Source organism: Coturnix japonica, chromosome 4 (genome assembly GCF_001577835.2).
Source record: "Coturnix japonica isolate 7356 chromosome 4, Coturnix japonica 2.1, whole genome shotgun sequence".
Taxonomy (NCBI): domain Eukaryota; kingdom Metazoa; phylum Chordata; class Aves; order Galliformes; family Phasianidae; genus Coturnix; species Coturnix japonica.
Window position 1 is genome coordinate 30,833,998 of NC_029519.1, and position 69,313 is coordinate 30,903,310.

Here is a 69,313-nt window from a genome sequence, read left to right on the forward strand (position 1 = left end):
ACTATGAATCCAGGCACAGTGCGGGCATGGAGTTTGCAGAACATGATCTAAGAAAAGCTTGTCAGAAATCATCAAGTCTTTTGTTGCAGAGTAAGTTGCTGTTCCATTCAACACTGGCATAAGCTACTTAGCCACACGTGACCACTAGCAATCAGCAGAGTAGTTATTTAAAGCATAAGGTCGAGGGAAGAAAATTCCTTGAACCTTAAAGAAAAAACTCTTAAACACTTCAAAAGACTGTTTCTCTTGATTACGTATCCTCCTTTGCCTTCAGAAACTTGTCTTTTCTGTCTCAGCTGATCAGAAACACACACATTTCTATAAGGACAAGTAAGCATCTCCCCATGCAACAACTCATTTCTTGATAAGTTGAATCAGACCAAACTGAATGTTTAGGTCAGGTAATATTACTGATTATATTCAACACAGTATTCTTGCTAGTCACACCAACTCTTCACTTCCATAACTATTTAAAGCCCCAAACACAAGCAACCCTGTAGAGTTTGGATAACTTTATCCCCTTTCACATAGTTGATCCTTTTTGGACTTTTTTTTTTTTTTTTTTTTTTTAAATGCATTTCTACTGAGCATCTGTCTAACAAGGAATAACAAAACAATGATAGAGAAACACTTTCCCTCAGACAGAGAGGGAACAAGAACGCCACCTGCTGGAAGCAGCATGAAGAAAGCTTGGAAACAGCTACATGTCTTCAGCCCCAGTTAACATTTAAGAATGCTGGGGGAAAAAAACCAACAAGTAGATACAATAACAGGTCAAAGTAATGGCCACAATACACATTTGAAGACTCAACTTGGCAACATTTAAGAGCTCAATCCTCATCAGGAGTTTAACAGTGGAGCAATGGACATAGTAAGGTTCTTCACCAGAAGTGGCCAGACACTACATGAGGCTCCTTAGGGCAGCAGTCACAGCACGACACTGCCAGAGTTCAAAGAGCACTTGAACAGCACTCTCTAAAATAGGGTTTAAATTTTAGGTGCTCTTGCGTAGAGCCAGGAGTTGGGCTCCATGATCCTTGTGAACTCCTTCCAATTCAGGATATTCTGTGATTCTACAATTAACTCTTTCCTGCATATTACAAACACTAATTGGATTCCCTGAGAGGCATAACCAGTTATGAAGGGATTAAATGTTATTAGAAAAATGTTGCACAATCACTCCTCTCACATAAGATACTCTGTTTTTTTGGGGGGAGGGAGGCGGGGGGAGGGGAAGATATCAAGTACTACAGTTTGTCACAAAGACCATCCTGCATTCAGAAGCAGGAGGTAGCTTCAGAGTGCCAAGTGAAACAGCAACTCTCTATACAGCACTCCAGTAACTATATATGTAGATTAATTGAAAACAAAGTTGGATACGACAAGCACCAGGAAGATGCAACCCCCACCAACCCAAAAGCAAATTCATCCCTGATGTTGCAGAGAATAGGACCTAGCTTCCTTCTCTTTGCAAGTTATACAGCAGCTTCTCACAAGGAAGTGCATTAGTTTCTCTGTGTGGGACTGAGTATAACGTACAGAAATACTGAACGTTCTGCAATTTCCACAGAGTACAAAACCCAGCATTGCGGATATAAGGTGTGCTGGCCTTTCAGCTGTAACTGGAAATTGGATGGTGATATCTCAGCACTTATAGTATAACATTTATTAGACTAAGAATTATCATCTGCAAAGAAAAAAACTACACACAAATCAGGGAGCTTTCAGCTACCAACAGAAGAAACCTCAGATGTCTTCAGTTTGGACAACAGGTTCCTGTTTCGGACAATTTCTTGTCACACAGAATTTTAAAAGTAAAAGTCAAAGATTTATTTTTTTTTTTTCTTTTCACAGAGTATTATTTGAATGACACCATTTACTTTCCAAGCTTGATCATCAGATGCACAAGGAAAGGTATCAGGTACTGACAGACTCTTGGACAGGTTTTTCTTCATCACCTTCTACAGTTTCTTCTTCTTTTTCTTCAGCTTTCTCTGCCTCAGGGAGAAGTCCATCAAGGTTCAATAGTAAGCCCTCACTGGTTGAAGATCTAATAACCAACTTCTTCACAAAGGGACCTAAGAAAACAAAGAATAACAGTTACTCCACCAATTTTCATGTCTCCATATTGATTTATCTCAGTACTAATCCAGATACCAGCAGGTCATTAATAACATCCTGGTTAACATTTACTTTTTCATTTTGATTCCACAGCTTCAACTAATAGATTAAAAGAATAGCTGCTTACCAGCACTTGATGGCTTGAACTTGCAAATATCCTCAATAATTGTTTTTACATTGGCAATTATCTGTTCAGTAGGCATATCCAGCTGAAAAATGAGAATGAAGAGTTAGCCGAAGCCTGTGTAGACATTTCTGAAGGTGCTGAGCATATATGAATTCTGTATTTGGATACTTTCTGTTTCCTCTGGGAACATCAAGCTATTTCTCTAGGATATCAAGCTATTGGAGTGGGTACAGAGGAGGGTCACAAAGATAATCAGAGGGCTGCAGCACCTCTCCTATGAAGAGAAGCAGAGAGAGCTGAGGCTCTTCAGCCTCAAGAAGGGAAGGCTCCAGGGTTACCTTATAATAGCCTTCCAGTATCTGAACGGGGCCTACAGGAAAGCTGGAGAGAGACAATTTTATAAGGGCATGAAGCAACAGGACAAGGGGAAATGGTTTTAATCTAGAAGAAGGTAGATTTAGACTAGATATTACGAAGATCTTTCCTGTGAGGGTGATGAGACACTGGAACAGTGAGGCTATGGATGCCCCCTTCCTGGGGAGCATTCAAGGCCAGGCCAGATGGGGCTGTGAGCAATCTGGTCTATGGGAGATGTCCCATAGACATAGTGGGGGAGGTTGGAACAAGATGATCTTTAAGGTCCCTTCCAACCCAAACAATTCTGGCCCTGTATTCAAAAGTTAGAAATACCATTAACAGACTTATCAAAAAGTCTCAGGTTTTTTTTTTTTGAGGTTGTACACTCTTCATTATTTTCCATCTTTCTACGCATGACATTCAAGAATTATATTCCCATTGCTCCATACACACGTAGCCTTAAAGATGCTTTAAAAAGAATGCACAGAAGTACTTTTTCAAAGAAGTAAGGAAATTAAGTACTTGAAGAAATAAGCATCAAGAAACAGCTGTCAAAATACAAAACAGATCAACTCCAAAAAAGCACAGGCACTTGAAATTGAAGGCATTAAGACACATAACTGAACAAAAGAAATCATTAAAAAAAAAATAAATAAAAATCAACAACACAAACATTTGGAGCTTTGATCCATTTTTACTTCCCCATTTCAACATAATACAACCTGAAGCATGTGCACTGAGCACAAAACATGGACCAGTTTGCATCTACCCTTCTTATACACCTCAATTTCCATGGCTTTTTTGATCTTCTACACAAAACCATGGACTGGTGGCTCCTTATTCTGCACAGTATCCTTAAGTAACAAACTACTTACACACTGCTTCAGGTACATAAGCAGTCCTCACTGGATTGATCATAAGTATTTGGGAGTGAACAAACACCATTGCCCAAAAAGTATTATTTCCTCAGATACTAAACACCTTAAACCACAACTTCTATTCATCTACTCTGGACTCTCTTTAACAATGAGAAATTCATGACAAACCCAAACCTCCGAAAGTCAAATCCAGGGCCACAGCTCCTGGAGAGCTGAATACACATTTCCCAGACTTAATGTCCTGGAAGCATAAGGTTCTGCATTGTCACATTTAGTCTGCCCTCTGGTTTCACCCATAGAATCCAGAAATCTCCACTTGTATGAAAGTCAACGTTTTGGGTTTTTTTTCCTAAAAATTTCAGGAAGTAATAGATATTGAAGCAAAAGAAAACAGCATTTTTCTTAAAGAATTAACTCCACTTCAGTGGACTGTACAGTATTCAGTGGGGTCCCATCTCTCTCTCCAACTCCTCCCAGTGGAGCATAAGCAGATTTCATTAACATCTCACTTATCCATAAATGCATTCATTACAATAGAAACACTGCTAAACTTCAGTAGTCTCCTCCCAGATTTGGTCCATTGATCTCTTTTTATGCACTTCTGGCAAACTTCTAATCCAAATGCCATCCCTCTGCTACACAGGCCAGCAGTCATTCATCTTTGTTATTGCTATGCTGATTGCAAAGCATGATGATACACCTGTCATAAATTAACTGATGTAGAAATTTGTTTGCTAATGGTGAGCATTTCATTTCACTGACAGACTGATAACAGTTTAAGGAATTAAAAATAAAGGAATACTTGGAACAATTTGAACAATTTAACAGTAACAACTAATTAGAAATTACACTTCATTTGAAGGTTTTAATAGTATTTGCTTCTAAATCTTGCACTGTGTTTATGTCTCAAGTCAGCCTTCACTTGTACAATTTGATAACTGTTAAGTAACTTACTCATCTGTTACCAAGTCTAGAAGAACTCAAAAGATAGAGAATTTTCAACTTTCTCTAAGCAATACTTTATAATTCATTCTAAGAACTTAAGACTACAGCACATTATGAGAGAAGGTGATTATCTCAAAACACAGATATGTTGGTTAACATCCTGTATTTCATACTGTAAGAAAATAGGGCAAAGCAAGTTACATTCCATCAGATAACATGACACATCCCAACAGCCCGTGTGCCATATTTTTCCTGAGATGCCAATGGCACCATAATGAAGATGTGTACTCCCCAAAGGGTTCTGAATATTTCAAAACCATCTCCACATCCACACAGTAAGTATCCCACAGCAACTCCCAATCTGTGCGTGGTCACTATGTTTCAGCACTTAAATATTTAGGTTAATTTTAGGCTTACCTAAACTGACAAAAGCACTCCAGATCTAAAGCTGTGCAAGCCACACAGCAGATTGATCCAGTGGGAACTGGTCAGTATCTTTAAGTCTTGAGTCACTCTGGCAAATAAGAAGGTCTATAAAAGGAACAACTATTAATCTAATTCTAGTGCATTTTGTATAAAACAATCACAAAGTAGCTTAGAAAACCGATAGTGTGTTCTACAACTGAAACATAAAACTGAAGTTCTTCCCAGCTCACTATTCCAAGTTTAGGACATCACTGTCTAGAGCAGCACTAGGCGCCGTATGGAGGGTCACAGAAGTTCACTCTTCTTTATTTTTAAGAAACATGCTCATTCAATAGGGTCTCTCACTACCCCCACTGGGGCTTCATGAACAGAGTTTTAAACATCACCTTTTCAGGGATCTTTGGAAGCACACAAGTGAACACACAGAAAAGCACTTGCCTATTTGCTGGCTACATCTGCAAGTGAAGAACTATAAGATGTCCTACTATTAAAACAATAAATTGAGCTGTTTTACTCAACTATGCTTAGGGAATTGTATCAGGAGATTGGTCATAGCAGAATCTCCGCTACTAACGTAACCAGTACGTGTTACATGTAACACACGCAGAGGAAATGGCAGCCATGTCAGGGCAGGAAAACCAGGGGAAGCCAGAGAGAGCCTTTTCTTCTCCACCCTCTGCACATCTACCAGGTGCTTTTAGCGCATACAACAGTAATCTCACATCACACTCAAGAAATTCAAAGGAGCTATAAAGCTTGAGCCTCCATCTCACCCTTACATTCTCTTCCTCCTGCTCTCAGTACAAAGATATATGCAGTAACACAATACTCCTAAAATACTGCAGTCCCAAGAGCCTTATACAGCAAGGCAGATCAGTCCACCCCCTGCTCCCAGAACCAATTATGCATTCCTGTGAGATGGCTAGAACATGCACTAGCACTGATCCACCAACACATTTTTCAGCCTCTTCCTTAACTTCCTCAGCCTCTTTCCCACCTCAAGTCAGTCATTAAGACTGAGGCTCCTACATTAAACACTGCATCAATCCAGAAATTATAGTTTCACACTTGCACTCAGAACTCAAGTTCCACTTAATAAAAAAAGACTTACAGGACAGTGCACTCATTAACAATTATCTGTTCCGAAACTGGCATTTTTATGGCTTTATCTCATGGCATTTAAGAGACCTGGGCTGGCCAGTAGTCATTCAATCAGAAAGTTGAATCAGTTCTCAAACCACCTAAACTGGGCTTTAACCTGCAGTGTCTGAGAGAAAATTAAAAGAAAACAACCACCCCCGAATCTCCTATTACAACCCTTCTAAGACAAACTAACACACAGACAGCAGCATCTCAAGTCTGCCTTCTTCACTTGCAAGAACCAGAATTCCAATTACCTATAATAAATAAAAACGTATTGCAGACAACTGCAAAACAAGAAATAAACTCACAGAGAGGCATGAGTTCATAGCTCTGTTTTCTGAGATCCCTTTGTCTCCCAGTGCTAATAAGAAACAAACAGTGATGGATTTTACCTTTTGGTTCCTATAAACTGTGAGACCTTTCAGGAACACAGTAAAGTGTCAAGTAATTAACAACAATACTGTGGCCGGCTTCCTGTAATAATACATGACCTCTGCATACCTCTGCACTCTTCAAGTAAAGCCACATTTTCTCCTATTTCAAGAGAAACACTTGACTTGGCTGAACTCCAGGAACTGGTCCTCAGAGGCTTCTATAGAAAAATGTTAATAAAACCTCTTTAGAACAGGTTTAGTGCTACTCCTAACAAATTTTGAGTTGGACCAGAGTAACAAAACAACTGCATTTCATATTTAGTAGTGTCGAATCTAAACTGAAAAGCACTGCCAAAAATGACTTTAAGCTGCTCTCTTCAGACAGCATGATTCTGAAGGGAATATCTTGAGCATTCTCATTTTGCCTCCTTTCTGCTTTAAGCTCCATGTCTCAAAAGAACATTTTACATTCTCAGTTTCACAATTCCACATCTACTAATTAAACATAACTACTGCCAACTCCCAGGCTTCTCAAAGGCATCTCAATTACTTACTACATAAGAAAGCACCATTAAGGCTGCTGACTTACGTGGGAGTGCAGCACAACTTCAAGCTATTGGCCGTAATTGAACTAACAGGCAACATAAGACAGCAGCACTAAAGGGAAAACATCTCTTTGAGAAATGCCAGCTTGGCAGAGTCCCAGAAACATCTACGCTACCACCTGGAAGACAGCAATACATCTTCACATCTCCATGTAATTCACAAATGATTATTTTCCTCGCTGGCAAGGTTTAAATTTAAAGAGCTCTAGATTTAGTGGTAAGCAGTCATGCATAACCACGCAAAGCTCCCACAGGCTCCCAGAGCCTTGCCTAGAGATTTCCTTCCAGCACTGCTGCACAAACAGCACAACTAGGTCAGGCGAAGGAGAGCAGCTACAGAGGGTGGAGACACTTTACGCAAGCCGTAGCCACAGACATCCTTTTGCATACAGCTCTCTGAACACGTCACATGTGCTGTGCTGGAGTCACCTCTGCCACGTAGCTGACAATACCTTGTCACAGCTGAACTGTGCACATGTAAATCCCCATCATATCGCTTCCAAACCAAGATTAAGAGCTCATTCACAAGGACCTGCTATTTACTAATTAAAAATTACAAAATAATTTTAAAAAAATGACATCTCAGGCTGCACTCAGAACATAAGGTACCTTGTAGCACCAGCATCTTATATCAGTAACACAACACAGTTTAAGTTTCAGAAACTCTAACCACAGCAGTAAGAAGCTATCTTAAGTAGAACCACCTGCAATTGCTTCAAATGCCATCGAGCCATCTGAATTCTTTGATCATTTTCATTCAAAACCTGTGTGTTTTTTTAACCCTTTATAAATAAATGAATAGAAAAATAAAAGAGCCTTAATTTGTAGGTATTTTAAAGGCTGATCAAGATGAGGACAATTAAAGGATTAAAGTTTAGTCCAAAGCAAAAGCAACATAAAATATGTTCAAAATGCTAGAAACCAAGACGTCTATGGATTCATTGCACTTCACACAGTCACTCAGACTTGCCTGCAGATAAAGATGCAGCCTGTCTGTATGAAAATGTAAGGCATTCTGTATTGTAGGAAAAACAACCTGAAAAATCTCAGTTTTGAGTACTGCATAAGAACAGGTCTTTTAAATTCACATGCACAACTCACAAGAGTTCTAGCCAAAATTAACAGGCTTGCTTATCTCTGCCACCACCAGACAAAACTGCAGAGATTACAAGTCTCATAAACTTCCTTCCCACAGCAATATCAGTTAATGGAAAGTTAAATATAGGCAGGATTACAAATAGACATAACAGAATGGAAGTAAAACAATTCAGAACAGAAAAAAGAACTCTTAAGGAAAAGAACTAAAAGCCAGTAAGAGAAGAAAAAATCCTTTTCTAAAACTCAAGTTTCTTACGTGGCAGTAGTTAAAGCGCAGATTAATGTTACGATATTTAAGGTGTGGTGCAATCACTTTGGTGTTTTTTCCTGCCCTGAACCAGGATCAAAGTTTTAAAAATTGAACTTGGTCTGAAAAATTCAACATGAAAACAGTCCTTAATGATTAGAGTCAAGCGAACACTTTTTGTTCTGCTTGTGCATATGCTACAGACTTCTTATAGCCCATAAATAATTAACTAACTAAAGCTTTGTTTTCTTCACATAAAGTTGTTGGGGTTGGGGAAGTATGCATTAAAAGCAGAAACACTACAGGGACTGCTAGGAATAGGGCACGTTTTGTATTTGAGTTGCATCTTATTTTGTTCATTACTACAATTCATTGCCAATAGAATGACAATCACAAATCCTATTCTCAGCATACATAACTCCTCAGCATTAGATACGTACCACACTCAGCCTAAGTGGAGCAATCTTCCATCACCACACTTTAGTGACATATAGTGCTCACATGAGCTGAAGACACCACACAAAAAAGACTGAAGTTTCACTTCATGGGTCAGTAGAAAAATACTGTAAAATCCTGGGAATGCACAGGACAAAAACTGTTTTCTTCCCTGTTTCACTACTAACTTCAGCTCTGCTCAGCAGAACACAATTAAAAACTCTCCATTACCACTTACTCTTGCTATCCTTGTCTTGATTAGACACTCATCTTGTACCATGTACTCAAGACCTTCTCTGAAGAACTGTAGCATTTTGGGAATATCATGGCCCACGGAATCTAATTTAAAAAAAGAAGACAATGACAACAAAACAAGGTTAACATTTACTAGGAGGGCAGAACACACCATTAGAAAAGGGAGAACTCGGTGTTTCACCTTAAGGCAATTAAGCACCAAACAAATATGCTGTTTCCAAGTTGTGTATTAAAATCTCCCTCCATATTCACACCTTCCTCGTTAATCAGCAGATCTTTACAGCTGGTATAGTAAAATAATTAAATATTTAACTAAGATCTCAGTTCAAATTAAAAAGAAACAAAACTCGTGAAGAGCGTGTATATGTGGTCTTTGTTACATAATGTAAGTGCTTTGGAAGACTGGAATCTACTGAGTTAAACTCAGAATGATCTCCAAGCATCTGCCTTGGAAGCAAACAGTGTACAACCATGTAACAGCAAGATTACACACTACCTGAAACACTCTGGCCCAGTGCAGCCATTGCACAAGGCAGCTGGTTTTGTTATCTCAGCTGCAGAAGCTTGTTTGAAAGACTTACAACATCACTCAATTGCTTCAACTGCAAGTATTATTTCTCCCACATGCCTTTGGATGGCTCCAAGATATATCGGCCAACAAGAACCCACAAACTAAGCAAGTTCATAATGAAATAATACAGCTTTCATTTTTCCCAGAAACATCTGGAATATTCTGTCGTATTTTGGACAGGTTAATACATTTGCTGCCAACTTTTAGGAGGCTATGAGCAGTGCCTGCAGCTTGTGAAAGCATTGTTAAGACAGCTGGGAGAAGGTAACTGAGAATTCGAGCCAAGATTTACTGCTTTAAGAAGCTGACACATCTATGTAAGAAACAGACCCCTAAAACACAGCTAAAATAAGTACGGGAGGTAAAAAATAGTTAGGGACTGACATTTGATGCTGTGAGAATCTGACCTGAATAGAAAGGTTATTGTGCAGAATAAAAAGGGAGTAGTGACATACAGATAAGCAAACAGGTTATACTAACAAAAAGCATGAAGAATATTGTTTGTGCTTCTTGACTAACAAAATAAGCAGTGATGAAAATGGGATCCAAACAGCTGTAAAACAACATAACTGCCTTAGTGAACACCCTTTTTCCAAGCTACTTCTAATTACTTAAGTTTGCTGCACAAAGTTCACAGTACTATCACAGCTGATCACATACAGAATGACACAACTAGATGACAAACGAACCTTGACTGTAATCCCAACATTTGTGTTGTAGGAGATAGGGGGAAAGGCACAGTACTAGCTTCCTAAAGCAACTCTCGTAAGACAAAGCAAGTGACTCGATCACACACAGCAAAACATTTAATGCAATTCTATGTCTTAAAAAAATCTTCAGAAATAAACAAAAAAAAAACACTTCAAGAGTTAAACCTTGTTCCAGTACTTAGATTTATAAAAAAAAAAGATTTGCTTCTTACTTCTTCTTGTGCTGGGGTATTTTCGTTTTAGCTTGCCCCTCAATGGTATCAGTTTAGGCGCTATTGCATGAACAGCTACATAGAAATCCATTTGAATTTCATCTTCCAAAATCTGCAATAAAACAAATTCAATTGTATCTAGGAATACAATGAATTACACAAGTACGCAAGTTTTACCTACCAACATGTCAGAACATACAAAGCAGTATTTCACTGTTCATACAGGCTGCTAACTTCAAGCCAAAGATTTTTGGACATGAAATTTCTTGTCCCTTCCCCATCAGTCACCAGGGAATTAAAGCACTTAATTTACTTGATTTAAAAAATTAAATAAATAAATACCCATTTGATTAATTCAACACCTCCCACAGCAGCAGCTCCATTCTCTCGAGCTATTTCAGCTTCTTGCTCATTCTGTTGCAAGAAAAAAATAAAAGTGAATTAACATCTGTACAACTGATTGCTCTGAATCAACAGCAATGGAATGTCTTAAAACTAATCACAGACCCAAAATATCCAACAATGGAGATTTAACACTGGAACAGTAACTCCAGTTTACTCCAGTTCCCTGTACAAAGCAACAGGCAAGTTTTCAGTCCTCTTCTGGTGAGGAATGAGAAAAAAAAGATATCATCCCATTTGGGAAAAGCACCGTCACAAGGACTTTCTCTCCTATCACCATCCTCTGAAAGTCACAGACAACCATCCACTAGATGGAGTCAACATTTAGTAAACACTACAAGAAAAGCATGGAGGATGCTACTTAAAACCACTATAAAATAAGGCTATTTGCTTCTGCTATTAACTTTTTGCTTCAAATAGCATTTAGAATATAATTTCATTTTTCTTCTGTGAGGTTTAGCTATTAATATACTCTGAAATATTGCATAGTTTTTGGCACAACCTTTTGGAAAAGATAAATATTCCTAACCAAAAGTCAGATCTCCCTCACAAAAAGGAGTTGACTAGCTCCACCTTTCTACATGAAAGTGGTGGTGTGCAACTGTCCTCCCTCCATCTTTTTCCATGTACACATTTAGAAGACATGAAGTTTCTTATCCTGATTGAATTTGATGTTAAGAGAGAAGGTTTCAAGACACTGCAACACTGAACGTGGCATACTTGTCAAGCCTCAGTTCTATAGGAGGATTCTCACCTTGCAGCTTACGTAGAAAATCTATCAAAAGTCAGTTCAAGGCACTTCTTTAGGATAGTCACATATTGATTATATGTAACTATTTTGTTAGAAAAATTAACAGGCAAAGGACAACAGCAAAGAGCCTACACTAGCCTCATTCAGATAAGACAATGGCTCTACACACCATGTCACATTAGTGAACTCTTACAGAAAATGAAGGGTTTGTGGGGAAGGTTGTTGTGTTATTCTCACTGGCTGCTTGCTTTGGGTTGTTGGTTTATTTTATTTATTTAGAGAAGTTGCTCCCTACCACTATCACACAATTCCATTCTGTTGCAGTATAAGCTATGGTGAATAATGAACACTTCTAGTTTGTACTGTCTACTAAGGCTTAAAACAGTAAGGTTGGAAATGACTGCTGCACCAAACTGTCCATCTGTATTACAGGATGGTCAAAGTCTTTAACTCCACAGAAGACTTCAATCATCCCTCTCCCTTGGTTACACCTGTGCAGATGTTTTCTCCTTGAGCACACTGCTAGAATAAACCACATATGTAAAGACAACATGACTAAGGAAAATCAAGATGCTTGTTAACATATTGAGACAACGTTGGAAATTGGCAGGCTTGTGAGTTCCATAAAGAACCTGAAGAGTCTCCTCAACACCAGGTACCATACATACAACACAACTAGTTCTGACACAAGAGCATGCTGGATTCATGACATATAAATAAGTAACTCAGGCTTACTGACCTCCGTAAAAACCAAGACCTTATTTGTTTCATCGGTAAAGCGGTACGGAAGAAGAACAATGCTTGAAAACTGATCCACTTTTTTCTATAAAGAGAAAAAGAAACATAGAAACAAATCATGACTGAAAAGCAAGTCATTAACTTTGCCCCGCACAAATGCAGCCACCTGATAAAAATGTGAGTACTCGCACTATACTTACATTTAGTAAGCAATCATAATAAAAACACACACAATGCATAGATTCTGACTACTTCCGTATGTCTGGTGTAGAATAGAACTGAAACTTCACTAACTTAAAATGTATTAATTACTCATGCTGCTGTTTGCTCAAGAGAAAGGAGCTGAGGTCACCGTTTCCCATGTGTGGGACTGCTACACACTCAGGTGGCATCAGTAAGGATCACTGAGATGCTGTAGTCTCAGCTAGTCAGAATTATTGCCTATTTAGCAGAAAATGCAAAATGATCACAAGAAATGCGTCCCTTGACAAGGCACAAGCATACCACACAGCTACTAAAAACAGCTACAAGAGGTCTGTATTGTTGCACTTACTTTGCTCTAAGAGGCCGCTGGAATACTAAAGAAGATATTTAGTTAGATACAGGAGGAAATAAACTTTAAAGAAACCAAAGTGCTTTTTAACTATGTAGTTAACATAGTGAGTCCTTCCATTCTGGATTCAAGTCCAGTCTGTCACAATTTGGGAGCTGGCGTCATCTATAGTCATGCAAAGTGAAACCATTTTCCAGTAATCACTGAGGATATCAGCAGCTCCACAAGAACATAACAGTGCTTGTGAATGAACTTCAAGGATTCCAAGGAAATAAACAATGAAATAAAGTTCTTTAAATAAATAAATTAAATAGATGCTTCCCTTTGGCATAGAAGCGCCCTCGCTCCAACAGTGCCCATAAAAATCTCATAAGCAAACATGCAATAACATACTTTCATGGAGCATGACAAAAACAGAATTTAAAACACAATGGAAAGCAGAGGTGGGAAGAAGCTGGACTGAGAATTCTCCCTATGCCAATCATTCCAGAACAAAACAAGCACCTAAGGTAATAATCTACACGGAAAGCTTAACTAAGTATAAAGCTTAGTTTGACCAGTTCTGTCTGAACCTGAATTTCAGTCACATAATAGCCCATCTTCATAATTCCTGAAGATGTTCATCTTCATCCCAAGTACTTAAACCATATTCAATAAACATACGTTAAAAGAATAAAGTCACCTGAAAACGCAAAGAGCATTCCAGCACTCAACCAGAGCATCTGCAAGAGGCAGATGAGAAGACCACTAGTAATATCTACTCTAAACACAGCCCTCCACATTATATGAAAAAATAAATAAGAATTTGTAGCCACTTCCCACTTACCTTCTTCGGTAGTTCCATATCTAGAGTCACATTAATATACACAAACTGTTTTGGGTAGGTGAAGTCCAATTCTCGGAATTTCTTTAACATACCCACAGCTTCTTCTACATTGTAGGATGGTCTCTCATAGTACCATGTCAAGTACACATCATCCACAGGCTTGCTCAGCAGCGGCCGCCTGCCACGTCCTTTTTTCTTCTGGAGTTCTTCCTGCTTGGCCTTCTGTGAACCTCTTTTTGCATTTCTGAGACGTGCAACACACAAAAAAACAAACAATAAAAACCCAACCATCATCAACCACAGAGTGTTATGTATTTTAAGAGAAAGGAAGTTGATAACGTTAAGTATCAGTTAACCAGCAAAGAGTTACAAAGGTAGGTTCTACGTGTAACAATCAGCATCCCTAAATTCACCCTAAATTTGCTTCCAGTGACCAAGCCAGAAAGCAAACTTCCAGTGAACAAACACAAGCCCCAGTCTTTATATAATCCTGCCTGATTTATCAGGCTCTGAAATCATTGAGAAAAACAATTCAGGCAGAGAAAAACACTATTTCTTTATATATATAAACAAGAATGTAAAGAGTGAGAAATAAGCTGCTCTTAAGAGCTCTCAGTGTATCGCATGCTCCACTGTGCTGTACATTGACCTCATTTTTTTCCCTTTCCCACTTAGACGGTAGTATCAGACTTGAAGAAACATCAGAACAAATAACGTCAGAATCTGAAGGACTAGAAGAGGAGAGGCTAAGACCTCTCGTTTTGCTCAGCCCAGCCAGGAGGAGGCCGATTGATGCCTCACGGCGGCCTCCAGCTCCACACAGGGAGCGGAGTGGCAGCGCTGTAGACCCCCAGCACACTCACTTGGCGGCCGCAGCGTAGAGGCGGGCAGGCGGCGCGGCGCTCAACGGGGGTGCTGCAGGATGCTGCTGGAGCCCGGGCAAGGCCCAGCGGCGGCACGGGGCCAGCACTGCGGGGAAAAGCACGCGAGACCTCAGACACGCGGCCGGCCCCGCCAGGACCCTCCCGCTTCCCTTCCCCACCGCTCCCGGCCCCGGTAAGCGGCGGCTGGGCGCCTTCACCTCGCCGCAATAACAAGCCCGCGGAAGCCGCCATCTTGCGCAGCCGCCGCGGTGCAACGCAAAAACCGTCCGCCGGGCGCTGCGCCCGCCGGGCTGACGGGCCCGGCCTTAAAGCCGCTGCACACCTGGGCTTTACATTGCCTCCTCCGTTCCTAAATACGGCAGGAGCCTCTTGGACTAGAATTGTTATGTTTAAATCCGAGTAGCTGATTTGAGGGACACAGGAAAAAACAACTTGCCTGGTGCTAGGAAAAAAAAAAAATCACCTCTTGAAACAGCAAGGAATGTAGACGTAACCAGTGTATTCTGCAGAGGAAGCAGGGCCTATGGCTGCAGTCTGCCACCCAAGTGCCTAGTGAAGCCCCAGGAGATGCTGGTCCTGCCAGCAGTGACCCTGGGCAGCCACTTGCAGAACCTGGTTTCTCAGTTACGCTCCCTTTGGAGAAGGGAGGGAAACAATACCTGGGGTGAGGGTGGCGAGGCCCTGGCCTGTAATGGGAGCCGGGAGATGTACAGAATGATTAACAGAGGCAACGGGAGAAGAGAAGGTACAGTCCCTTCAGTGAGCCATTGGGTGGGTATTTTTCAGGAGAGGAAATGACCAGACCAGCCAAAGGCGCAGCTGTCATAGAAGTCACAGTGCCCATGCCTTTCTGAGGCAGCACACGACTTTTCTCCTATAAAAACGCATCCCAGTAAAGTTATTCTTGAAGGTTTTTTTCTTGCTTTCTCTCTCCCTCTGCCCTCCTCTGTACATGTGTGCACCCGCTCACAACCACTCCTTTACACTGGACACAGCTGGCTGAACTGTGCTCTACCATGGAGGCTCCTTCTGTGCTCCTCATTCACATACGACTATTTTGGTCCCACAGGTGAACCCACAAAGACCTGCACTTTTCTCTGCCCTAGTTTTATTATCATAATTTATCTTCCCCCTTTAAAATCCACTCTCCATCTTTCCCTCATTCGACACCCACACATTTTCTTGTAGAACTTAGGCATGGTCCCCACAGGAAGGCCGCCTCCACCTCTGGTGTGCCCAGCTGGAGAACACTGTGCTCCAAAGCTGGCACACACACCATTTACCTGCTCTACCTGCCCTTTGACACGGCTCTGCAGACACAGACAGCGCGGTGCCCAAAGGGTTTGGCAGCAGGGGGACACCTCCTGTGGAGACAGAGGTGATGCCAGACGAGCCCTACGCCCCCAGAGGCTCAGGCTGAGCGCGGGGCCCCGTCACCCCGACACCTGAGTCACTTCCTCAGTCTGTCCGCGACTGCCAGAGGCCTTTCGCGGGGCGACCTGCTCCTCACGTACGCCCTGTCAGACGGCGCTCTCCGTAATTAACGACAATTACCCACGGAGGGCTGTTTTCCCTCCCTACGATCGGGTCCCCACTGGCGTCCCCAGGAGCAGCCGCCGCCCCGCAGGGCCCAACGGGGGCTCCCCGCCACCTCCTCGGGGTCCCGGCGCCTCCCCGGGGTCCCCGCGCCGCCCGCCCCGCTCCCGCCGCCTCCTCCTCCCGTCCCCACCTCCCGCTCCCCCGCCCTCCGCGCCGCCCGAGCCCCGGCCCGCTCCTCCCCGCCTCCGCAGCCGCCGCCGCCGCCGCCCCGTTCCCCGTCCCCGGCGGGCCGCCGCCCGCATGTCGTTGCTGCCCGCCGCCCCGCCGCCGCCGCCCCGCCGCCAGCCGCCGCCGCGCCGGATGCAGGTGAGCTCCGCGGCCCGCCGGGGCCTGGCGGGGAGCGGGACCGCCATGTCGCGGCCTGCGCCGCCCGCCGGCACCGGGGCCAGTGTCCGGCCGGGCGGCTGAGGGACGGCGGGCCCGCCCGGGAGAGGAGGGAGAGCGCTCGGAGGGAATGCGGGGCGGCGGGGGGACCGCGCGTTATCCCCGGTTCGGGGCCCGGGCGCGGCCGTGCGGGATACCCGGGCCCAACGCCGAGCCGGGCCGGGCGCTCACCTGGGCGCCGGGCGGCGGGGAGCGTTGCTTCCCTCCAGGGGGGTTCACTCGCCGCGGCCCCGCGCTCGGCTGCTGGCGGAGGCGAGGACGGGCACGAACGTCCGAGTTTGCACCGGCAATTCGGGGCTTGCTTCGGAAACTTCTCTGTGGAACATGGCGGAGCACGTCCCGCGGTGTGGCGGCCCCGCCGTGTTCTGTCTGATCGCCCAAAAACCTCGGCCACGTTCCGTCTGACCTCCCGGGACCTCGGGACGAGCAGCTTCGTCTGCCCGCTGCTGAAACTTGGAGACTGAGTGTCCACTTTTAGGAGCTGCAAGTTGTGTTGATTGGTCTCTGCTGGCACAGGAGGCCCGTGGCCACATGCGGTCTGTGGGGTGGGCAGTTTGCCCCCGCTGTGCCCAGCACAGCTCTGAGAGGCAGCTGCCCCCCACCCTGAGGCAGCATGGAGGGGAGCAGCTCGCCTTGAGTTGCTCCTGGCTTGTGTAGACATGGCCAATAATGAAAGTAATGATAACGCAGCTGTTTTTAGCATTTGCAGATGTTTTTACCCCTGTGCAAGTTTTTTAACAAAGAAATACAAAGCGTGTTGTGTCCAGTAAGAGTGTCGTCACTGTGACGAAAGCCCAGGAATTCCTAGAAGCAGCACCCATGTTTGGAGGGCTTTGGTAGGGCTGGAGTGTGGCCTTTGCAAACACAGCACCACTAATGTTTTCTCCCTGTATCTCTCCCAAAATGTGATGTGATGGTGAACCTTGTACTGAGAGTACTGTCCGTCCACACGGCAGCTCGCTGGGCATGGCCATGCACTGGCGGCACTCCAGACTGACAGAGGTAGCGTAGCCCCTTCTGTTCCCACTGTGCCCCGCTGCAGGCCGGTGTGTGCCTTATCAGAGCTCTCCAAACTGAGAGCTGTGGTACTGCAAATGCCTCAAGCTCTCTGCGTCCTGCCGAGGGTAATGGGATGTTGCTACTTGGTTGTGTCATTTTGCTCCAGAGTAAATGAGTGGCGTGTGCTGGTGATGTCATACTGCTCCATACCTTGCCATATCTGTGCATCACCGTATGTGTGGCCCACAGTACTGTGTTGATTCATCCGAACTGAACTTATGTTCCAATATCTACCCAGGTGTGAAATCTTTTTGCCTGCTGTCTTCAGAACTGGTTGTGGGTTGATGGAAGTCTCGTGACCGCCAGGTCATGCTTAGAGGTGGGAATTCTGCAGCGCTGTGCCGCTCGCTAAGCAAACCCCATTTGACACTATCAGTTATGTTCTTTTCTCACTATGAAAAGTGAGGAGTTGTAGCATGAAGAGTGCTGAAGTACAACAGAACAAACATTATTCAGTTTTGCCTTTTCTTCCTGCAAGGGCTGTGAATTTCACTGAAGTATAAAGTATGATGTAAGTGGATGATAGGTACTGCCACATCCTTGGGCTGCTGTTAGGTTTCCTTTCCCCTCAGAAACTGAGATGCTGATGTGCCTGTAACAAAGGAGTAGGAGGACTCGTTGTCAGACTGCTGGAAAAAGTTTGTTTGGCAGCACTATGAAAAACACCAAACTTTGCAGATTCATTTTGGTCCGCTGAGCTTCACACCAGGCCTATATGGCAAACTTCTGCTGGCACAGCTCTGTGTGCGAACGCTGTGGCGAGGTGTGACCCTTGAGTGACATAGCTGTGCCAGCAGAAGTCCCTGCTGTAGATGCAGTTATCTGCAGAAGTGCGTTTTTACTGATAGGGCTTGTTTTCGTTTTGAAGAGTGTTTTTCCCTGTAGCGGCGGTGGTGTGGTTGCCAGCAAAGCTCAGCACCTTGAGGGTGGGAGGACTTGGTGTGTCTGTCTCTGTGGGGACGCCACCAGCCTCTGCTCCTCTCCCTGCCCCGGGTATCAGGAGCTCGGGAACATCTGCAGTGGCCATTCTGTTGCTGAAGTAAGTGGTGTTATGACTGCTATTTGTTTATTTTTCCTTGCAAGGATCTTTGTAAAGCTTCGTTTCGGGCGATAAGCTGGTGTTGTTTTTTTTTTTTTTTATTGTTTGGATTCTGGCTGTTTTTCCTTACTGATCTTGCTTTTATAAAAAGCAGGGCAGGCTTTGCCCTGAGCTTGCCAAGCACAGCAATATTCAGCTCTCACACCAGTCCTACAGAAATCAGCCAGGACACGATCCCAACGCGTCTGTGGACTGTGGAGGTAAAATAAAAGGGAGCCATTGGAGAAGAGTTAATGAATTTGCACACCAGGGTGTGTCTTTACCTAATTTAAACCTGAAGGATTGCAAAGAACATCTTACATTGAGGTGGGTCTCTGCAGCTGCTGTCTTCCTTGTTCAGAGTCACTGTGCAAAATGGGGAGGTGCTTTTTCTTTTTTCTGAGAACATTTTACTTTCAGTGATAGTGTCGGTAACATGCACAGCTCTAGAGCAGATTTCCTGTAACAGCACAGAACTGGTGCTTAGATCAGCCTTGTGGAGACTTTTAGGTTGCTGAAGTTTAGAGGGCGGGGGATACATCCAAACAAATGGTTTGCTTTCTGGGAAGAGATCTGTGAGTCCAGAGTGCCCGTGAGGCACCGGGTGTCACCTGGTCTGCAGGGCTTCAAGAGCCAGCGTCAGGTTGGATGTGTTGTTAGAGAGCAGAACACAGCACTCGAGAGACCTTTAAAATAAGTTAAATACCTTTGGTGCGTACCTTCTGCATCTAATTCAGGAGGATTTGCAGTGGATTTGCTACTTAAAGCATTAAATACTAAGCCTTTGCTAATATTTTTTTAAATTGAGTGCTTCTTTTGACAGTGGCATGTAACAAAGCTTGTGTACTTGTTACCTCCTTCCTTCAGTCTTACAGACTATTTCTTCTGCCTTAAGATTTGTTAGAGCTGTGGAAACATCGATGGCTCTTGAAGGTGTGGCCACTCTCATCTGCATTGGTCTGCGTCCCACCTGTGACACAGGCCAGGGGAGCGAGCTGCCCTCCCCAAACACATTTACCTTGTCAGGTCTTCCGTCATTCCAGCCACTTGCATAGAAATTGCGAGTAAGCCCAAGAGCTGTGCGTTCTCCCCCGTTTATCAGGTTGTAAATTAACTTGGGTGTCAAAATGTGCAGGCTATTTTGAGAGGCAGCTGCCCCAGCCGAGCTGACTGCACCATGTTGGTGCCAGAAGGGGAAGTCCTGCTTTGCTCCCAGCCCTGACACGTGTCAGACCCTGTGCTGAACCAGTTTCACTGGCTCACCTGGCGGCAAACAGATAAACAGCACGGGATGCAAATGCTGCCGGGTGCTGTTAGATCATCACAAGGTACTGTGTAACTTCAGCTATTGGGCAGGCCTTTGGCTCTCATGATTCATCTGTGCAGCTTCTGCATCTCATCTGTACTAATAAAAGCAGAGAGTATTTTAGGGTGTTTCTGTATCTGATGACAGCATTTCTGCGCCTTAAAAGACTCATACATCTCAAGTGCATGTCAGTAAACTTCATGCGTGTACCTCCCACCTCCCCTGAAAACAAACACACAGCTCAGATGGGACAGATCCAACTCTCGAGTATCCTGCAGGAGGTGGCAGAAAGGCTTTGTATGCAGGGCTGGGTTTCACTGGGTCTATCTGTGCCTCTTTCAGGAGTCCCTTGGAGCAGACCTTGAGATGCAGAGGTGGCTGTAGGCCTGTAGCAGAACACACAGCCTGGTTTTGTTAGAACCTTAGCAAACTCACAGAAGTGCAGTGTGATGGCACTGTACTGGATGTGACTTGGTTCCTGTTATTTTGGGAGATAACTTACCTTCCAGGTCAGCACTGAGAACAACAACAGAAAACCACCTGAGGTTATTCTTAAGGAAAAAAACAAATGCAGTGGAGGAAAACCTCATCTGAGAAGCTGCTCTGGAATCCTGTTCAGCAGAACTTTTTCAGCCACTTGCACACTTCCAGCAGAGGATCAACAAGTGATTCAATGATGTGCAGACACTACTAGGAAGCTTTCCCTCCAGCTTTCAGAAGACAGTCATTTAAAATATGATTAAAGCTAGGCAGAAATGCCTTGTATGATGTTCTCCAAGAAACAATTTTCTAACACCTTCCCTTAATAGGTATAATTAGCATAGGTAGAAATTCCACAAGATTAAGAAAAAGCAGCTACAAACAATTTTAGATACCACTTGTGCAGTCAGCGAACACAGATTTTGAAGTTAAACAAGATCAGCACCCAAGGCTGAGCAGCAGAACCCCATTTAGCCATTGCATGCCATGCAAACAACTAATTTAACCAAAGCTTATAACCCTCATGTGTGCACAGGGAGCAGATAAGGTTGTGTGTTCTCCCTTACTTTGGCATTCCCTGAGGTAAATCATTAATGGCATTGTATGATTGCATGGCATTGTGGCTGTTTATGCTTAGTGTTTAGCTGAAGGGGTTTATTGTCGTTCTGCAAGGGAGCTTTATGTGTAATATTTTCTTTGGGGAAGGTATATAAAATGAGCTTAAAAAGGCTGTAGGACTCTCTTAGCAGATTTCCTGGAAAATGAGGTCTGTGGTGCAGTTGTGTGTTTTAAATAAATTTAATGCTGTGTGTACAATGTCTGCAGGCAGATTTCACAGATTTACAGCACTGCAGCACAACGGTGTTGACAAAGGTGTTCAGACAGCCATAGGCAAGGAGGGGACTGAAATACTTTTTCCTTCTTTTTGTCAAAGTAAACACACTGGGGAGCATGAAATGCTGCCACTTGGAGCACAGTGCTGCTGAGTCTGGCTGGAGGAGGGAGGAAGAGGAGGGCTTTTTGCTGGTTACTTCACTGCTGAAAGCTGGATGAGGCTGTCTTACGACACTTGGTAAAAAGTGGCAGCGTAAAAAATAGCTTGAGCTCAAAACAGTAGCAGGCTGGCTTCAATTCAGGTGGGTCCATGGGAACGCTCATACAGCTTTACTTTTGCCATCGAATTATCTGTCTTGCCTACAGCCATCAGCAGTGCTTGCTCTGGAGGGAATAGTTGCTTGAGGCAGCGAGACTGATGTGGGAATAAAGATGCCAACCCCATAGAGGGAGCAAGCTCTTTCTGAATCCATGCAGTGATGGCACTTGAGCTGGAATTGCAGTCTTATGGTCTTCTTTTTTGACCCATTTGCAGCTTAGGAGTTAGACTGTTTTCAGACCCAAACCATCCAATCCCTCAGTTATCTCTGCTGATGAACAGGGAGACTGAGGTGAAGCTGGGTTGGTCATTACCCTGTGTGAAGAGTAGAGAAAAGCCCATGTGCCCACAGGTAGGAGCAGCAGGAGTTTTTGCAGCTGGGAAGCCAGAGGCAGCACTTCTCCACACAGCCCCAGGCCTTTGCCCTTCCTGACATACACACACACTGGGTTTTCAGAGGCCAATGTGGGCAGTGGGAACATTGCCTACAGGTCCTTCATTGTTGCCCTTAGCTCTTCCTCAGCCATGACTGTGAGTCACAAGCTGTCCCATTCCTGCTTGTGGCCACTTGCATTGGTGGTCCCTTCAGGAAGCGAGATGGAGAGGGAGCTGTGTTCTCTTTGGTGATGAATGTGCCACATATCACAAACAGAAGGGATACACAGCCTTTTTTGGATGGCAGAACAGAAAAGGGAGCTTCATCCCTGCATTATAAAGGACATTGTGTATCGGTTTCAAGACATTTTAACAGCTCTAGGGACCCTTCTTGCTGACAGATCGTTCTGAAAGGGAAGTTTATATGGACAGCTAAGGAAAGTTTTGTGACAGCCATTAAGGATGCATTTGGTTACATTTGGAACCCACAGCACGTTCAGTGCAGCAGTGCCAAGTGACCCCCTCTTCCTTTATTCTTTCGGCTTTTTTCAGGTGTCAGGATTTATCCAATATACATTTTTCAGTTTAGCAGATTTTACAAGTGTGACAAAAACATCCACTTTTGGTCAAGCTGTCAATAATAGCCACGATTTGTAGATTGTACTCAAGTTTGCTGTTTATTCTCTAGGGCAACTGTGTGAATTTATTGGGTAGCTTTTCAGGAATGCTTCCATCTGACTGAACTTTGTGACTTCTAATCAAAAATTACTTCTGTTTTTTTTTCTTCCTAAGAAATCAATGTAAAAGCTCTCTCAAAAGGCTCTTGCAGTACTTTGAGAAGCATGTTAAGGAATACTTCCTTCTCCAGATTTTCTGCTATTCTTTTCCCTCATGATACTCACAGGAAAATTGAAGGAGGAGGTAAACAAAAATGTACTTTGTCTGCTTTGCTCGGTATTATGGTTCTGTGTTCTGTAAACAACAGAGTGGAGAGGTCTTGCAGGTTTTCAGCTATGTGCAACTGTTCCTGCTTCTGGTGCTCACCGTGAAGATTTCTTTTGTGGCTGAAAAAGGTAGTTGAGAGTTTTCATAGAAAGGCCCAATTTAAGCGCTGCAGAAACATTTCTCCCTTTCAAAGAAGCTGGGAAGTTTTCTCTTGGGAGATGGAGGTGAATGGATATCCGAGACTTGCTTGGCCCATGTACCTTGTGTTACACTTAAATGAAGTTAATAAGCTTGCTGATGGCTCTGGGATGAGAGAGCCTCCCCAAAAGAAATATCTTTGTCTTAATTCTCAAGCGGCCTCGATATGTGGGGAATATCTTTTGTCTTTCATATTGCCCAGGGCTTAGAAAGCCGGAGCAAGATTACAATGCTGGGAGGAGAGTGTCATGTTATCACCTGGTTGTCTGCAGGGAGAAATGGTGGATAGGGTCAGCTACATGTGCTGTGTAACTCTGAGTGTTTCCTGGCTTTTTGGAAAGGGTTTGTTTGCTTGCTTCTTGTCAGAGCATGTATTGGTATGCGCCACTCAGCTCTTGCATGAATGACACAGGCTGCTTCTAAACAGTGTTTCCTGCTGATAAAGACAAATGTGAAACTTAAAACACGTTTTTGCAGCACCCGAAGGCAGAGTATTTGTCCAAAACCAGTTCTCCTTAGGTTAGAGAGAACAGTCCTCTAGACATTTTGTTAGTCTAGAGGAACTGGCCAGCCCAGGGCAGGGAAAGGCCAACTGGAGCAGTGGTGAAAGTAATTCCAGAGAACTGGTGATGTGTCCTTACTGGCTTCCTCTATACCTTTAAAATTCAATTTGTGTTTATCCTGTTACGTCAATTTACAACTGGCCCTGGAAATGGGAGAGAGCAAGCACAGGATGAATTATCCACCCAGAAGAAATTTCCACTTGTGAACGCCTTTCCTCTAATCCCTTTTTGTTTTGGAAAGTTAAGAAAGCAAAAGGAGAACAGGGCTAGGCAACTTTTCACATGCCAGGATACAGTGAAGTGCCAGGGTTCAGGCTGTCACATAGCTCTTGGCTTGCATTTTTTCCTTCAGATGAATTAAGTCTTGCCATTGGGAGCACTTAAGTCTTCAGGCTTATTTTTTTTACCTGTGCAATGACCCTCATCCTCCTTCTTAAACTAGGGTGAATCTTGATGAAGGAGGGGAGCTTGTCAGATACAGTGGGGATATTTTGAGTAGATGAGAGAAGCATGTATACTAAGTATTGGAGATCCATCAACAGTAGGTGTTTGGGTTTTTTTTAAATAGTACTAAGATCTACTTGAAATCTCTTGGATTACAAGGCTATGCAGCCTTTTTTTCAGATTTATGTAGCAAAGCTGGAGTTTGACTACAGACCCCGGGATATCCATTTCATTCTTTGATGTATTTTTTGGTATATGGTTTGACTTGAAGACCACACAATAAATTGAACTATGATGAAAGGCAAGGTGCTTTTCTGCCTGTTGTAGTAACCCTGAAATGCTGCTGAACTAAGCTCTGCTTGCACTTAAAGGTGGTACTGTTAAGTTTTAAGTTGATGGCCATTTCTCTCATGGCAGCTGAAGGTATGGATAAAATAATCCTGGATGCATATACTTCAAAGTATTTTCTTCTTACAAAATTATGTGTTTTAAAACCTAGACAATTCTGTAGTATTCCTGAACCTGTACCTGTCCCTTCCATGTACTTTAGGTGCTGTAGCTGCTGCTTCTGCAAAGCAGTGGTGTGTATGCAGTGCAGAGGTGAGTGATGCTTGGTAGGGCTGATGTCCTAGATTGAGCTTCTTTAACTTCTTGTAGAGATCATCTTTTTTGCAGGCTTATTCAGCAGGAAGGAGTATTTGGGTGCCCTCACCTCTCAGTGTATTATTACACTGTTAGTGCTATGGCTCACCCAGCATCTGATTGCTTGAGTTGCTCCAAATCCACAGTGAAGGACCGCGACCAAAATTCAGAGTGATGAGGACAGAAGGGGCTGTGCAAGGAGGCCTTTCTTGGCACTTCTTGAATCACTTTCTTGGGTGCTCACATGTTAACTGAGAACAGAAAACTGAGCTGCTTGTAACACTTAGGCAAAAATCGCCAGGGGTATTCCCTGATTAGGTAATGAACGCACGTCAGATGAAATCCCTTTAGATGGCAGAACAGAGGAACCGCCCAAATTTAACTTATCTTTTGGCAGAGGAGGGAGAGGAATGGCTGTTAGCTCTTGGCTGCACACCTTGCTAGGCAACACGTACCACGGGGTTCAAACCTGTAGAGCCATTTCACTTTGATAGACCAGGAGCGATCATCTCAGTGGTCATTCTGGGCTGCAGAATTAGCCGTACACTAATTCTAACTCAGAGACCAGCATGCAACGAGCACTGGGCAGCATCTTCACCCACTGGAGATCCCAGCTCTTGTACATCTTGTTGCAGTCAGATTCTGTGGATGTTTATAGCAAGTTAACCTTCAGATGAGTCAAGTCTAATTTTTTGCTAGATGGGAGTTTCTTGTTCCCAACAGATATCTTGGGTTATTGTTGGCATAATTTCTCTTTTTCCACCGTTCTTAAGCACAGCTAGAACAGTGTATGTGAATTGTTTACCTTGCTTTCAAAACTAAATTTAGCATTTGGAAATTAAGTATGGTCTAAGTGTGCACAGGAAAGATTTGAAATACTGAATACAGAAGCCAAACTATTTTTTAATACTTGAATAATCATGCTTTTTTCCTGGCTATCAGGCAAACCCTTTTACTTCTTCAATTAAAGATGTAAAAGTACATTTCTATATACCCTATAAAGAAACTAGTTTATGCCTAGTTTATGCTTTATTTCTTAAAAGGTCTCTTTTATTTCTCCTTCTCTTTTGAGTATCCTAGCGCAGCATCCTGTGGCTGGGCAAAACCCGGCTGAGGTCTGAAAGAGCTACTTTATTCCATCAGTGATTGCAAAACACTTTCCACTATTGGTTTACTTTTGGCTTTTGCTTTTAATCTTGTCTATTTGACTTGTTCGGCTACAGGTAGATTTCGACAGGGCAGGCCTTGTAACTTTAAAGCTGCATGAAGCATTCTTTCTGGTGGCAGATCTCCACGTTGTTAATTATTTCTGCAAAGAACAGATTGTGAGAGATAAGCTGCCTGTTACCTTCCTATCGTATAAAGAGAGTAGCTGAAGTGCTGCTGGGCTCTGCTTATTTTGTTAATGCATTGGCAGCCTACCACGTAAAGGTTAAGATAGCATTGTAGCCACGGAAATAATCTCATTTATTCTTTTCTCCCAGCACAGACTTACTTTGAAGGATTAAAGGTTGTTGATGATTGGACTTGTGTTTTAAAGAAAGGGATAAACGTTTATTGAGCAGATCACTTCAAAGTTGCTGCAGAGGAGCGTGCCAATTAATAATTCTGGTGTAGTTTTGCTCAAAGGACAGATCGATAGCTGACTTCTCTCCAGGTATTGATCCCGAGGAGTTGAATGAGCCGAGGTGTTGGCTCAGGGCAACCTGAACAAAGTCTTTGTTTCTAAGTGAGTGTCTGAATGAGCCGAGGCGGAGGATTAGGTTTGTCAATAAAAGAGTCCCTTCCCAGAGGCTCAGTGAGATGCTATGAAACTACAGCACTTTAAGCTTACTCAGTGCTCGGTTTTCCCATGTCCTTGATTCTATCAGTGACACACTGGTACTAAGAACACCTCCTGCTCTAAGTGCATCGCTGCTTTTCTTCTGTGCCCACCACCCAGAACAGCATTTGGTGCTGATGTTTGCCACAGATCAGGGTGTCACAGCAGCTGCTTCCTTCCCCGAGCTCCTGATGACTTCAGCCCTTAATCCTTTAAGCCACTCTGTCCTGGATCTCATTAAAAGACCAGCACTCTACAGGGGACCGGGCAGCACTGCAAATGGGTCACTGATTTGTACTGGTGGAGGATACTCCTGTAAATAAACATAGTCTCTCTGGGGGCTTCTGGTGAGATTTATTTACTGACTGTCTGTTGAAACTGTCTTCTTGCCCTGTAGCAGATCTAGGCATACATTCCTGGTGAGCACAGCTTTGCTTTTGAGGAGATACCTGCCGTGTGTTTGCATGTAAACTGGTGCCCGAGAACTCTGCTTGAAGTTGTAGGTGTAAAATGCATCCACAGACAAAGGCAGGTATTGCTTACTGTGCGGCTGGATGCAGATCCTCAAGTAGCCATGTCCACAAAGAGAGGTAACAGGCTATTTCTCATAGGGCAGAAACTTCTTTGTAAATGAGAACTGAAATGTTAACACAGAAATTAAAATAACTACTTGGTGCTGCGTAGTACTTCCTTGCAGCAAACAGGTCAGCTGTTCTTGTAAAGGGAGCCATGACACAGAGGAAAAGGAAGGGTGGAAACCTGCATTTTCTTGCGTTACCTGTGATTGAAGAAAAGCCTGTCTTCTTCATTTAAGGGAGAACAGGGTGTATGTCAGTAGGACAATTAGCATTTCCATCAAGTGCCAGTTGGCTCTGAAATGAATAGAATGCTGCTAGCCCCCCCTTCCCCACTCCTCCTTTTGGCTCTCGATGCTTTTTTCAGGGTTTGCTGTGACTTTCTCTTGGCTTTGATGCTTTTTGCTGAAGCAATCACACAAAGCCCTCTGGGATCCCACTGCCACTGAAGTTACTGTAGGCTGAGGTGCCCTGGTACCTCCTGTGTTCTATGTTCCCTCCTGCAGAAGAATTTCTCTGTGCTCAAACTTGGGCTGGGTATGGAGGCAAGTCACACCTAGGGATGAGCAGGGGGCAGGAAGCTGTGCAGGATGCAGTTTCTGAACACCATTGCACCTAGCTGTACTTCTTGTTTGCTTGCCTATAGAGGCTTGACAGCCCATGGGCAGCAGACCCACGTGAACAGAGCCAAGCACTGATGGGCACAGGCAGATCTGTGCTGGAAGCAAAGCAAGCCATGTGGCTGGGGTGGTGCAGAGCTGCTAATGAACAAAGTGAGGATTGCCTGTTAAACAGAGCTTGTGGAACTTGAATAGCCTCCACTTGCTGAGCCTAATCTAAGAACCACATGGAATAAGAACTGAAGCAAGATTTGGACAAATTCCACTGCATTGTTGCTGTGCTGGTTGCTGACACGGCCTTGTCACCACGCTTTGGGGTTTGCTAGCGGGTGGGTGAGTGTGAGTCCGAAACCCCGGCGGTGTCTGGCAGAGCTGCCACCACCCTGGTGAGTCCTGCAGCACTTCCCAAGCTGTCAGCCCAGGACAGCAGTTACCCCACCAAGATGCCTCCTGCCAGTTTCAGTGCTGGTGGGTGTCTGGGAGCTCCTGCTGACTTCAAGAGAGGTGACACTGCTAGGCAGGGGCAGCAGGCATCCACTCCCTTCTGCTTCTCAGCACCAAGTCACCCCCTGGCAGGGTACAGCATGGTGGAACAGCTACTCATCCTCTCAGCATCAGGATGGAGATCCCACTATTTATTCTTCTGCTTATTTTGCACTCTCCTTGTGTGGGTACAAGATTGTGTCGGCTGTGAGACAAAGCTTTGCTTCAGTCCTTCAAGGAATTCTGTCAGAGGAGGCCTCGGTAGCTCTGAGTAAGGCCAAAGAAGGCGCTTCTGAAGCTTGTTTTGTTGGAATATTCTCTGTCTAACGTCTATTTTGTTCATGTAGTGGAGGTGAGAGTTTGGGTGAAGTGTCCAGCTCATCATGGCTGTAAGGACTTCCTACAAGTTTCAAGTTGAAGTGCTGGAGGTAGAGGTAACAAAGGTATCTTAACAGTCACAAAAGAAATTTGTTTGCAGATTCATAGGACTGATGCAGTTCAAGAAAACACCTGTATTACCTTGCTGCATTTTTCACTATGTTCTAATTTGAGAAGAGCAAGCAGCTGTAGCTTGCTAACAGCGTTACACAAGCAAGCTCCTGTCTCACCCCCACTTGGAGCACAAAGCATTTAAAAACACAACCCGTGCTGAGGTTCTGTCTGTAGGTTACAGCTGAAAGCAAAGTAACTGTTGCTACAGATTTGCAAGGCAGAATTAAATGCTGAGGGTTACCAAAGTTCCCCTGGCTTCATGTTTTTCCACTTCTGCTGCTAAAGAAAAGATCGCTGATGAGTGGAGGTGCGTGGTCCTACTGAATTAATGTAGAGGAGCCCTTTGTATTGCACTCAGTGTGCCGTCTCATGAGAAACAGTTTCCTTCAGTGAGGGATAGGAAAACATGTATTTATTTTTATAGATTTATATAAAGTTGTTTTTCTTTTCAGTTGCTCTTGTGGACTGCGTAGTTTGTTGCTCCATGTGGTACTGAGCTTCAATTCTTTGCTGTTCTTACTTAAATTTAATTTGGACTTCAGATTTGGTCTTTTGCCTTGGGATTTTTTCCACTTTTTTTCAGCTGTCCTCCTGTTGGTAGGACATTTATGCGTGTTCAAGTAGCCTCTATTTATTTACTTTGATTGTACTTGCAGAGATGGTTTCGAACCTCAGTTCTGGCAAATGTCTAACAGAAAGCTGATTTCTCTTTCAATAAAAAACACAGTGAGGTATTTTAATTTGTTTTGCCAATAGTCTCTATTTCCAATTGGAATGCTGGGAAGAAGAAATTGAAGAGAGACTGTAGCTGTGCTGACAGACTCACAGCACTCACCGAGCTCTTGGTGGAGGTGGCTGAATTATTCGGGCAGGATTGTACAAGGAGAAAATTCAGATCCAAGTAAAGACTGTCACAGTTTTTCTTGCTAATGTATGTATGGATTACATACATATGTATTGCATGTATTCTTGCTAATGTATGTACTGGACATACTGATAGACTTTAACATAACACATCTGTACCTGTACTCTCAGTTATGTTTTAAACCCTCATGACATACCATTAAGCAATCACCGTACTTTGTTTTAGCTTCACCTCCAAGTGCTCTATAAGTCAGTTTTTGTCTCTGTGGGTACTGGCTGTACTTTCCCTTCTCCTTAGGGAGATGAGCCTGTTGTCTGACACTGTATGAAAACGGAGTGAGCTTATTACAGAGCAGCAGCCTTCCTTTGTACACTTTGCAACCTCTTATTCCTGTTTACAAAATACATAGATTAAAAAAAGGCTCTGCTTTCCAGCTTGTCATCCAACTTTCCAGTGTTAAAAGAATGTGTGCCTGTGCATATATATACACACACATACACATGTACACCCTGGGCTTGTCAGCCAGCAAGGTTTTGAATTGTGGTGAGGGATCACCATCTGGAAGTGGACAGTGAGCTGTTCCTGTGCAGAGGAAGGCGGGATGATTCAGGGCTGTCTGCTGGATAGTTTTCAGGATGCTTTGGCAGTTTGACTCATGTATACACAGAGACTGAAAATCACAAGGAATGTCACTCCGCTGGAGGCCAGGGTTTTGAGTTGTACCAGCGCAGCCCTGAATGTAGGGCAGCAAGGGGATGAAGTTACAGCTCTCTTCTACTTACTTCTCAATTTCGGCCCTTATTACATATAGGCGACTTATTTATGCATCGAGTTACGAAAGAATGTAAATGGAACAACATTAGAGTAACTATCATTTAAGAAATGCATCTTTTAAACTCATGGGGAAGGGCCTGGTTGTTATTTTGGAACAGCACACAGCTCTGAGGGACTTTGACCTATCTGGCTTCAAAGTCCTGCAGCACAGATGCCAAATAATCTGGGCAGATTTCTGCGGCGTTTCTCTTTCCAGTGAACATATGTTAATCCTTCTGCATTACGTGGCGTATTTACCTTCAGAAGAAGAGATCTGACTTTATTTAAAATGATACAATTTGTAGGGCTGCCTTCAGCTTCTCTCTGGGGGAAGTCACACTTAGCAATTCATACCACTGACTACATCTTCCTTATCTCGTGGCCTCTGCACCTGGATAACTTGAGAAGATCTCAGACAATACAGAAGAGCAGTGCTCTCTTCTGTTGTTTCTTCTTATTTTTTTTGAGGTTCCAAGCACACAGAAGATGTGTTTGTTGCCCAAAACATCTCCTGAGTGTGAAAGCCTGCAGTGCACTGTGGTGGCTTGACACTTCCTTCCTCAACAGACCACGCTCTTCACATCTCCCCTGCTGCTGCTACGTGATGCCTTTTTTGTTGTTGTTTTAGTTGATAATCTATGCACTATGGTCTCAGATCCAGATTTTCTTTACACAATGTTAGTGCCATACTGTTAAAGTTAGATTTTTAGTGGAGAGCAAACTTTAATAGCTTCAAAAGTTTCCCAAGGGATCTCTTAGGAAGAAAAGGAGTCGAGGATTTTTTTTTGTCCCTCTTCAAAAGACAAGAAACAGAGTGCACGTATCCTGCTCCTATCACAGCCCTGTTAACTGAGTTTCAGCAAAGGCCTCGCTGAACTCACCCACAGCTCAGGCTGTCCTGAACCTGTGCTGCTTCCGTCCCACTTTATCCTTTTGATGACGCTGATGCTCATCCAGTTTTGGGGTTAAATGATGCAAGGAACTTGGTCTCGCTCCCTGAAGGCTGAGCAAAAATAGATGGGGATTTTTTGGTACTGGTTTAGTTCCAGAACAAGCAGAGAGGGAGATGGGAACCAGAGGAGCTGGGAACCCAGGCAGAATTCATTTTTGCTTCAAAAAAACCCGTATGCAGTGGCTTTCAAGTCCAGCTTCGTGTTGCTATTATGCCGAAGAAACAAGCGTATTTGATTTAGGTTTGTTTTCCCTTTCCTGTAACTGTGGAAATCATATTGATCCTCATTTGACTCACAACTATTTCAGAATAACATTACAGTGACTAACATCTGAAAAATGTGCGTGGCGTTTGACTCGCAGTTCAGGGCTCATTTCATTGGAGGGCCTCCGACTGCCACAAATTGCTTTAAATTGGCAGAGCTGTTCTCATAACAAGCGATATTTCAACATAATTGAATTGGGTTCCCTTCCCCAGAGGAAGCAGTACTCCCAAAGATCTCTGGAGATGTCACCCCACTGGTGGTCACCTCCTGGCCCACGGGCAGGTATGGTTGCTCATGGAGTGAGTCAGCCAGCCTTGCCGTGAGGGCCCTGGCGTGTTTGTTTGACTTCTGCCTGGTGGAGAGGAATGGAGCTGGGGGACTACTTTAGGGAGCTTAAAAACAGGAGGGAAACTGACTTTTTACTTGCTTAGATAGCAATAGGACAAAGGGAAATGGTTTTCAACTAGAAGAGGGGAGATATAGGTTAGATGTTAGGAGGAAAACCCCTTACTCAGAGGATGCTGAGGAACTGGCACAGGCTGTCCAGAGAACCTGTGGATGTCCATTTCCTGGCTGGAAGAGGCTCTGGGCAGCCCCGTGTGGTGGGTGGCAGCCTTGCCCACAGTGGTGGAGTTGGAACTATATGATCTTTAGATCCCTTCCAGCCCGAGCCTATCTGTGACCCAGCAGTGGGGCTGCTCGGCAGCTGGGGCAGGCCCCAAGCCACTTACAGGCTGTGATTCAATGCTTATGACAGCAAGGTCCCACAGCTGGACCCAGCCTACCCAAGCTGCCGGCCATCTGTGTCTGGCTAATGATGAAACGGCAAGCAAACAATTCATTCAATACAAATCATTCCCTGCTTGCCTTTTTAACTGGCAAGGTGCCTTGAAGCTCATAGGAAGCAGCCGTGTCCAAACCTTTGGCCAGCAGTGTGCGGCAGGGCGGGTGGGTGTATTCCGTGTGCAGATACTGAGATTTCCATCTCTCTGGGTCTGCTATTGCTATAACATTATGCTGAAGCAAACGGGAATGCGAAGGCAAGCACAGCCCATCCCATAGAGCATTCACTCAAGTGCCGTTCAGAAGCAAAGTTTGTGATGCTGCAGCTGTCCCAGGGCCAGACGTGGGAGAAGAAGAGCTGGGTTTCAGAGGCAGCAGATTAAGAAGCAGAATGAGGACCCGTCCTGGTTCAATTCAAATGTTTGATGATTAAGACTTATAGTTCCCAAAAGCTCTCTCTTACCATAAGCCCTTAATCCTTTGTTGGTATTCCACTTGATTTTCACCGCAGAGCCTTTCGGTTCCCCCCCTTATAATCCATACTGTGCCTTACGGATGAAATACATGCTGCCAGGTAATGAAATCTCATTTTCTGTTAAAGGATCCTTGCGGGTAATCCTGTGACAGTGACACGGCGTTACCCACTGCAAAACCAGCTGGCTGCTTTTTGGCGTGGATGGATTTGCTCTCTTTTGTGCAGTTCCTGAATCGTTAGGGCTGCGATCCTGCTCTGGGCATATATCCTGTCAAATCCCTTTGTGAGGCCAAGGGCTTCCGTGCATCCATGTGTTTAACAGTGAAAATAAATCCTGTGAGAAGAAGAACTGGAAATTTAGGACTACCAAAGCACAGCCTGTACCTGCGGCTGTACTGGGCAGTGCTGCTTCTGATTTGGGGATTTAAGCCTTTCAGGTCTGATTCTAATCTGTTTCATTCATCTCCTCAAACTGCATTGCTACAGCTGAGCAGCGTGAGCAAAGAATCCTCTTACACCACAGCTCTTGTGCCATCTGACTTCACCTGTAAATAGCAAGCCACTATGATTAGCACTTCTGTCTGTGCCTTCTGTCTGTCCCTGGAAACAGACAGTCTGAATTCAGCATGAATGGGATTCCCTTGCATGGTCATTGGAGGGCGAAGACATAGACCTTTAACTGGGACCTCTCAAGAAGGGCAGCTCTTCTCTCTCTGTGGAATGCCAGGGATCTTTCCTGGTTGGAAAAACAGCAGTGCTTTAAGCTCAGCTCACAGAAAAGATGAGTGCATTAGAAGGGAACTGAAAGCCCACCCAGCCCCTACACTGTACCATGGGCTGGGCTACCCCCCAGTTCAGCTGCCCAGGGCCCCATCTGGCATGGAGCACCTCCAGGGATGGGGCAGCACAGCTTCTATGGGCAGCCGTGCTGCTGCCTCACTGCCCTCTGAGTAAAGGATTTCCTCCTAACACCTAACCTGAACCTGCCCTCTATTAGTTTAAAACCATTTTGACTTGTTCTATCACTATCTGCCTGTATAAAGAAGTCAGTCTCCCTCCTGTTTATAAGCTCAGATTTTTGTGTTTCGGCAGTTGGATGAGCTGAAGAAACCTTGGATGAGTTTCCTCAAATTCTTCATAGGTTTCTGTCTTGTCAGTTCAGCAAACCAAACCAGTTATTGTTATTTTAAATTATTCACAGCTATTGGAATCCATTGTAAAAGAGACATGTATGAGGAAAAAAATGCATTCTGGATAGCAGCTGCTTTGGATTGGTGTAAGATTGAGGTTTGTGTGTTTTGTGTGTCTGGGGAGGAGGAGCGGGGGGTGAGAAGTGGTGAACACAGAAGTCAGCTAATCTTGTGTTTTTAAACCAAACAGATCCTCTCTCCCTAAGAATTCTTAGTGCAATGGTCTGATGAGGTATGAAGGGGAACCTCTGTTTGTCATCCATAAAGTGCACAGCTTTTGAGTTCTTATGCCAAGAATCTGGAAAGTGAGATCATTTGGATGTGTGTGTGCAGGCTTACCCTGCGGGCACAAGTACCTGGATAGTTCAAGTTTTGGATTGGGATGAAGCTCTGTTTGTATCACTGAGAAAGGGAATTGTACCCAAACTTACTTTAGATCTTCCCAGCTTCTAGGAGTAAAAAGGTCTTGATTGATAGTGAGCTTAGAAGAGCATAGAGCAGAAAAGCTAGATGGTTGATGGGAAAAAATAAGAGCTAATTCCCCTTCAAACTTCAAGTTTTCTGTAAGTGAATGGAAAAGGAGGATTTTGCATGTTGAAAGCAATTGCTGTAAAAATGCAGTTGTTATTTCCTGTGAAAATGAAGTGAGGGAGAAGTCTGCTCAGATGGATGAGTGAAATGCCATCACCTTGTCTGCATGTTCTGCTCACAGCAAGTAACTCAGTGATGATGGAGGTCATGCTTTGGTCTAGGGTATAAACTAAAAATCCAGAAATTCTGCTTTGGAAGTGTACGAGGGAACACTGTAGAAAACCAGATTCTTCAGGGAAAATGCCTTTTTCCATTACAAGTCCATGTTCTGCATGGGTCTGAGCACCTGCTGAGCTCCATGCCCTGAGCTGTTTGGCTGGTGATAACATTCAGGCAGTCACGGTTATCAATGTCTTTCAGACTAACAGTGATGCCAAAGGAAAAATATGATCCTCCCGATCCTCGCCGAATTTACACCATCATGTCAGCAGAAGAGGTAGCCAATGGAAAGAAGTCTCACTGGGCTGAATTAGAGATCTCGGGTGAGTTGGTTTGCGTTTGAATTTTGGTTTGGCAAATTTAAGAGCTTCACAGCCCAAGGGCTGCATCGGCCACTCTCAGGTAGGGGGTCCTGCAGTGAGAACGGTTTTTCTACATTGAAAAGAATTATTAATTAACTTGCCAGATTGCCTTCAAGCTTTCATGTGAAACACAAACAGACTGGATGTGCGGTCTTAGCAGCACGTTGATGTCCCAGACCTCTGTCTCTGTCTCTGCTCTCTTAACCGGGAGGGTCAGGGAATTGTTTAGGAGCTGCTTGTGGATAAGATGCATGTCACACGTGGGTTGTGATGGTTGGAGGGAGTAAAGCTGACTGAGGAGGTGCTTGGTTTTCTTTTTTAGGTAGAGTGCGGAGCTTAAGTACGTCGCTTTGGTCACTGACGCACTTGACTGCTCTACACCTCAATGACAATAATCTTACTCGCATTCCACCTGATATTGCCAAGCTTCATAATCTGGTGTATCTGGACCTGTCATCCAACAAACTCAGAAGTTTACCAGCAGAACTAGGAAACATGGTGTCTCTCAGGTAAGAGGAAGCATTTGGGTTGAATTTCCAAAAAAAAAGTCTGTATTCTGAGATTAGAGATTATTTTAGTTGGATTCATTCTTGTTTCCTAACTCTATTCTTGGATTTAAAACCTGAGAAAAATCAAGGTTGATACAAATGTTCAATTCTAACAATTAATCCTGGTTGTATGATCCTGTTTTCCTGATCCCTACAGATAGCTAACCATAAGCTGGGTAGCATTCTGCTCTGAAACATTCTCACTTTGAGACTTTGTGATTGCCCACTGTTTAACTAGTGTCTGATTTTACTGTGCAGGTTGGTTGTGGTTGGGCTTTTTCTTTCGCTTTGTTTTGTTTTGCTTCGTTTTGTTTTCCTGATGTATTTCAGTTGTGCTTCGAGGATTTGCATGTCTTTGCATAGCACAAAAAATTCAGGGTGAAAAGTGCCACCTTTGAAGATGAGCAGCATCGTGCTGTAAGAGTTATCTCCCAGAGTGACACTCATCAAAAGTGTTTTTTGCTTTGTTGCAGGGAATTGCTTTTAAATAACAATCTATTACGGGTTTTGCCTTATGAACTTGGACGGCTCTTCCAGCTACAAACCCTGGGTTTAAAAGGTGAGCGAGCTCTTCACAGTTAAATATTTCTCAGAGTGCTCTTGACTTACTGAGGGAGTTGTGCTCAGAAGCTTCCTGCATTACCTCAACATTTTCTTACAGTTTCACATATTAAGCAGCAATGACCGACCAGTTTGGAAAATAATGCTTTTTTTAATGATATTAAGGTGCAGTATGAACCTGTTTTAAATCTGTAAATGGGTAGACAAACCCCATAACTTACTTTGTTTATTGATTGAGGTGAATCAAAAGAAGAAAGTCTTGCATGCAAGCTATCTCTATGGCATCTGTTACTGTGGTATTCAAGAGTTACAAGCTAAGCAATCTAAATTCCTTCTGGGTCAATTTGTCTGTTCTCATTACGGGAGATTTTCTTTTATTGGAAAGCCTCAGGAAAATCAGGCAGCTAATCACCCAGTTGTTCTGTGTTGTTGGCAGGCAATCCTTTATCACAAGATATTCTCAGCCTCTACCAAGATCCAGATGGAACTCGAAAGCTACTGAACTACATGCTTGACAATCTAGCAGGTGACAGACCTACAGATCTTGATTGACAGAAATGTTTTAAGAGCATGCATGTCTGACAGTATTTGCCACTAAAACAAGAAGGGTGAACCACAGAGGGGAGAACATTTTCTTACTGCTTCTGTGTTTTTGTTAAGCACTTCTACTCATACACACACACACACACACATGGAGGAAGAAGTACATAGATACTGTCTAAGCTTTTCACCGGTTGCCCAGCCAGTTGTTATCACTGAGGTTTGAAACCCTTCAGTTACCACAAAGTCTTCCTCGCTAAAGCCATTTCGATACTAGAAATTAGAATGCAAACAGAAGCAGAATGTCAAACATAGAAACAAGATTCTGATTAAGAATATCCAGTACCTGTGCCATGGCTCTGTAACCATGTAACCAAACAGTTTTCTGTTTTGCCACTTTGTCTCTCATGTGGTAAAACAAAACAAACTTCTGTCTCTGATGTAAGTTTCCACAGATGGAATTTTAAATGGTTTTGGGATCAGCTCCCAGCTGAGCTTTACAGTGTTGTAAAATGGCTGTGGTTTGAGGTGGCACTTGTTTTATGCCAACTCATGGCAGTCTCTGGCTTTGTAAATGGAGAGTATGCATTGCAGGAATGATGTATGTACAGCAGAGTTCTCAGAGAGGGGAGTATAGGATGTCAAAACAACTACAAGGTTTACCCCTTCTTCCTCAATAATATTTTCAAGGTGCACGTGTATATCCTCATCTTTCATGGAGCTTAAAAAGACATGGGAAATTGGTGTTGCAAAGTACAGTATGGGACATTATTGTTCATTCATCAGTTTGATTTAGAATTTGCAGCTGAGTTAATGGTTGCTTCTTTGTCTTGCTTTTATTTTTAGTTCATCCAGAGCAGCTGCCTCCAAGGCCATGGATTACTTTGAAAGAACGAGACCAAATTCTGCCCTCAGGTAAAACCATGGTTCTTTTCCCTATGTTCAAACAGCGACGTGCTGAAGAACTTTTCTTTGGCTTCTTTTTTCAAAGCCGTCTTCTGTCTTACATGGATCAGATGTAAGAGAGCGATTTGCTTTAATTCATATTAAATAATTAACACATGTTTGTGCTGTAAGTACCATTGCTGTAATTCAGATGGAATGCTGGTCCATTTCTTTGTGTTAGGCAGACTAGGAGGAGACTTGGAGAAGTTGGTCCACAGGACAAGGAGCAGGAGGAGTGTTAGTGAAGTTAGTGTATCGCCCTCTGTTGTTGAAGTTGAGGAAGTTCACGAGGCAATCTTCAGTCTACAAATCCGGTGCCTCTTCCCCTGTAGTCTTGACTGTAACCCTCAAGAAGCATCCAAGAGCTTTTGTAAAGAACAAAAACGCTACTGTTGTTATTGCAGAAGATCAGGTTAATAATCAGCAATGGCGATGTGGAAATCCTCTGCATTTTTTTTTCCGTTTTAGAAACCCGAACATAACTCAGTAGGGCGTTAGGGAGGGTGACACCATAGGTAAGATCATCTGTCCCTTTGTTAAGTTAAAGAACAACAAATCAGAAGAAACAAAACATAGTAAGAAAGGGGAGAGGTACCAAAAGCCTCGTAAGCCACCACTACATTAAGTTCTGCATTTCCAGCATCTCACTGCAGTTTTTAATCCAGCTTCCTTAGGAGAAACACAATTTAGAAGCCATTAGACAGCACCACATCAGCTGAGTGAGCTGTGGGATATTTCATGACAAAAACTACAGTAAGCCAATTGGCTGTGAATTGCATGAAATCAGTTGTATAAAGTTGAAACAACTGAGCAGTGATCTTATTCGACTACAAGCACAAAAAATGCAGCTGTGAGGTTACCTCACAATAAAACCTCACTTCTTTTTCTGCAAAGATGAGCAGTCTTGTTGAAAAATTAAGGAGAGCTGAGAACTTTGTATGTTAAAGAAGTGTGTTTCAGTTTGAATTATCAGCTGCATACAGACTTCTCTCTTTTCTTCTTTAATGTCCCCAAATAATATAGAAAGTGCTTGCTCATTCATTACTTCATTTCTCTTTCTTTTCCTCACCCTCACCCAGGGCACAAATGGCTGCTCCTTTCCATCTCCAACCCCCAAATCCAGAGAGATGGTTCCTAATTGCTGCCTTCCCTCATTCCCAAAGAAATAAAGATTTCACTGCAAAATGGGATTGCATTGCTTTGCTGTGTGTATTAAGCAGTCTCATTTTGGCAGTTAGGAAGAGTTTAGCCTTATAACTGCTGGCTCAGCTGGGTCTTTGTTAGTCCTGTTCATGAAACTCAGTGGAATAAGCCCATGTACGTTCAGAATAAACTGTACAAGATTGAGTGTTTTCACTCTGCAAGTTCAGCATTTGCTGCCTTCAGAGGTTGGTGATATTTCCATCTCTTTGTTTCCTTCTAGCCTCATTCACAGTTATGTGTTACAATGTGTTGTGTGATAAATACGCCACCCGGCAGCTCTATGGCTACTGCCCATCTTGGGCGCTGAACTGGGAGTACAGAAAAAAGGGAATCATGGAAGAAATCGTCAACTGCGATGCAGATATCATTAGTCTACAGGTAACTGGAAAATGTTTTTCATTAGAAATAGAAAATGCTGCAATTTCTGTTCGGTATGGAAGTTAGCATCTCAAAAATGATCTCACTAGGAAACGAGAACTGGCATGTCAAAGTTAAATATCAGTTGTGATTGGTACATGTATACTGCTATTACAAAAAATCCATTGTCAGTGTGCAGAGTAATTGAATACTTCTGCCTTTAAACTGACAGTTTGTTTTCTAAGCAAGGTCTGTATGAGTAAAAATCATGCACAAGAAAAGATTATTTATCTCTGTGCAGAAACCTCAAGAGAGTGCTCTTGGAGATCAGAAGTTATTACAAAGAAAATGTGTTGTTACAGAACAGGGAGAGACCCTGCTGTGATAGAGCTCCCAAAGTTAAATATGAACTGCTGCCGATACCTGTCATCCTGCACAAAGTTTTAATCTAGGACAGTACCCACATTCATCTCTCAAAAGCAGCAAAGTAATCTGTTGCTCATCAAAGTACACCTGGCACTTTCCCTTTCAAGGGGATTCCAGGATATCCAGGAAGGCACATCTGATTCCATTAGGCCATTAGTTGAAGAAGTGACATGACTTGGGCAAACAGAAGCTTTTGACTTTGGTAAGGGCTTCTGATTGCAAGGCAAGACAAGCACTAGCTGTCACATTGGAAAGGTTTACTTGACTTTGTTAACATGCAGTATTTGTGTTCAATTTTAGGAAGTGGAAACAGAGCAATACTTCACTCTTTTTCTGCCAGCCTTGAAAGAACGAGGATACGATGGATTCTTTTCTCCAAAGTCACGTGCCAAAATCATGTCTGAGCAGGAGAAGAAGCATGTGGATGGCTGTGCAATATTCTTCAAAACTGAAAAGTAAGAAGCAGCTCTTCTTAAATACGTCAGAAGTAGTTTAATTTAGGTCTCAAGGTCTCCTCTCAGTGTGCATAAAACAGAAGATAAAGTTCAGTACAAAGAAAGATCCTCCTTCTCCTTTTGCTGCCCTGACTATTTGCAGCAGGCCTTCCCCTTATTTTTTTTCCCCCACACTGTGAACAAAGCTGTATCTTAAGGAACATGAAAGTTAAAGGGAAGGTAGTATGAGTGAAAACATGTATGTTTCACATGTATATTTGTTGGCTGATATAATAAATGCCTCACCTTCTTTACAAATTCTGCCTTGCTTAACAAGTTTCCTCCCTCTAAGATTAATGTTTAAAGAATCATAGAATCATAGAATCACAAGGTTGGAAAGGACCTATAAGATCATCTAGTCCAACCATTTCCTTTACCATACTTACAGAAAACCCCTAAACCATATCTCCTAGCTCCCTATCCAGAAGCTGGTCCTTAGGTCTTTTAAAGGTCTTTAATCTGGTTTAATCTTCTGGTATTAAAAGGTGTATCACTGCCACAGAATCACTGAATACTCTGCTGTAATGTGGGCTCATTATTGAACACCTCCTGTATAAAGTCACACCACACTAAAAGCATCAGACTTTTGGGGAGGCAGGAGAGGTGATGGCATTCACACTATTCACACTTCTTGTTTGTGTGAACTCTCCATAGAGCCACATCTCTGCTGTACCACACCGGGCATCCTTCTGAATATTCCCTCAGAACAGAGGGAATATTATATTTCTTTGCCATTATTTTGTTAGAGGACAGAAACAAAAAAAAAAGTTCCTTTCGATAGGTAGCTTTCAGTTTGTTCTGAAGCGAGGCACTTTGAAGCATCCTAAGGCTGGAAAGGAATGAACAAAACTGATGGTGATGGCTAGGTTTTAGAAATAAACTGTTTTCTAATGATACATGTGCCCAAAGCAAAACCAAGCCTTTAATTATCATTTTTTTGCCTAGAACACTCCGGAGGTGGTACAATAACCTCTGTACATTGCCTTAAATAGTCCTCTCAGAACGCGGCATGGAAACAAGTAGACATTTCCTAAACCTCAGATATCTCATCTTCCAGGAGAGTACTTTACTTGCCAGACAGGCAGCCCTTACTTGGCTGGAGGAATAATTCTTACAATTGTTTCTGCTCTAGGAAATGAGAGAACAAAAGGAAAGTGCCTTATCCTGTTCTTGTCGGCTTTGTCCTTGGCTGTGGTCTTCCACACAGCTGTATGTCACACATGTTCACATGTGATTCTGTTTGTTTAATTAGATTTTCACTGGTGCAGAAGCATACAGTGGAGTTCAACCAGGTGGCAATGGCAAACTCTGAAGGTTCAGAAGCTATGTTAAATAGAGTGATGACGAAAGACAACATCGGTGTTGCTGTGGTGTTGGAAGTGCACAAAGAATTATTTGGAGCAAGTAAGTGTGAGCATGGTTATCTCATAGACTGACTCTCAGTTTCACCTGAAGGCATGACCTACTCCTTAGGTAATGCATGTGATATTATTGCCATTGGCTGAGGTCACCAAACGTTGGCAAACAAGCGAACACTGCTCACTGTGCTAATTTGAGAAAGGTGGTGGCTCAGACAGGACACAGGTGATGTGATTTCCTCTCTTAGTTGTCCTTTCATCCAGATGCCCAGCATTCAGCTTTCTCCTTTCAAGCTTTTGTCTTTGTTTAGTTAGAATACTAAATTCTGCTTGGCAAGTTAGGCTTTTTCAGGGCCACTGTGTTGGCATACCTACACTCCTACCACTAGTTGTTGCTACTGCTCAACTTTTATTTTCAAGTCTAATTTTTTCCCTTGACTGAATTCTTCCATCCTCCCCTGGTGATTACATGGCAGTGCTGAGGTACTGATGTGGAAGAGTGATGTTATCAGGTATCTTTTGATGCCACTTGATTGACTGGCTGTCACACTTTCATTATGTTTGATCAGATGCAGATCAGATTTCAGGATGCTTAGAACTGCCATCCTGCTCTGTCTGTACGTCTGCTTTTTGATCACTGCTTTCTAATACATACTTTTCAAAGGAGCGGGATGTCCAGACTGCAGGACAGCAAGAAGCTGCCTATAAGTTTATGCCACACCTTTCAGAGTATTGTTTCTCAGATAAATGGTAACAGCAGCTGTAGTGTTTTCAAACAGGTTCATGCTGCATTTATTTAAGCAGGGTCAAATTTTCCCCAAGGGAACAATTTTCCACGCAAGAGTCAGGAAACTCTCATGTTGTGTAAAAACTGAATAGAGATGCGTGATTAAAAGTCAAGTGATGACCACCTTCACTGTGAAATTCATAATGCTCCTTAGTGACTGCACACTGGGAAATGCTATTGAGAAAGTCTGTCCTAGAGATGTGGAAATGAAGAGAAAGGGAGAACATTGAGAGGGCATTAAGAAAAGCAGTAAAGAGGGAATACAGCTGTAATTCTATTGGATTATGTTGATTATGTATTTCTTGTATAGGGGAGTTTTGATAAAGTAGTGTAAAGTAACAATGGTTCAAGTAACGCTTTTTTTCTCAGCAATGAAAGTATATCCATCTCCTGGCCTGTGTACCTTCAAGTCCTTAGTAGTTAGACCCTGATCGTAATGGGGGAGAAATCTGCTGTGTTCACACAGTCAGCCTTGTCACTGAAAATAAGTGTGTTTCTCTGTCTAGGTATTAAATCTCTTCATGTGGACAAACAGCTGCTCATTGTGGCCAATGCCCACATGCACTGGGACCCCGAATACTCAGATGTGAAACTCATTCAGACTATGATGTTTGTCTCAGAACTGAAAAATATCCTTGAGAAAGCCTCAAGCAGGCCTGGTAGCCCAACGGCAGATCCTAATTCTATTCCCCTGGTGCTTTGTGCGGATCTTAACTCATTGCCTGATTCAGGTAAGGCCGATTACTGCATCTTAATTTTTAACTTAACCTTTTTAGATTCCCTTTTTTCCGCTGGGTACCCTCAGTGCCGCCCTGGGGAGGTGTTGAGGAAAGCTTTCTTACTAACAGCTGTCTTCCAAAATTTGAATGAAGAAAATGCAGGCCCTCCAGCTGTGTAACTTGCTTTTCACGATCTGTTGTACTCTCTAGAGAAGTTAGTCGTGCCTCAAAAGATGGACAGAGAAGCACAAATGTATCTTAAATAAATTCTTAAATAAAAACCAATGCCTTGAGGAGCAATAATAAGTAGGATGGACGTATGTTCACAATGTAACGTGGAAGTTCCCTACAAAGATGCACTTGCTTTAGTAATTATGACGTTTGATACTGTAATGACAGGAATATGTATGAATGCTGCCTCCCTGGCACCCCTTGTGTCACATACACATTACAATACACACACTTTGGTTTTACTGTAATCCCAAAAGAAGTGTAGCAGCAGCGATGGAGTGCCTGTGTTCTGTGGCTGCCTGTCAGAAAGGTGTGGGCACGATTGGAGCTTAAACGGAAAGCTCTTTTTTTCCTGATTTCATATGGTCTCTCGTTGATGTTTTCATTAATTCCAAGGTCAAAATTTCATGAATCTTCTATGCTAAAACAACTGCCTGGATCCTTTCTTTTGCAAACAGGTGTAGTGGAATACTTAAGCAACGGCATAGTAGCTGATAACCACAAGGACTTCAAGGAATTGCGTTACAATGAGTGTCTGATGAACTTCAGCGGCAGTGGAAAGAACGGGGCTTCTGAAGGAAGAATTACGCACGGCTTCCAACTCAAGAGCGCCTATGAAAACAACTTGATGCCTTACACCAATTACACTTTTGATTTCAAAGTAAGCAGTGATTTTTCTGAAGTGGCAGACATTGACCTGGTCTCTCCAGGATGCTTAATGTCTTAATTTTCTGACCATTTCTCTCTGTTCTCATAAGTGCTTCATCACTGGCTCCTACACTTGCTGGACACTTTCCTACCACCCTAAAGTCCTTGACTTGCTGGCGCTTGTAAAGTTTCTGACCTGGCTCTGGTCAGAGACTTGAGGAAAAGGGGTGCAGCGTTTTGAATGCAAAGTGGTGTGTGCATCACTTACCATAGTTGCAGCACTGTGCATCTTCCCGGGAATCACAGCAAGCAGCCAGTTGAGTTGAGGTTGCCAGAACTGAGTTCTGTTCTCACTTTCATGTTTCTCTTTCTCCCTAGGGTGTGATTGACTACATTTTCTATTCCAACACTCACATGGACGTGCTTGGTGTCCTGGGGCCTTTGGACCCTCAGTGGCTGGTTGAGAACAACATCACTGGGTGTCCACACCCTCACATCCCTTCAGACCACTTCTCACTGTTAACACAACTCGAACTCCATCCTCCGCTCCTGCCTCTTGTCAACGGTGTGCACTTGCCTAACAGGAGGTAGTGGAGCCCTGCCCCTTTGAGGGCAAGGACCTGTTGTTATGGACCTGTACAGTTGTAAATCAAAGTATATAGGAGTGAAGTATGGCCAACCTTAAGCTGCTTCTTCAAGCTCCTTTCCTTATGTGTTTGATATGAGATTTTGCACATTTTGGTGCATACTGGTATCATTTGGCACTAGGGCTGGAACCAAAGTATTATTCCCTTTCCAGGTTTTTAATTTAATTTTTTTTTTTTTTAAACTGGCAAGCTTTTTCTTTTCAGTAGGAAGCTGCACTTAGAAATGGACAAATGAGATTAAAAACTTACATATTAACATATTTAAAGGTAATGCTTTCTTTATTTCTTTTTCCAGACATGGTAAAACAAGCCAACCTTTTAGGAGAAAAACCTTTTAGAAATAAAAACAAGGATAGAAGTGATTGCTTTGTAGGAAGAACATTAGAAATTCTGTTTGAACCCAAAGTGAAGACTGAGCTCTGTGTCCAAAATAAGTTTTGCACATTAGGAAAGCACTTAATGCCTGACTATAAATTATTAGCAGCGTGGCCCTGCCCATTATCTACCACTAGAAAACCAAAGATGGCTTCATATCGGTGAAAAAAAACTTGAGGTCTAAATTCTTCTGATGCAATTTCGTATTAGCAGAAAGATTCCAATGAACCTGTGTCTCACAGGAATCCATGCGAGAGCATTTCATGCCATGACGGAGTGCTTGCTTGGCAGACATGACAGTAACCCTGTTTTGGAGCTCTGAAGAGCCCGATTCTTTCTGGGTAAGGTGTTCAGAATCCAAACAGTCTCTGTGAGACAGAGCTGTGTCTGCTTTGGCAAGCCAGCAGAATAGTTTGGAAGCAGGATTTGGAAAGGATTTGCACTTAAAGCCAGCCATTGCAAGCCTTTGAGAATGGAGAGGTTCCAGATCTGCTCTAGGTTCCCTTTTCCAAAGGTCATTTGCAAAGATGAGAGGCATTGGGTGAACTGGTTAAGCTTAGGGTACAGGAATAAGCTGCTGGAAATGATGGCACTTCTGTCTCCATAGCACGTGTGAAGCAGCCTTTCCATGGGGGGAAGAGAGTGGTAGCCGTTATCATTCCCTGCATTATATTTCCTGACCCTAGTTGCCAAATAGCCATCAGACATTTTGAGTAATCTTTCTTTTCTGTTGTTGGCGGGGGTTGAATTAAAAAGCTTCTGGTTCATTCCCAGCTGTTAATGCTCTTGAGATGTGTTGGAAATCCTTTTTTCTTCTTTCCTTTGATGCTCTTGGTGGCCAGTTCAAAACCTCGTGCCTCAAGGGGCATTAAACCTAATGTCATTTTCTGTAAGATAATTGGTCGGCTGCTTAATGTTCAAAGAAAAATGGCACAGGAATAGGAAAAGGTTGTGTCTGTGTTTTTAAGTTTTTCTTTATTCTGCTTTTTTGCTGCTATAAGATTTTCTTGAATTTATATTTTAAACTTTTCATGCACTTTACTGTTTCTAGTCTCAAAATGTGATATTTTTAATAAATGAGAAATTTTTCCATTATCTGAATGCAATTTTTAAACAGATTGATAGCCTATATTTATGTCTCATTCGTATACTTAAAAGTCAAATTTAAATCGTTCAGTAATTAGTTTAAATGCTAAGGAGCCATCTTCTGTCTCTCAGAACTGACAAGTCAGGCTGTTCCTCTGCTCTTTGATACTCCGTTTCCTTTGTTGTTTTGTACGTAGGAAATTATCCATAGGAAAAATCAATTGGGCCCAGAGTAGAAGTATTCTATTCCCTGACTTCTGCTGAGGGGGACGGGAGAGGAGTGGGACAGAATGCAAAGATGAGTTCAGTGAAATGACAGCTCCCTTTAAAAGAAGTGCCTAAAACTGGAGACGTCATCTATTGCCCGATACAAATTGGAAATGACTGTAGCTGGGTGAAATTAATGGATGTAAATTGCTTCGTGCAGCACCAAAAAAAAAGCCCTTTCTAAAAGAAGAATTTTCCTCTAGGTGCAGGTATCTCCTTTGTAATATACCTCAGCGTTCAACACCTGGCCACGCGGATAAATTGAGACGGCAATTGAGTATAGTACTGGAAAGTAGAATAGCATGAAAAACTTAATTTTGTGGACATTACCTTTCTGTAATCAACTACTGTATCTCTCCTGGAGGGGTTTCTCTGCTCTGGAGGTGTGCACTAACAACCATTCTCCTCCTGTCCTTCACGCATGTTTTACTGGCAACGTGAGCAATAGTTCCACCATACTTCACTCCCAATATTTTTTGAGATGTTTGTATAAAATGGAATTTAAAGTTCACCTATGATTGTATATGAACTGCAGAGGAGCCCGTTTATTAATAAAAAGAAAAAACGGCAACAATCTTTTGTAATATCAGGGTGGGAGAGGGTGGGGGTGATACAAAAGCACCTGGTAAACATTGTAAACCGCTACGTTGTACTTCCTTTGGGTTTATAAGTGACTGAAACGTTCTGTTGCAGGAAGGTGTTCAATTGGATTTTCTCTGCTTCAAAATGCACTTCAGAACGTCCATTACGCTGTGTGATTTTTAAAACGCTGTTTAAACAGATATTGCACAAAACCTCTGGATTTTAAAATATCTCTTCAGAACTCTGTTTTTGTTTCAGTCGATGCACATAACCAGGGGCATGTTTACCCGCCTCGCACATCTCTGACTCCCTCCCTCTTTTCCCCTGGTTTCTCTCCCTTTCCTACAAAAGGAGCAGTAAGGGGTTGTGCTTTTTTCCAGCCGAGCAGAACTGCTGCTCTTCATAGAGCTCTGCCCTGAGACGAGAAGGAGCGCGGAGCCATCAGCCGCCAGCCTCGTGCGTGGGATGAGATCTGTTTTGTGCTCATCTGCAGCACCCAGATGGTGACACTCATTTTCTTTTGACCCAGATGGAGGCTAACAGGGCCTTGCAGGGTATGTTATGTTACTGGGGAGAGGGAGGGAAGTAATAGAGGGCAAAATATCCTTAAGTGTAATCACATTAATGGGGAACAAGTAGTTCTCTCCATCGCCAACCCTTGTTTCCCATGCTTAGACACTGTGCACATTGCAGTGCCCACACCACTCGTGCTTAGGAAAAAGCCCTCAGCCCCTTCCTGCTCCTTGCTTTCTTGGTTGGGTTTCAATGATATCGTGCCTGATGTCAACTTCTAAGCAGCAGCACTGCCTAAAGCAAGCAGAGAAAAAAAATCCAGCACCATTCTACAAGCAACTTTTTAAAATTCAACATGGTAAATCTGTTAGATATGGGGTTTTGTGTGTATATATATATACATATATATATATAAAAGAGAATTTTGTACATTGCAGCTGAATATTTTGGTTTCCTTATTTGGATGTAAGGTGCGTGAACATTTGTGTACCATATATTGAAGTCAGGTTTGGCACAAAGGGCTCTGAGAGCAGCTCTTCTTCCCATTGTCCTCTATAAAAGCTTTTTCCACCTGTTTCTCGCATCTGTATTCAGAAAATACTTCATTTTATCCACAAGCTTTCTATGTGTGTTTGAAGCCACTCTTCTTTAGTCTGCAGACCCCTTCAGAAAGGTTCTTGCTGGTCTCAGCCCCTTGCTGGTCTCAGCCCCTTGCTGTCCTGTGTTTTACCAAATATAGAGCCCAGAGTTTTGGAGCCAAACCTGTTGAGAAGCCTTTGCCACTGACTTTTCAGAACCATTCCGTGGTCTTCAGAGCTGTGCCAGTGCTGTGGACCACTGGGGCCTCCCACTTTGCACTTTTGCCTTGGGGACTCCTAAACTCCTGCCCAGTCTGTGCTTATGCACTCAGAGCCCATGGCCTGGTTTACAAAGGTGCTGAGCACTTGCAGCTCCCAAATCCCAAATACAGGGCTGGATTTCTCATGGTGCATCAGCGTGGCTTTTGAGGGCCGGCTTTCCTTACCTAGCTTGGGTTTGAAGTGCAAGAAAGCATTGGAGATGTGGAAAGTTCACACCACTTGTTCCCTAGGAGGGGGCTAAAAGCCCTTTAGAGGTTCCTAGAACACAAGTGTGGTAGTGACACCCTCCTGGTAGGAGCAGGGCTGACAGTCCTTTGTGTCAAAGGCCAGATTTAAGCCCAGTCATGCACTCTACATATTCCACAAGGTGTTTTAAGCTTCTCACATCAAAACCTTCCCTTGGTGTGAAATTTAGTATAGTGGGGTGGTGTGAAAGAGTTTTTTAATCCTATCCACACCAAGTCAATGGCTTGCAAGAGAAGGAACACAGAAGTGTGATACACACCCTTACCTGGGTGTGAGAGGGAGCAGCAGTTATCCCCTGGTGACCTCAGCTTTGTGCTTCATTACCATTTGCCTGTTATTGGCTGCTATGCATTTCTTAACAGATGTTTTTCTTGTAATGATAATAAAGACCAAAGGCCAAAACTGAACATAAGGAATGATGCTTTGCCTGTCTCACCATCTCGACAGGTCCTCTTTGCGGCCTCTCAAGACAATAGCAAAGTGTTGGAATGAGAAGTGTCTCACTGTTTTGCATCAGCTTGTTGTTCTTTTGCAACGGATCCAGGGGTGTTTTTTTCACAATAACCACAAAATCCCTTTCCTCACTTCATGCCAGTGTAGCAGATGGTGTTGCATGTAGGTGCAGACTTAAGAGCCTGCCGTGTGCTCTGTTACTGCTAATTGACGGGAAGGGAAAGGAAGGGAGAAGGAAGGGAATGGAAAAGGAATGGGAATCTGCTGAAGCTCACATTGACTTCAGAAGGAGGAAGATTTTGGCCGTTAGATTTCCCATGCCTGAAAAGGATCTGAACTGCTTGGTTGCAGAGGGTTTTATACAGACTAGAGGCTGGAAAATAAATGCACCCTCAGTGCAGAGACGCTTGGACTTTTCTGAGATATTTTCTTATTAGCTGGATCTCATCATCTCATAATGAGGAAAGGCATCTTGGATTATGCAGCTCATCCTTTTCTTTTTAACGAGTACAAGGTATTGTAGCACACCCTCCCTTTATCTCCCTTCAGTGTTCAAAAGCAGCATAAAACCCAAGAAAACCTGATGAAAAGCATTTAATTTCCTACCTCCCTAATCCAAGTGTCAGCCCAGAAAGCACTTCAAGGTTAAAAACCAATTTCAAAGGAGATTATAAAGCTTTGGATACAGGCACAGCCCTAAGTGACACGGGAACTCCTTTTGTGACAGCATTCGCACAGATACTGAGCACAGGTTTTCTGCTCTGAGAAATGGAGCTGGGCCAAAAGGCAGCTGGTAGACAGGCACAGGTGTGACACGTCCAGAAAAGTGACAACATGGCACCATCAGGAATGTGACAAAACCAGCACCTTTTAAGGACTGAGAAAAGTCATTTGACTCCATGATGGGTATTGAGAAAGTTTGCAGGTTTGGCTACTGGAGGGTGATGGGCTTCAGGAGCAGCTTCTTGACACGTGTCTGAAAATCGACAGGAAGCCAGAGAAACGCTCATGTACTTTGGTACATCATTGATGGCAAAGCATGCTAAGTGATATGATTCCTCCTTTCCCCCAGTCCTGCAATAATACAAGGTATTTAGCTTAGAAAACCTCTCACCGGTGAGGGTGAGGGTTGGAGTGATTCTGGTACTTGGTCTTGTCCTCTTTGTTGAACAGTTTCTAAAACGTAGGCATTTACCAAGTTTGCATTTGTCTGTATTTGTCTTTGTTCCAAAGCAAAAAGGAAATCACGGTGGCTCTCTTTATAAGTGACATGTTACATGACTTTGGCTTTGTTTTCAACTTTTAATTATTGCATCATGTGTTTCCTTTCCAAGCAATTAAAGTGTTTGTGTGCACCACGTTAGCAAAAGATGCCCTTAATTCATAAACTCACAGGTGCCCACAGTTCTCCTTTGGGGAGGCTGGGTGCTTTTCAGCCGGACCTCTTTCTTGTGCTCCATTTCTGCAACAGCCGCGTCCTCCCCCCAGAAGGTGGAACTGCACACGGAGAATTGGGAAGCAGCGGTGTCACTCTGGGACATGCTTACACTGAAGTTTTAAGGGGATTTCCATTGCGCTTTGTGCAAATGGAATTGGGAGGTTGCTGAGAGCAGAGGCTCCTCTGGCCACTTGGCCACCTGGAGCTGTGCTGGAAGCCAGGAGTTGCCCTCAGTTCCCCCATGCCCTCAGGCTGAGTGCCAGCCCTGGGAGCCACCAGCCCCATATTGACATACTGTGGGTCTTCCAGGCATTCCCAAGCCTGACACCAGCCCTCAGCTCCTCAGCTGCAAGAGCAACACTCTTGAACAGAAACTTAGCAGTAAGTTTATTCCACACTTCCCACAGGAACAAAGAGTAAGGAATCCTTTTTGCCCATCTCCCACTTGCAATAATTGACGCACTATTAAAAGGGAATGCCAGCTCCACTTGCACTAAATGATTCTACCCACTGAAAAGACTCAGTTTTGAATAATGTGCCTTTCCCAAGAGCCTCTATCTCCTGTTGGTGCTCCTGGGACACAGGAGGGAAGGTACAAAGGTACCATCCAGAGCTGTTCCTGACCAGGGATGTTCAGAGACCACATCCACCAGTGTTTGGGAAATCTCCTCACTCCCTTCTATTTCCCCATGCTCACAAAGCTGAGAGGCAGCACTGCCGCCACCAGCACTGATCTTTTCAGAGGTCAGACCACATCTTTCTCACAGCACTCACTGCTCAGACTCTTCCTTTTGAGCAGGAAAGTACATAAAGAAGCACAAAACCGCTGGGTCCTTTGGGCAGAGGAAAGACAGCAGGCATGAGAAACACCCTACAGTCCTGCCTGTAGGCTTTGCAGTGCCACAGTCCTCATCTAACCCATCCTGGTACTGCGTGCAATGGAAACATTGTTTTCACACAAATCCGCATGGAAAGAGTCAAGGGCAGAGCATTCAGAGTTTAATTGAGCCCTGGGTGGGCATCACGCAGGGGGACAGCAGAATCACCAGAATGTAGGGCAACGCCAGGGTCTGGCAGGACAGCCTGGTTCTGGGGAGGGTGGAGGGGGAGAAAGGCTCCTGTCCCCAGCCAGAACCAAGGCTGGATGGATTGAGGGACAGGCGGTGCTGGGGAAGGGATGCAGGTCCTGCTATGGGGGCGGTGTCCATCTCCCCGCTTCCCGCCGTGACCGCATGACCGCCGCTGCTTCTTTTTTTGTGATATCCATCTGCGTCAGCTTGTGGATGAGCAGCTGGATCCAGGGCGCCTCAGGGGCCACACACACCTTCTTGTTCCTCTTCAGGGTGAGGCTGCGAGGAGACCAGACCCGCTCAGCCCCTCCCTACAGCTTTCCTGACCCAACACCTTCCGTGCTCCAGTATGCATCCAGGGGAGCGCACACCCTAACCCTCACTGCGAGATAGACAGGTTTGGGAGTCTTCAGCCTCCACCCTGTGAGGTAACCCCCCTTAGAACAGGTGGCAGCACCCCCTGAGAGAGTACAGGCCTTGTGAGACACAGCTTCACAAAGGATGCGAGCAACCAGGTACCAAACTGTCACTTACATGATCTCTTTCCTCCGGCAATGAATACCCGGCGGTGTCACATCGATGGCAAGGATAAGCCCCAGCCCGATGACCTGGGCAGTCACTTTGACACACTTGCACCTCTTGTTGGTCAGCAGGCTCTCCAGCGACAGACCTGCATCACAGCAGCCCACAGCCGGAGCTCAGCCCCCACCCTCCCCATATCCCAGCCCAAAAGGGATGCATGCAGGCGTTAGCAGCGCACACAGCAGCACATGTTAGCAGGTGCAGGGACAATCCCTTCGGAAGCAGCTCCAAGTATTTCAATTCATATATACAGCAGGAGTTTGGAAGACATTCTCAGAACTGAACCATGTGCTGCCCACCCACCAAGCTTCACAGGGTCTATGAAGAGACGCAGCCTGAAGATGTCAAGCAAATCCCACCCCTTCAGCTTGAAAGAAAAGATGAATCTTTTCAGAGAGAGCCCGAAGCAGAAAGCTCAGAGAAGCCCACGGGCCCACTGCCCCCACCTAGGGTCCCTCAGGTCTCTCACTCACCATCCCCTGGCAGCAGGCTGCCCAGCAGCAGGCCCAGGGCCAGTGCTGCCTGCAGCGCCTGCATCCTCACTGCCCCCGAGCCACTGCTGGGCTGCTTTATAGCTGACCCGGTGGGGATTTCATAGTCTGGGAAACACTGGGGGAAAGCATCTGCCCTGTGCCCCCAGCTTTGACTTCCCTGCCATCGCTTCCCCTTCAGCACATGGCCTGAAGTGCCTCTTGTCCAATGCAGAGACCAGCAGAGCCCCATCCTACAAGCACAGCTCACATGGTGGCGCAAAAAGTGAGTGATGAGCAGGAGGCCCTGCCCCATGGCACACTGCAGGGACACCAGTGATGGTAAAAGAGGGAAAGCTGCTGTCTTTATTAGATCTCAGTGTGGTGTGCTCGGAGGGGACATCTCACTTGTTGCTGATGCTGGGGGGGCAGTGGGATGCATCACTGTGGAGCTGGGGAAAGGCCTCTGCATTTCCATGGGTGCATAACAGGGGAAAATGCCCTCTGGGCTGGGGGAGAAGCAGTGGTGAGGAGCAGGGTTTCCAGCTGTGAGCGTAACCCATGAGGTTATCGTGCCAGGTCTCACTGGGGAGCAGCTTTCTTCCTCCTGTCAGGAGCAGAAGGGGAAAACGTGCAAAGAGCAGGCCCAAGGATGGCTCAGGAACCCCAGGTCTTGCTTTGCTCGCCTCTCAGGTCAGGGCCAGAATGCTTACAGCTTCGGGAGGTCCTGCAGGAGCTTCCTCACCCAGGGGGTGCTGGGATCCACACAGATCCTCTCGAGGGTCTTTAGTTTAATCCTGGAAAACATGCAGGGCTTCAGCCCCTTTCCCTCCAGAGGGGAGGCTGAGGGACCAAGCCCTTTCATTTCCCCCAACCCATAAGGAAGAGATGCACAGAACCAAGTAGTTGACAGAGGGGAACCAGCCCCCTCACTGCCATAGGAGCCACTTACAACACCTCCATGCGCCTGCAACTGCTCCCCGCTGGCCGCACCTCGATGCTCTCATACTTCCACAAAGGAATGAAGGCAGTGGTGGTCTTGACACAGCGGCAGTTCAGGTTGCCATTGGCTTCCAGGAGGGCTGGAGGAACACGGCCATAGCTCACGAGTACCTGAAAACCCACCCTTCCCTCTGCCTCTAAAAACTTTTCCAGACATCACATCCTCCCCCACATTCTTTTCAAAGTCAGCACATCTGCCTCAATAAGACACTCAAGAAACACTTCATCCCCTGATAGAAGCAGGACGCTACCTCCAAAAATGATGCCCAGCACTGTGCATTGCCTCACCTGCATTCCCAGGGCACAGGACCACCAGCAGCAGCCCTAGCAGTAGGGCTGCCCGCATTGCCATGCTGACAGGACCTGGCCCCAGCCCAGCAGCATCCCCTATTTGAGCCAGGGAATAGGAGAAGTGTGGTGGTGCACGGGAGGCCCCCGGGGCTGGGGGTGGTTTTCACCCATCACCCTTTCCTGCTGACGGTGCTGGCTGGGTTTGTAATGCCGATAATAAAAAGTGGCCTGAGGCCAGACAGGGGCTCGATCTTCCTGAAACTGGCTCAGTTTTCTTTTTCCAAAGAAGCTGGGTCTGGTAACAGTAGCTGCCGTTTCCCCCACTGCTAGTTCCTAGCTCATGCAGCCATGCAAACCTGGAGGTTTTGGAGTGTTTTTTCCTCTTGTGTGGTCAGATGCCACTTGTTTCCCTACAGCCACTATATAGTTTGCATGTCAGCTGTAGCATCAGGGCACACCACCCCATCTCACAAAGATGCCCTACTCTGTTCACATATACATATAGAAGGACACGCCATCCCATCCATAAAAGATGCACACTGTTTACTTTAGGGATACCAATAATTGGTGGGATACAAGTTAATGAAGCAACGCTGAATGGCAGACAGTATTTGATGTCTATGCATCCTACAAGCAGCTCTCCCCCAATAAGAACATCCTAAGCTTTGGCATACTTGCCCTTGCTCCTTTCCCCCACACCCAGTTATTCCCATCATGTGTAAAACAGCCTTGCACCAGCCCCAGGATGCCTCTATTTGCCTTTTGCTTCTTATAAAAACCTTACTGGTGCCTGTAGACCCCACACTCACTGTGAACACCTGCACTTGGATGTAGCTGCACATGCTGAATCTGTGAGAAAGCTTGTGCCCCCATCCAGTAACACACCTGACCTACAGTGACAACACTCAATCAATACTCAGTGGTGCCTCCTCAAAACTCAGCTAAAGGGAAAACACAAGGGAAGAAAAAACCAAACTTTATTTGACTTGAGGTCTTGAGACAGAACACAGCATGCCTTCCGAACACCAAGTTCCTTAGCAGGAAGCTTATCTTTTCTTCCTGCAAAAAGCAGAAGGAGGAGAAACTCATGAATGGTGCAGGGCCCTGAGGGAGGAAGCTCCTTTCAGAGCCAAAGGAAGTCACCACCATTCCCCCAGGCCTGATGTCACCCACAGGAACAGCCTGGCAACCCTTCTGCTGTGCCAGGAGCAGAAGCACCCTGCAGAAAGACACAGCTGACCCCAGGAGTCCTGGTTCCCAAAAGCAGGCCCCTGGGGACTGCAGGCATAACTGGATGCTGCCTGGGAGAACATTACTTACTCCAGACCAAGAGTTTTCATTAAAGAAACTTACATGCCAGCAATGCGCTTCAGCAGTTTCTTTACCCAAGGAGCATCAGGGTTCACACACACTTTTGCAGAGGATTTCAATTTAATGCTGAAACGCAAGGGACGGTTATGAGCATCACGCTCCCTCCAGAGGCAGGGATTTGAACAGACAGAGCTGATCTGCAGGAACCAGCTTTTGCTTACAGCACTGCAAGCAGGGAGCTGCAGAATGCTGCTTGCAAGAGAGGAGAGCCATAAGACAGCTGGAAAAGGGGAAGAAGCAGGAGGCAACGCACTGCTGCACTGCGCACAGACTGCTGCCATTCACATACATTTTTTTCTGTAGTTTTGCACACATGCTGCTGAGATGGCCAGCATTTTCTGAAGGTTTTAGCTTTCAGAAGGGAAGCTGAGAGGCATGGCGGTTGCAGAAGAAAGCGTTCAGTGCTGGCCCTGCTGCTGGAGAGAACAGGATCTCTGCCCTATATCTACGGCCAAGCACTCACAGCACTTACATGATTTCTGTGCGCCCACAGGTGCTTCCCACAGGCCTTAACTCAATGCTGTCGTATCTCTTTGGACTGATGTAGTCTGAGGTTGTCTTTACACACCTACAGCTCAGGTTCCCATTTACTTCCAGAATGGCTGAGAAAGAAAGAACGTGGCAACTTACAGAAGCAAACAGCAATATTTAGAGATAAAATGACCCCAAAATTCAGCAAGCTTAAGAAGCCATCCCTTTCCGTGCTTTCACTACCAGCACTTTCAGGGCCAGCATAAGGAGTTAGTTATCTGTAACTATGCCCCGCATCCTTTTCTCAACAGCTAAACCTAGCACAGGAGGAATGCAGAGCTCCTCCTTCTGCTATAGGAGAAACCCTGCGTTAGGCAGTCAGAAGGGATTTCTGCCTTCTCCATGCCATCCTAATGCAAGATGAAGACTGAACACTCACCCCTACCAAGGGTATCTCTATGAAGGCACCAGGAGCTCACCTGCTTGTGACATGGACATCATCACCAACAGCAGCAGCACCATCCATGGGAGCGCAACAGCTCCTGCCCCACCCCACGCCATTACTCGCATCCTCACGGTGCCTGCAGCCCCAGGGACAAAGTGGGGAGCCAGGGAGGAGAAACGCCTCTATTTATTTGGCAGTGTCACGCTCTGACACAAGCAGCAAGAGGCAGACTGCAGGAGTCACACACGACAAATGGACCGTAAAGAGGTGACATCATTTCTCGGCCGCTCACCGCAGCCGTATTGAAGCCCAACATGCAGCATTATTGATAAAAGTCAGCTGTCGGGACAAAGGGTGGATTTGAATTTCTCACATTATCTCTACCTCCCCCAGCCCCTTCTCATTAGCTGGGTCTGCATAAATGTTATCAACATTCATTCCCCTCAATGTTTACTCTTCAACCGCAAAGAGAACCCAAAATACATCAGAACACAAACCCCATGCAAGGGGTTTTTTATTGCAGTCAGATATTTACATATTTGGGGCTATAATTCCCCACACTATTTTTTACTCTCTCTTACATCAGCAAAAAAAGCACTGTACAGTGGAAAATAATAACGATCTCTGCAATGTATTTCCACTCATAACCTTCAAACCAAGCGCTTCCCTCTGCTAACAAAAACATCCAGGAAATGCAAGAAGTTACTGGTATAGTAGCAGCAGCAGAAGGGAAATTATCCCTATGTATTTGCAAATTTGTGGCTAAATGCTGATGTAGGTATTTTGTGGCAACTTGCTGCATATCAGCAGAGTGAAAGCAAAACACTGATGGATGGCTGACATTGGTGGGGGGAACTCAGAAAAAGTGCTTCCCTTGCTCACACGCATCCTGTATATTACATTCAGATCATCCTATGGCACAAATCCCTGCTTGGACAGTCCAAGATCCAGGGCTCCTTCTATTTAGTCCCTCAGTAGCATTTAGGCATCACAGGATCCCACAGCGCCAACAGCTCCTGCTCTCACACAGGACAATCACTTCCAACTGGCACTGCAAAGCGGTGCCCACAACAGCACCACACACTCCCAGGTTATGGTGGGGCAAAGCCCAAATGAGGCAAAGCCACCAGCCAGGGAGCAATAGGGGAAAGGAACATGAAACCTTGAACAAAGTGAAGAGAAAGGCAGAAGGCAGCAGAAAGACAATATGGTTGTATGATAACATTGTAATTCAGAGCTTTCAAATCACATCTGTGTTTTATACAGTAACGCAACAGTAAACTAAAATAAAAAATCTGAGTCTTCCACTCAAACCACGAGCTCCTCTTCTTTCCCTTACAATCTTACTTTTCTCAGAGACAGATGCAAAAATCTTGCCAAGATTTCTTTCAAGAGATCAGTGCCAAAAATGAGCGGATGAGAAGTTAATCTCCCTTTGCATTGGAGTCTCAGAGAGTCTCCGATATCTGAGATAAAGCAGAGCGCTGGCACTGAGGTTCCATCTTAGATTCATCCACTTGATTCATGTCCAAACACAGATTTTCATAGCAAAGCCCCCAGCTTTTGCCCAGTCACTGGAGTGATGAGCCTGGCTTTTCCCCAGAATGTCAGGCAGTTGGGTGAATCCCTGCTGCATCACATCAGAACACACACATTTGCCTACCTGGCCCCAAAGCTGTAAGAAGTTTCTACTTTGGGTAGGAAAAGTGAAATAGATGTGGATGCATCTAGAAAGGAGAAGTTGGCAGAAAAGCTGTAATCCCAGGGTTTTTTAATTGCCTATATAGTAGTCGTGGTGGTTTTGATGTATGACTAATATGTACATTGATAAATGCTGTGGTGCTTTCTCAGGAAGGAAAGGCTTGCAGTCACTGCTGGTCACTACTGGCTGTGCATGCTGACTGGCAACTCTGAGAAGGGAGAAGGAGGGTGAGGATGTAGCCTAGGATTAAATACGTATTTAAGTTGACCACTTCCCAGATGCTGGTAATTCAGAAAAGCGGTCCCAGTATTTTGAACAGTGGACTTACACATTTCATCATCAACATGTTAAAAATATCCTAACAGCTTCTGCATTTTCTGCAGCAGCTGGACCTTTGCAGGAGGAGCTTTAGTTTAAGTCACTTTTGGTTTGTTTCCTTTCCCCTTCAACTTTTCTACCCACTGGATCCTTTAAAAACCTTTCCTACGTTACTTGAACTGGAAGGTTATACTGATGCAGGGCAAATGTCTCTCAGAGGATACGCAGCAGAGAAGCAACCTGTTGCCTTGCTGTGCTTCTGCCACCACCAAACAGCTTAAAATTGTGCAGTTAAGACACATCAAAATACAGAAGGCCTCAGGTGAGCCATCTGTGGTAAGGAGAAGAAAGCTCACACTTCCTGGCAGAGGGAGACATGTACAAGACCTCTCTAAAAATAAGAATAATCATAGAAGCATTTGAGTTGGGAGGAATCCTTAAAAGTAATCTAGTCCAATTCTTTGGATGGCATCCCATTCCTCACGCACATCAACATCACCACAGTCTGGTATAATCTGTGAACTTGCTGGGCATGCACTTGATCTTGCTGACAATGTCACCGATGTCCAAATGAAGAACATCAGCCCCAGCACTGACCCCTGGGGACACCACTCATCACTGATCTCCATTTGGACATTGAACCATTGACCACCACTCTCTGAGTATAACCTTGCAACCAGCTCTCATCCACTGAGCAGTCCACCCATCAAATTGGTATCTTCCCTGTTTGGAGAGAAGGATGTTATGATGGAAACTGTAACAAAGGCCTTGCTGAAGTCCATATATGTGATATCAGTGACTCACTGATGCAGTCAGGCCATCCCAGAATGCCACTGTGTTGATCAGGCAGGACTTGCCCTTGATGAAGCCATGCTGGTTGGTCTGTATCATCCCCTTCTCTTCCATGTGTCTTAGCACAGCTTCTAGGAGGATCTGTTCCATGATCTTCCTCAGCACAGATGTGAGGCTGACAGGTCAGTAATTTCCCAGGTTGTCTTTTCTACCCTTCTTAAAAATGGGTATGACAAATGAGAGATGAAAGCCTGTCACAGAACTTTCAAGTACATTAACCAGGGACTTGGCTGTACTGAAACCCACTGTGTTTGCTTAGAATGAAAGCGAACTTTCAGCACACTTCTCTTCCATCCACAATTTGTAAGCACTCTACATGAGACATCAAAACTACTGTAAAGAGAAGAAAAGTACCTCCAATTGCAATGAATATTCACTGCTGTGGTTTGTGGTGCAACTGCTTCAAAGATGGACACACAAATATCTCCTGCCGAAACCTGACAGAATTGCATGTATACTTGTTTCATTACTACCCAGTTGAGCACCACATGAAAACCCCTTTGGATGCCACGAGAACCTGATCACAGCATTGATGTCTCAGTTATCACAGCAAAAGCACCCCAGCAACTTCCAGCTTTGCCTGCCCAGTATTCCTTTGACCATCTATTCCCATACTGGCCAACTGGGATGTCTTCTGTCACCCCATGATTCTGGCAGCCTTAAAATGCTAGCCTGTATTCATTTATCCACATATAAAGTTATTTGGAGGTTGAGTTGCTCTGGCTTTTCTTATATCTCCTCTCCTTGTCACGTCTTATTTCAATAATTCAATTATACCATTACTTTCTTCCAGGCCTTCTGTTTTTATCTTGGGCTTCAACACCAAGCTCTACTAACCTATCACATTGTTCAGTTCCCATTTATCATGATTAGAAAGAATGATGGACATTGCAGAGGACACAGCTGATTCTCATTACTATCATTAGTGGATTTTCATATCACTTCCCCTCCCACCCCCCAGGCATCTAGCTGTCCTGTCATGAGCTACAGCCCAAGGAAGGTGTTCCAAAGGAGCAACACAAGTACCTTCCTCCAAAGTTTTTGAAGAGCCAGAGTAATCTCCACGTAATTAAATGTGAGATCCCAAGAAGGAAGGCAAATAAAAGCCCACCCACCCATTGCACTGGGAACTGAACACCTTGCCTTTCCTAAACAAATTTTCTTCAGCTGGTGCCTATTCCAGCTTAACGTCTGCCTAGGATAGGAAAATTACGAGCTCAAACCCACTCCAAACAACACTGCCACAATGGTGCTTGACTGGTCCCACTTGACCCTAAAGTCCTACCTCACATGAAAAAAAAATGAGTGAAAAAAAAAATACTTAAGGAGTAAAGAGAATAAGTATTTCCTCTGCTTGAGGACCAAGGAAAAGGGGCACAGACAGATAAGAGGGAGGTTTAAAAGAGAAAAGTTGGGGAGGAAGGAGAATGGCTTAGAACATGAACAAAAGCTCAACTGGGAACCAGGGTGAGAGTATTTAAGGAGAACCTGAAGGAATTGGAACAGCCGGGCACTGATGGTAGACAGACACCATGACCTGCCTTCCCCCAATTTCTCCTTTATAATCAGAGTTGTGAGGCCCTACTTATCAAGAGAGTTGGCTACAGTACCTATATTCATGGTCCCGATCCATCCTCAGTCAAAGGACCTGTGAAGCAGGGACCATGCTTTTGGGTACTTTTTACTAAAGGGAAAGCACAGCATTCTTTGTGTAGGATATCAGAGAATGACACCCAGGCTGAGGGCAGGGGCAGACTCTGGGACTGTCCATCCACCCCACTATGCAAATAGTACCAAGAAAGCATGGGAGAAAATCCCCAGACTATGGTGCTAGTTCACACTTGTCGCTAGGAAAACCCAGCACCCCTACAGGAGCTCTCATCTGAATTGTTTCAGATATGAGTCAACCCCAAGTTAATCTAATGTGTGGTACCTCCAAGGCATCCTGGAATAGCATGGCATAGCACAAAATGGGCATAGCAGGAATGAAGTCATGAAGCCCTGGCAGCATTGGCAGGGCTGAGGATTTAGTGTTCACTCCCTGCACATTTGCATGCAGAGGAACCAGGCCAGACATCACAGGTGCTGCAGCAAAGCGTTGGCAATTTGCATGGGAGGCTCATGTAATAGAGATGGTCTGGAAGATGCTGCAACACCAGTGAAGATGCTCCAGAACTTGGGAGTGCTCACATGGAGCATACCAGAAAAGGTAAAACCAGAGTAGCAAGACACAACAGGACAAGAGGGAAAAGCTTAGAGTTGTGCCAGGGAAGGTTCAGGTTGGATATTAGAAATAATTTCCTCTCCTGAAGAGCAGTCAGGCTCTGGAATGGGCTGGTGCAGTCGCTGTCCTTGGAGGTGTTTGGGAAACACACAGATGCGGCACTGAGGGACATGGTTTAGTTGGCAATACTGGAGATAGGTAGATGATTGAACTAGATGATTATAGAGGTCTTTTTCAACCTTAATGATTCTGTGATTCTATAACTACATTGCACACCTGTCCCATGGTGCCACAGATTCAGCCAAGTTCGAGGCACTGAAAATGCCAAGGTCAGAAATACAACAAAGCTACCGATAGTCAGAGTGCTGAAGGACATCCCCTTCTCTACCTGAGAGAGCAGCCTCCTGAAGGTACATCTTAATTCTCTGAGATGAATAAAATCATTGAATTGCATCCCGCTCCTGTCACTTATTTAGGCCAACAGCTAAGGAATGCTGCGGCAAGGACTCCCATGTCCTCAGAGTGTGACACCTTGATAAATACAGCTAGAGGTTTGAAGTGATTTTTTTCTCCCCCAAGATATTAGTAGTTTCCATTTGAGATGAGTCAGTAATTAAGCAACCTCCACGTCATTTGGCTCACAAAACAATGCATGCCTTATTTCTCATAGAAGTGAACACGGTTTTGACCCATTTCCTGGTTGTTAACTCAGGATATTTAAGGAGGAGTATTAAGAGCATATCTCAAGAAAGGCAGCAACACTTTCCAGCTCAATGGAGACTTCTTCAACCACAGCAAAGTCTCCCCATTGCCCAGTGGCACATAGCCTCTTCACATCTCCATGAATGACTCATTTCACTACAAATGTCATCTCTTTCCAGACTACCTGGGACTGATTTCCACAGCACAGCTGACATTTGTCTGTGCTGTTTTCTGCCTGTTCAAAGCCGTGTTTACCAACCTTGTGCTTGCAGGAGCCTGACATTTACAGTCTAACTATGCAACATTGCATTTCTGCCCTCCGCATTACAAGTTCACAAAGCATGCAGAATGACTGTTCTCTAGCAGCGAGTACAAGCGCAGATGGCAAAGAGGGGAAATCCAAGTCTTCACTGAGAAGGAACCACTCTTCCACCACTCAAAGGCCCTTTGGGGAGCTGAGCAGCCCCCCTGCCTCAGAAAAATCCCCTCTCCACATTGTCACTGCCGTAGGGCTCAGCACCCTTGGATCAACCTTTCAGCCATAAGGAGACAGCATGGCCACTTAGAGCTGCCCTCAGCTGAATGGGAGAAACTTGAGGCCAACTTCTGCTTGGGAACCTTATCTCACCAGCTGAGAGAAACGAAACTGCAAGGGTTATCTTGCAGCTAAAATGAACCAATGTTGCTCCAGGTTTGGAGCCTTTAGGCCTGAAACAGGAAGGCTGGAACATCCTCAACCACAGCCTGGCAGCAGGCAGGGCAGAAATGAGATGCAGAGGAGAGGGTAGCACTCTGGCAGAAGGAAATGCTGAAAAGTGAAAAACAAGGAGCAAAAAGCCATTGAAATAATGAAATCTGCTTTGATCTTTCCTCGGCTTTTATCTCAGTTGTTGCTTACAAAACATGCTCTGAGAACTGATAAGACCCAAAATGTCTTGCCTGTCACAGGGCACAGCCTTCAGTTGGATCCAGAATGTCCCTGAAGCTGTTTGCATGTATCTTCTTCCTCTCATACCCCATCTTTTTGAGGCTGCCTCTCATAAACATGAAATGAATCATCTCCCAGCTGGAAGCTCTGGTGCACAAAAGAGGCTGTCCATCCAGAGCCTACAGCCTTCTGCCCCACCAGCTAAACACAAATGGGGAAAAAGAAGAAAACAAACAAACAAACAAATAAAAAAATAAATCAAGTTTAACTAACCAGATTGATTTTTGTCATGTGTATGCAGCAAGGAGGCCGACCTAAGGAGGAAAACTCCCTGCTTGACCTCAGCCTCCAGAAGAGAGGCATTTCTGTCAACTTTTACTGGTTTTGGACACAGAGACTTGAAAGCACAGCCACAAGTGAATTCCCTACTGGATCTCCAGCATCAGCCTATAAGCCTCTCCCTGACAGGTGCTTAATGCTGTCAGATTCTTGTTCCTAACCCAGCCTAGCCTGGGCTGAACATTCAGAACAGGCTGGCCCATCCTCAGTGCACTACTTTGTCTGGTTTAGTTTCACTGAAAGAGAACAGAGTTCATGCCCTCCATGACATTAATCTCACATGTGTATGCAAATATATTTTTAGACCAGAAAAGAAGATACATTGCTATTATAGAGTATGAGAAGGCTACTGCATATAAAAGAGTGAATCAGCTTCCTTGGAGAGGCAAATCAACCAGTTGTGAAATCCTTGGCACCAAAGCAAAGCATGCTCTGGCTACATGGGGGAAGAATTACACAGCTTGAGGTAATGGACCGCTAACTTGGCCAGCGCAGCTGAGCAGCTTTACAGGCTGCTCAAGAAGGAGCAATATATAAGCACTTTCTGGGCTTTTTCAGGTTCATTCCCACCTCAGATACTTTTGCAAATAAAAAGAAACCGATATCTTGTTATGTGGATTTGCCTTAAACTTCTACAAGATATATTCCATAGCAAATAGAGACTCTTACTAGGGGTCAGTACAGGCGTGCACATAAACTTGTGTGATACTGCAAAACAAAGATGCCAATAGAATTGGTACAAAGCTGTAAGTTTATTGAGAAATCAAAGTACTGGAGGTGAGACCCTTGGCATTCCTTACATCCTTCACTGCACTATAGACCTGCTGTCTGAATGGAGGTCTAAGAGTGCAGTGAGATCCATCACATTTCTCTGATCTGAAAAACGTAACCATTAAAAAATGCTCAGAGATGCACTTGTAAATGTCCAGAGGCAAAGTACCTCATGTTCATCACTTTCCTTTGAAATAACTCTTCTAACTACACTGTTACGTGCTCCAGAGAATTTCCAGGGCTCCAAAAACCTTTATTAAGCAAATGACCCTGCCGTTCAGCTACTTAAAACTTTTAATCATTTATTTTGTCCAAATATAAAATAAAACCAATTACTTCAGAAAATCAGCTGGGCATGGGGAGGGAGCAGCAGGGCCAAAGGGGAAGTGAAACGCAGGCAGAGAGCGAGTGCACAGAGTGCACACCCTGACACCTCCTGGTGCCTTTGGGCATAACAGGGCTGCTCGCTGTGAGCTCAACGTAGAGGCTGTCAGCTGGGAAATACTTAATATTTCTGCTTCAAGAAGGTGTAACTGTAATTACCGTGGCGAATTAACAATAATTGAATACTAAATCTCACCAGTTTCCCGAGCGAACACTGATGTTTCTGAAAGCCTGACACAACTGAGACCCAAGGGAAACTTACTTTAAGTGGTTTTCTAGACAGGAGAATTGCTTTCCACTATCTTTGCTGAGGACATTTGACCAGATATTAATAGCACTGGAGGCAGTGGGCATTTGTCATAGCAGCTCTGACTGCATGGAAGGTGGAAGTGGTAAATGCAGGAGGTGCTTAGAAAGGCATTTCTCCCATATGAAATAACATGTCCACACAACACATTCACATAACAGAACAAGGGACATTCCTTCTCCCTCTGATGATGGGACAGAGGAAGATGTGCAGCTTCAATACCCACATCACACAGACATGGGACTTACATTTGCAAAGGCAGAGCTAAACTCTATAAAAAAAGGCACTAGCAAGGTACTCACTCAGCAGTGACACCACTGCATTAATGAGCAGATCAGTATTTCCAGTAAATACATGTTTCAAAGTTCATTCCATTGCACAAATCTCAGGCAGGGACGTGAAGACATCACACACTGATGCTTCTGCTTTGTCCTTTCCAATGATGTGTCCAAATTCAGCAGCTTTGGGAAGAGCTACAGCCAAGCAGGGCTCCCCACGACCCACAGCACCACTAGAGAGCGACAGGCACGCATCCTGCAGGCAGCAGAGTAACAGCAGAGTTACAGAAAGAAAAAAGAGTGGAAAGTGTGACTGCATATGGCCTGGGAGAGACAGAAGTGACCATGCCAGAGGCAGAAGGTCATAGCCGTAGCAGATGTACTGTATGGGTGGTGTTTTAGTATCATCTCAAGTGCTCGGAAAGGGAAGGGAAAAAAGGAAGGAAGGAAGGAAGGAGGGGAGGTGAGGGGAAGAAGCCTTCCTTCTACTTTTTTACACTCGGCTCAGAGCTGCTCAGCTCCTAAGCAGGAGCAGCAGCAACCTGTGGAACTGGCTTGTCTTGATGTTCTGCTGCAAAGCAAGGTTTAGGGAAGCTTTTTTTGAGTGGGGAGAGGCAGAGAGGCATGCTGGAAATCTAGAAATGCCTGTCAGACCCTCACAGAACCTGCAGCAACATACAGGGACCTTCCTCTGAGGGAAGGTTGAAGAAGGCAGCTGCAATTGTCCCAGCAGATGAAAAGGAGATGTAGACAGAAAAGCCACCTCTCCTCTGTGCTGCCGTGGGGCTGGCTGAAGGTTACAGGATAATAAAACAGTCAAGGAAAACAGCCTGCTGCCAACACATAGCCCTAGTGACAGACACAGATGGGCTGCAGGCAGCACTGCTTTGAGCTCTGAAATCCAGGTTTCCTTTCAATGCACTCTACTTCACAGGTATGCCTGGAAACCTTTGCAGGTGTGACTGCTGCAGCACACACACAAGTCTGCAAGCAGCCTAAAATACCAGAGTTCTTTCTGAGTTCACCAGAACAAACATTTATAGTATACATGTCCTGAAACAGTTTCAATCTACTTATGTGCAATAACTGTAATCAGCAGGACTAAGCAACATGTACTGTATCAACTGCTGCTGCTGACCTGCGCTGTGATACTGGACATGGCAGGCACTTCAGCACCAAAAGGACTGTCAGAGAGGAAAGCAGCTCTGCTGTTTTACCCCAGTCCAGAGAGATTTCTTACAAATATGCCTAGAATTCTGCTAGAAGCATGAAAAAGCTAGCCCACACGTAATACCTGTTCTCTCTTTCTCTCTCTCTCTCTATATATATATATACAGAAGCAATATTCCTAGCTGGAAAGTCCATTCCTTAAACACTTATAAGATGAGATGTGTTACCATTCAGCTGCACACCTGAAAATCACCAGCACCTGTTAGTGCCAGTGGCAGCCAGTGTGCAGAGTATAAGAGAAATTCTAGAGTGCCTGAGGCTTCCCACAGGGAACAGCTGGAGAGCCAGAGCAGAGCTTTCATTGCATTTGTATCTAAATACCAGGAGAGCACACATTTGGGATCTCCAGCAGACACACTTCCCCCAGTGCACTGTTAGATGCTGATTTACTAAACAATACCACAGGCATAAAGCCTGCAGTGCAAGACTTCCAGAAATGAAAGATAAAGGAAGCAAAGGCATGGTACCATTATCCTAATAGCTATGTCTGTGGGCCCTATAAGGAACTTAAGTTACCCTAAAGTCCTCCATGCCCGGACAGTCAGCAAGATTCGTCCCTGCATAGTGCAAGCAGCAAGCATGGGTGAAGAAAATGCATTTTCGTACAGAATGTCTTCTAAAGCTGGGATTTTTTCTACCTCAGAAACAAAACATCAAAATCAAGCTAATAGTTAAGCAGTGCTTCAGTCTATTGCACAGGAAGCCTTCTCTCCTTCAGTACTTGTCAGGCATTTGTACACAACCAAAATGGACTGCCGCAGCTGTTTTGCCTTGTCATACTAAGGCAGACAATGTTTACCTGCCCCGAGCTCGGTGATTGGGACAAGAAGGTCACACCACGCAGCAGGCACCATCACAACACCATGATTCACTGCAGATCTATGCTGGGCCTTGCCTCACCCCAGGTGTTTTCTGTACCTAACTTGAATAAGACTGAGGAAGAGTGTAAAGGTCACAGAGCTTGATACCATTTAAAGGACTCCTTCCTGTATCAGCACCAGGAGTGCATTCAAGTGCACACGTACAACTAAAAGCCAGGTGTAAGCAAGTGGCTCACTGCTTGCTCTTTCCCCTGGTGTGGGATCAGCTGAAATCATCATCATAAATCACGTCAACACTACAGAAGGCAAGTAAGTACTGTATGCTGTGGAAATAAATAAATAAATAAATGCACCCCTGTATGTGCCTCTACCCTAGAAGATATGAGCAGGGACAAACTGAGGCAAAGGCCAAGTCTGGTCACACCCCTCTGTCACACACTCATGAGCTCTCAGACAGACAGAAACTGAGGCAGTCATCATTTACATCCCGTCACAGATGAGGCCACAGCTATCTGGCCTACTCATCCGAGATTTCCAAGTGTATTTCCTCACTTTCTGAGGAGCAGAGTTTGCTTGAGCAGGAGGGGTGCTTACAGAAACAGCACCAAACTTCCTGCCCACTCTTCCCTAGGTTAGTCACCAACCTACCTCACCTCAGCCTAACCTATGAGTGGGAGCCTGCTTCACTACCACACCTATGGAAAAACCCCTCCTTGGAGTTGTACCTTCACTCCCCAAGGCAGCAAGACAATCACAAAAATCTACATAGTAATTGGTCTCCAGCTAGCATTGGTTTAAGCAAAACATCAGCTGTGTGCTAACTTATACCCCCACACCTACCACTATGGTGTCAAAAGCTGCTTTCCCATCTCACAGTGCAGAAATGCCATGGAGATTTCCACCTTGCAGCATTTTACAGAACACAATAGATTTCGTACCGTTGTTATATGATCCTGAATTAATGTATTTGTTACTTACAAAATCCCTGCTCCTCATCATTATTTTCACTACTGAGACACGGTAACTTTTTCTGAAAGGCTTGTTACCTTGCTGTACTCTAAAGGCAATGGGATTCTCACAGTTTATTTCTACTTTGAAATGCAAAGAAGAAGCTGCAGCTTCTCTCAGAAATAAAGCAAAATTAAACACAACTCCCCCTTCTCACTCTGGATAGAGCTTAGAACCTGCCAGCAGTTTGGTACCAGCCTCTCAATGTGAGCAGCAATATGTATTCATTCCCCATATTAGCACGTTTGTGTAGCTACTTCCAGTTACAAGTACTTAAAGTAAAAACATTCATCATCTTCAACAAGATGATGTAAAGAAAGTAACACTGAGAACCCTTCCTGTGCTTTGAAATGACTCAGAGGGACGAACGCTGCTTTTCCCCTCCCTTCCTGTCCCCAGCTCCTGAAGTTTAGTTAGAAAAGTCACAGACAGATTCCAAATAATTTCTCAGCCAGTAGCAATTTGTCAGTCGGCGCTTTCAGCCAATAGCCCTCTCCCTGAAGTGTGAAGGGAATGCTATCTTAATAGGATGCTGTTTCAAACCATTGAAATAGTTCTGCTCTTAAAATCTTCTAAAATGATGGTGAAGATGTTCCTGCAATTCCAGTAGCCTTAAAGCCACGCATTCAGCAATCTTTTGGGCTCAGATATAGAGAAGCGTAAAGGCTACACTATTTACACGAGCCTCTCCAGTTCCGAGCCACTCATTTCCTGAGGTGTACCAGCTCTGCTCCTTCCTCCATCCATTCCCTTCTTACTCCTCTACTTTCATCTTTGAGCCAAGCCTTACTTGACAAATAAAACACATTATAGCACGTCATTGTCCAGAAAGAACAAACCAGAAACACCCCATAACACTACAGCAGATATAAATTACCCTCATTAACTCGTGTTTCTCTTGCCTCAATGTAATTAGAGAAAACATTACCCTCCTTTTCTCAGAAGTGTATTTTCCCCCATTTAGAAAACTGCTAAATTGAGCACTGTTACAAAGCTTTTACACAACTGGCAAATCCCAGTTCAAGTACTTGTCAGTCAAATTTGCTCAACACCACTGTATCTGCATTCTTTGAAGGGCCGTTTGCAGCACCTTACCATCACACCTCGCAACAGATAGCTGAAAAAAGGCCCC

At 44.4% G+C, this 69,313-nt stretch overlaps 5 protein-coding genes across 9 annotated transcripts; 1 reads left to right on the forward strand and 4 right to left on the reverse strand.

The window, feature by feature from the left end:
• Positions 1-1,202: 1,202 nt before the first annotated feature.
• On the reverse strand, positions 1,203-17,317 carry MRPL1 (mitochondrial ribosomal protein L1). Of its 2 annotated transcripts, none has more exons than XM_015861192.2 (9): positions 16,813-17,317; positions 14,638-14,743; positions 13,775-14,018; positions 12,397-12,480; positions 10,847-10,918; positions 10,505-10,616; positions 8,995-9,095; positions 2,249-2,330; positions 1,203-2,078 (listed from the first exon to the last, which is right to left on the reverse strand). In XM_015861192.2, exons 1-9 carry the CDS (start codon positions 17,300-17,302, stop codon positions 1,918-1,920), a joined length of 1,452 nt encoding a protein of 483 aa, XP_015716678.1. In that variant the 5' UTR covers positions 17,303-17,317; the 3' UTR covers positions 1,203-1,917. The 2 variants fall into 2 exon arrangements, with proteins under 2 accessions (XP_015716678.1, XP_015716679.1); XM_015861193.2 differs by lacking the exon at positions 16,813-17,317 and adding an exon at positions 14,856-15,271.
• Positions 16,495-48,052, forward strand: CNOT6L (CCR4-NOT transcription complex subunit 6 like). 4 transcript variants are annotated; one of them, XM_015861188.2, is made up of 12 exons: positions 16,495-16,563; positions 35,171-35,292; positions 35,654-35,840; positions 36,353-36,438; positions 36,877-36,966; positions 37,827-37,895; positions 39,349-39,506; positions 40,212-40,366; positions 41,658-41,809; positions 43,057-43,281; positions 43,959-44,161; positions 44,527-44,739. In XM_015861188.2, exons 2-12 carry the CDS (start codon positions 35,181-35,183, stop codon positions 44,737-44,739), a joined length of 1,650 nt encoding a protein of 549 aa, XP_015716674.1. In that variant the 5' UTR covers positions 16,495-16,563; positions 35,171-35,180. The 4 variants fall into 4 exon arrangements, with proteins under 4 accessions (XP_015716674.1, XP_015716676.1, XP_032299982.1 ...); XM_015861190.2 differs by lacking the exon at positions 16,495-16,563 and adding an exon at positions 18,592-18,739; XM_032444091.1 differs by lacking the exon at positions 16,495-16,563 and adding an exon at positions 19,161-20,760.
• On the reverse strand, positions 46,439-52,851 carry LOC107313180 (C-X-C motif chemokine 13-like). The gene is made up of 3 exons (XM_015861199.2): positions 52,741-52,851; positions 52,220-52,355; positions 46,439-51,964 (listed from the first exon to the last, which is right to left on the reverse strand). Exons 1-3 carry the CDS (start codon positions 52,802-52,804, stop codon positions 51,805-51,807), a joined length of 360 nt encoding a protein of 119 aa, XP_015716685.2. The 5' UTR covers positions 52,805-52,851; the 3' UTR covers positions 46,439-51,804.
• A 223-nt stretch (positions 52,852-53,074) lies between these two features.
• On the reverse strand, positions 53,075-54,890 carry LOC107313183 (C-X-C motif chemokine 13-like). Its single transcript, XM_015861202.2, has 4 exons — positions 54,028-54,890; positions 53,690-53,819; positions 53,451-53,534; positions 53,075-53,344 (listed from the first exon to the last, which is right to left on the reverse strand). The coding sequence occupies exons 1-4, from the start codon at positions 54,089-54,091 to the stop codon at positions 53,320-53,322; spliced, it is 303 nt and encodes a 100-aa protein (XP_015716688.1). The 5' UTR covers positions 54,092-54,890; the 3' UTR covers positions 53,075-53,319.
• A 99-nt stretch (positions 54,891-54,989) lies between these two features.
• Positions 54,990-60,431, reverse strand: LOC107313182 (interleukin-8-like). The gene is made up of 4 exons (XM_015861201.2): positions 56,352-60,431; positions 55,874-56,003; positions 55,384-55,467; positions 54,990-55,089 (listed from the first exon to the last, which is right to left on the reverse strand). The coding sequence occupies exons 1-4, from the start codon at positions 56,440-56,442 to the stop codon at positions 55,077-55,079; spliced, it is 318 nt and encodes a 105-aa protein (XP_015716687.1). The 5' UTR covers positions 56,443-60,431; the 3' UTR covers positions 54,990-55,076.
• Positions 60,432-69,313: the final 8,882 nt, after the last annotated feature.

What these genes read in the sequence shown, in the direction of transcription:
- CNOT6L (XM_015861188.2), top strand. Translation starts at nt 35,181, where the DNA reads ATGCCAAAGGAAAAATATGATCCTCCCGATCCTCGCCGAATTTACACC. An exon ending in GGAAACATGGTGTCTCTCAG is followed by an intron (nt 35,841 to 36,352) that starts GTAAGAGGAAGC and finishes GCTTTGTTGCAG; the next exon opens with GGAATTGCTTTTAAATAACA. An exon ending in TAACTCATTGCCTGATTCAG is followed by an intron (nt 43,282 to 43,958) that starts GTAAGGCCGATT and finishes TTTTGCAAACAG; the next exon opens with GTGTAGTGGAATACTTAAGC.
- LOC107313180 (XM_015861199.2), bottom strand. Translation starts at nt 52,804, where the DNA reads ATGCAGGCGCTGCAGGCAGCACTGGCCCTGGGCCTGCTGCTGGGCAGC. An exon ending in CAGCCTGCTGCCAGGGGATG is followed by an intron (nt 52,356 to 52,740) that starts GTGAGTGAGAGA and finishes GCTGTGATGCAG; the next exon opens with GTCTGTCGCTGGAGAGCCTG. An exon ending in TGCCGGAGGAAAGAGATCAT is followed by an intron (nt 51,965 to 52,219) that starts GTAAGTGACAGT and finishes GTCTCCTCGCAG; the next exon opens with CCTCACCCTGAAGAGGAACA.
- LOC107313182 (XM_015861201.2), bottom strand. Translation starts at nt 56,442, where the DNA reads ATGCGAGTAATGGCGTGGGGTGGGGCAGGAGCTGTTGCGCTCCCATGG. An exon ending in GATGTCCATGTCACAAGCAG is followed by an intron (nt 56,004 to 56,351) that starts GTGAGCTCCTGG and finishes TTTCTTTCTCAG; the next exon opens with CCATTCTGGAAGTAAATGGG. An exon ending in TGTGGGCGCACAGAAATCAT is followed by an intron (nt 55,468 to 55,873) that starts GTAAGTGCTGTG and finishes CTTGCGTTTCAG; the next exon opens with CATTAAATTGAAATCCTCTG.
- LOC107313183 (XM_015861202.2), bottom strand. Translation starts at nt 54,091, where the DNA reads ATGGCAATGCGGGCAGCCCTACTGCTAGGGCTGCTGCTGGTGGTCCTG. An exon ending in CCTGTGCCCTGGGAATGCAG is followed by an intron (nt 53,820 to 54,027) that starts GTGAGGCAATGC and finishes GTGTTCCTCCAG; the next exon opens with CCCTCCTGGAAGCCAATGGC. An exon ending in CTGCAGGACCTCCCGAAGCT is followed by an intron (nt 53,345 to 53,450) that starts GTAAGCATTCTG and finishes TGCTCCTGACAG; the next exon opens with GAGGAAGAAAGCTGCTCCCC.
- MRPL1 (XM_015861192.2), bottom strand. Translation starts at nt 17,302, where the DNA reads ATGTCTACACAAGCCAGGAGCAACTCAAGGCGAGCTGCTCCCCTCCAT. An exon ending in CTCTACGCTGCGGCCGCCAA is followed by an intron (nt 14,019 to 14,637) that starts GTGAGTGTGCTG and finishes TGCACGTCTCAG; the next exon opens with AAATGCAAAAAGAGGTTCAC. An exon ending in TCAAGACAAGGATAGCAAGA is followed by an intron (nt 2,331 to 8,994) that starts GTAAGTGGTAAT and finishes CTCATTTTTCAG; the next exon opens with CTGGATATGCCTACTGAACA.